This window comes from Alosa sapidissima, chromosome 22 (assembly GCF_018492685.1).
Source record: "Alosa sapidissima isolate fAloSap1 chromosome 22, fAloSap1.pri, whole genome shotgun sequence".
Classification (NCBI taxonomy): Eukaryota; Metazoa; Chordata; class Actinopteri; order Clupeiformes; family Clupeidae; genus Alosa; species Alosa sapidissima.
The window spans coordinates 4568477-4639049 of NC_055978.1; the positions used below are offsets into that span (position 1 = coordinate 4568477).

The 70573-nt window shown below is 43.5% G+C and overlaps 6 protein-coding genes across 17 annotated transcripts in view; 3 read left to right on the forward strand and 3 right to left on the reverse strand.

Moving 5' to 3' along the window:
* Window positions 1-17491: 17491 nt before the first annotated feature.
* LOC121697735 lies at window positions 17492-19304 on the reverse strand. Its single transcript, XM_042079382.1, has 2 exons — window positions 17594-19304; window positions 17492-17524 (listed from the first exon to the last, which is right to left on the reverse strand). The coding sequence occupies exons 1-2, from the start codon at window positions 19302-19304 to the stop codon at window positions 17520-17522; spliced, it is 1716 nt and encodes a 571-aa protein (XP_041935316.1). The 3' UTR covers window positions 17492-17519.
* A 648-nt stretch (window positions 19305-19952) lies between these two features.
* Window positions 19953-25376, reverse strand: LOC121697736. 2 transcript variants are annotated; one of them, XM_042079383.1, is made up of 10 exons: window positions 24734-25376; window positions 22713-22785; window positions 22444-22602; window positions 21923-22137; window positions 21609-21745; window positions 21434-21527; window positions 20975-21307; window positions 20700-20871; window positions 20481-20608; window positions 19953-20354 (listed from the first exon to the last, which is right to left on the reverse strand). In XM_042079383.1, exons 1-10 carry the CDS (start codon window positions 24770-24772, stop codon window positions 20034-20036), a joined length of 1671 nt encoding a protein of 556 aa, XP_041935317.1. In that variant the 5' UTR covers window positions 24773-25376; the 3' UTR covers window positions 19953-20033. The 2 variants fall into 2 exon arrangements, with proteins under 2 accessions (XP_041935317.1, XP_041935318.1); XM_042079384.1 differs by lacking the exon at window positions 24734-25376 and adding an exon at window positions 23765-24097 and having other exon boundaries at window positions 22713-22800.
* A 1827-nt stretch (window positions 25377-27203) lies between these two features.
* LOC121697325 (interferon alpha-inducible protein 27-like protein 2A) lies at window positions 27204-28857 on the forward strand. The gene is made up of 4 exons (XM_042078803.1): window positions 27204-27386; window positions 27681-27713; window positions 27854-28015; window positions 28645-28857. Exons 1-4 carry the CDS (start codon window positions 27368-27370, stop codon window positions 28743-28745), a joined length of 315 nt encoding a protein of 104 aa, XP_041934737.1. The 5' UTR covers window positions 27204-27367; the 3' UTR covers window positions 28746-28857.
* A 4623-nt stretch (window positions 28858-33480) lies between these two features.
* Window positions 33481-36137, forward strand: ndufb2 (NADH:ubiquinone oxidoreductase subunit B2). The gene is made up of 4 exons (XM_042078477.1): window positions 33481-33669; window positions 34118-34262; window positions 34597-34702; window positions 35927-36137. Exons 1-3 carry the CDS (start codon window positions 33584-33586, stop codon window positions 34669-34671), a joined length of 306 nt encoding a protein of 101 aa, XP_041934411.1. The 5' UTR covers window positions 33481-33583; the 3' UTR covers window positions 34672-34702; window positions 35927-36137.
* Window positions 36138-37721: 1584 nt separating this feature from the next.
* On the reverse strand, window positions 37722-56350 carry kdm7aa (lysine (K)-specific demethylase 7Aa). 5 transcript variants are annotated; one of them, XM_042078474.1, is made up of 19 exons: window positions 56200-56350; window positions 48932-49017; window positions 48230-48347; window positions 47772-47932; window positions 45665-45806; window positions 45362-45548; window positions 44918-45080; window positions 44000-44087; window positions 43738-43844; window positions 43398-43489; window positions 43123-43209; window positions 42415-42660; window positions 41699-41823; window positions 41128-41255; window positions 40852-40937; window positions 40605-40747; window positions 39675-40048; window positions 39169-39411; window positions 37722-39124 (listed from the first exon to the last, which is right to left on the reverse strand). In XM_042078474.1, the coding sequence occupies exons 1-18, from the start codon at window positions 56295-56297 to the stop codon at window positions 39323-39325; spliced, it is 2520 nt and encodes an 839-aa protein (XP_041934408.1). In that variant the 5' UTR covers window positions 56298-56350; the 3' UTR covers window positions 37722-39124; window positions 39169-39322. The 5 variants fall into 5 exon arrangements, with proteins under 5 accessions (XP_041934408.1, XP_041934406.1, XP_041934410.1 ...); XM_042078472.1 differs by having other exon boundaries at window positions 41122-41255; XM_042078476.1 differs by lacking the exon at window positions 56200-56350 and adding an exon at window positions 56030-56052 and having other exon boundaries at window positions 41122-41255.
* A 12237-nt stretch (window positions 56351-68587) lies between these two features.
* The window catches only part of ptprz1b (protein tyrosine phosphatase receptor type Z1b), a 38762-nt gene continuing 36776 nt past the window's right edge, over window positions 68588-70573 (forward strand). For 4 of the 7 annotated variants that reach the window (XM_042078989.1, XM_042078991.1, XM_042078990.1 and 1 more), the window contains exon 1: window positions 68588-68872. In XM_042078989.1, coding sequence (XP_041934923.1) covers window positions 68803-68872 — 70 coding nt within the window. In that variant the 5' untranslated portion in view covers window positions 68588-68802. The remainder of the gene's footprint in view (window positions 68873-70573) is intronic. The other 3 variants (XM_042078993.1, XM_042078994.1, XM_042078995.1) reach the window with 1 other exon arrangement.

Consider the following 70573-nt stretch of genomic DNA (forward strand, 5'->3'; position numbering starts at 1 on the left):
CACATCACCCAAATAAACCTGCCTCCTCACGGCCATTCACCTCCAACACCACCACCACCCCCCCCCCCCCCCCCCCCTCCCCCACACACACACACACACACATAGACCCAAAAGGCTCCCAAAAACCTGCAGTGATCGGGGGCTTGATATATGGGTGGTGTGGAAAGAGGGCGAGAGGGAGCGGATGAGGTATGTGTTATTACCGACGCCGGCCCCAGTGCCATGCTGAGAGAGCCCCGCAGCAGAGGGGTAATTACGGGCCGGGGCCAGGTTACGTTTCCCTGACTGGGCCAGCGACGGCGGCCGGGCCCGGCAGCGGCTTGTGTTGCTCTTGGAATGCGGTCCTTTTTTTTATTCCTGTCACTTTATGGGCAGTGTTTAGGCGTGCGGCGATTCGCACTTGAGCGGCAAAGTGGTTTGCTGGGAAACGGGTCGAGACAAGGTGTGTGTATGTGTGTGAGTGTGTGTGTGTAGGTGTGTGAGTGTGAGTGTGTGTGTGTGTGTGTGTGTGTGTGTGTGTGTGTGTGTGTGTGTGTGAGTGTGTGTGTGTGAGCACACACTCACATGCTTGCCTAAGCACAGTGTTTGACTGTGTGTGTGTGTGCATTCATGCTTGTGTGTGTGCGTGCAGAGGAATACAATGTATGTAGTTTGGGAGCAGTGTGTATGTAAACTGAAAACAGTAGATGTGTCATAGTAAATGCATCTGACTATAATATATTATATGGCCATTTTTTTATATTGTGTGTGTGAGTGGCAGTGTGGAGGCCTTTGGTGAAAACTATGTGTGTGTGTATGTATGTTTGTGTGTGTGTGTGTGTGTGTGTGTGTGTTTGTGTGTGTCGTGCTCTGTGTGTGCCAGTGGAGACAGGGGGAAATAATTACCTCCTCTTTGACACGTCGAGTGATTTACGCCTCCCCAATTAAAGTGTCAGGAGCTGGCGCTTGCGCGGGAGCGGCGTTTCATTGGGCCGTAAAGCCACCCGACCGCTCTTCGTCACGGCGCAAGCGAGACAAAAAAACATGGGCGGAACGGCTCACTCATTTTCTCTCTCTCTCGCGCTCTCTGTCGCAAGCAGAGCAACAGTAGTAAATTACCCCCCATCTCTCTGATGGAGTGAAGAGCACCTGAGAGAGTGAAACACAGGGGGTGACATGATGGGGGCATTTCTACAACGGCAGGGCAGAAAAAGGGGAGGGGGGGGGGGGTGAGTGAGTGATAGAAAGAGTCAGGAGAAAGAGGATGTAAGAGAGACAGAGAGAGAAAGAGAGAGAGGGAGATAAAAAGTGAGGAAAAAAGATACAAGAGAGACAGAGAGAGAGAGGGAGTGAGGGAGAGAGAAAGAGAGAGGGAGAATGAGTGAGTGAGAGAGAGAGAGAGAGAGAGAGAGGGAGAATGAGTGAGTGAGAGAAAGAGTGAGGAGAAAGAGGGTGTAACAGAAACAGAGAGAGAGAGGGAGGGAGAGAGAAAGAGAGAGAGGGAGAATAAGAGAGAGAGAGAGAAGTGGCCATAAAGTAGTTTAAAAGTGCTAACAGAAAGACAACCACTTTGCGATGTGCCTGTGAAAGTGTGTGGCGCTGTCTGAAGACTGGGGCTGTTAACAGCTCGAGGGGAGTGTGAGGAAGGTAGCGGCTCTGGGGAGCGTGTCGGCCCGTGCTGACTTGGGCCATCACCGCGTGGGTTTTGGCGGAGCTGGCACTCATTCGACTGTGAGAGTGAGAAATCAAAATAGACTTAAAGAATCCCAGCCTTTGTGTGTGGTCTCTTCCCCCTCCTCTTCCACAGAGAACTGATTCTCCTAAGGGGCCGAGAGTATCACACTTTATTGAATTTCACAGCGCTCGTCATCTCTGGAAATAATGTGTCTTTGATGTGTTTGTATTCCCAACAAATGTGAATGCTGATGGTGTGTGTGTGTGTGTGTGTGTGTGAGAGAGAGAGAGAGAGAGAGAGCATGTGTGTATGTGTATGTGTGTTTCTACAGTATGTGTGTTTTACAGTGTGTTCTTCTGGGTCTTGGTGTGAGTGTGGGTGTGTGTGTATGAGAGAGCGTGTGTGTGCGCATGTGTGTGTGTGTGTGTGTAAAGACCAGCCGGGCATCTCGCTCACCCTCCATGGCCCCTTGCAGATGTTTCATGTTTGTCACGCTGACATTAAGTGGCTTGTGGGAAATCTGGAGGTCGAAGGTCGCCACTGCTGCCATCGCAGATGCCCCCTCCACACCCACCACCCACCTCCCCCCCTCGAGTGCACTGTGCCATGGCCGTCTCCGGCGCAGCGCGCCAATAACTGTCACTGCTGTGTGTGATCCTATCCCTGGGGAAAGTCCAGGTAGAGGCCGACCCGTCTAGTAAAATCCTTTCACTTCTGCCCCTCCGCCACTCTGAAACACCCCCTCAGTAAAAAAGAAAAAGTAAAAAAGACTTGACTCCAGGGCCCTCAGCTGTCAAGGCTTATTCATCAACACTCTTTGCCAGCTTTGTCAAGCTAATGGTAGACATGCATGGATGCTTATTAGACTCAAACCTACAGTGATTAGCAAACGTGTGAGATGAGAGGATGGAAAAAAAAATGAGTGTACGAGAAAGAGTGTGGGAGGAGTGAAGGAGTGTGAAGGGGTGTCGGAGCTTGTTTGAAATTGGCACATAACTGGGTGATTGACTCGCGTGTCCGCCCCTCGTTGCGGAGAACAAGAATGAGGGGGCGTGCGCCAGTCGGGGCAGCTGGTGCCGTTTGGGCGCTATCGGCTCCATCTGCGAGCGCGGCAGCACATGCTTGCGGCCGACTCTGCCACTTGGGCATGAAAGGCAACGAAAACAAAAGAAAGGGGGAGGGAGGAGGGAGGAGAGAGGGGTGGGTGAGAAGGGCTCTGGTTAACAAGATGAACGCCAAGATTGGAGAGGGGGTTGGTGGGGGGTGTGGATGGATCTGATAAACATAACGAGGGGGGGAAAAAAAAGCCTTCTTCTCCCTTGGCTCCTGTGACCGGCAGCCTCTCCAGTTTGAAGGGAGAAGAGGCCGAGTTGGACGTGGAATTCCACCGCAATCACTAGCGCCGCTGAAACAGCTCGAGAGAGATTTACCTCAAACACTCGTCTCCAACAATCACTCCTGTCAGACGTGCACAATCACTCCTCTCAGACGTGCACAATCACTCCTGTCAGACGTGCACAATCACCTTGGATTATTTTCCTTTCTCTCTCTTCCTCCCTTCCTCCTTCTCTCTCTCTCCCTCTCTCTCCTTCCCTCCCTCCCCCCCTCTCTCTCTCCCTCTCTTCCTTGTCTTCCCTCACATGAGTCTCCTCGGCCGTGTCTACAGGGCCTCACCTCGGCCAGGCCTCCCAGGGCAGTATAGGGTGCGATGACTCGGCATTGGCGAGGGGGAACACAGGCTGACTTAGAGCAGGCCAAGGGCATTTCCATATCTAAAGGTCATCATGAGGCGCGTGGTGGTACCACCCCACCGTATGCGTCCGTGGGCTAAAAATTCTCCTTCGGCCCCTAGGGAACGAGAGATCGAGGCAGAAAGAAAGAAAGAAAGAGAGAGATAGAGAGAGAGAGAAAGAGAGAGAGAGAGAGAGACAACAGAGGTGTCAGCATAAATGAGAGACAGTGTGGCGAAGGCAAAATGAGAAGAGTACTAAATGAGCGGCTAGCGCTCTTTAGCTCCTCGCTGGGACATAGCAGGACAGTGCCCTCTTTTGTCCGACTCAATTAGCCCGTGAGTCACACAGCGGCCGGTCTCCAATGAACGCCTGCCTTTGTGTTCCGCCGCTCAGTTTGCCTTCCAATTGGTTGAAGTCAGCTCCCGGATGGGGAGGGTGGGGGTGGGGTGGGGTCACGGATGACTTCAAGCCATTTATCAAAGGTAAACAAAAATAGCCTCTGACACTGTGACCTTATCGGGGCTTGCTGTGCTTTTGCCCTCCGCCACCACTTGTACATCACATACCCCTCAGGTCGCTAATAAAGCCTAAACGACACAGACATCATCAGTTGGCTAAGAATAGCATAGTTTCTTCATAGCTATGCCTACGCTCTGCGACGCTTCCACAGCCATTATTGTCTCATGGGAAGCTGCATCTAAAATTGGGTCAAAATGCATACCCCCCCACCCCACACACACCCACACACACCCACCCACACACATACACACACACACACACACACACACACACACACACACACACACACACACACACACACACACATCCATACAGAGATACACACACACACACACACACACACACACACACACACACAGATATACCTGTAGACACAAACACACACATATACTCACATTACCCCACTTTTCCCATAAAGCTTCAACATGCGCGCCTTTGTGTCTAGCACAATTAATAGCTCTGTAGTCATTACTCTGTGTCACTGCCAACTGTGTGCTACCACAACCACAGTACGTGAGATTAAACATCAGTACATCCCTACTAAGGCAATATCCTTTCAATTACTCCTCCCTGACATCTGGCACGAACTTCAGTCACACAAATACATTAAGTGGGGGTTACAAGATATCAGGCCATTTCCTGTCTCTGAAGGGGATGTTCCTATGTATGTCTGGTCAGGGTCTGTGATACAGGATACAGTAATCACACAGATTTATGATTAAATCTGAATACCCAGTCTTTCTCCAAAATAAGTGTTCACTTCATTGGGAACAGTTGCTTGGACACTGTTGCTAAAAGTCATTGCATAATCTTAGCAAGTTCATGGGAGTTACGAAAAATATGTCAATAAATGAAAAATTCCTCCAGCCAGCACACCACAGAAACCTCATGTTCTGGATGATTCTACCACATGGGGAATACAGTGGGACTTTCAAATGATACTGACAATGTTCTATCTATTCCCTCGCTCCTGGACTCAAGTAGCTCTTTTCAGAAGCAACAAACATCTGTGCGTCATTCCTCAGCGGATGGAACCAACACTTAAATGAGTTATTCAAATGAGGAGTGGAGCTGGAGACATGAAAATGAGTTAAGACCGAGAGAGAGGAGAGAGTGAGTGAAAGAGGGGTGTGTGTGTGTGTGTGTGTGTATGTATGTGTGTGTGCATGTGCGTGTCTTGAGAAAGAGGGAGATTGAAAGAGAGAGAGTGTGTGTGTGTGTGTGTGTGAGAGAGAGAGAGAGAGATATGTGTGTGTGTGTGTGTGTGTGTGTGTGTGTGTGTGTGTGCATGTCTAAGAGATAGAGGGAGATAGAAAGAGAGTGTGTGGTTGTGAGAGAGAAAGAGTGAGAGAGAGAGAGAGAATGAAAGATACACGTGGAGGAGGAGGGAAGGCACTGTCTGACAGATGCTACATGTGGTAATGCTCTTCAGTTATGTCATTACCACACTTCTGTCATAGTTTTGGGAGAGGTTCCACGTCGGACGAACAGTTGTTTGCATCTCTGTTTTTCTGCTCCGTCGCCTCGGCCCATTAATTTCCTCTCTAAAATAAACACTGCAGATTCATTTCACATTTTCATGTTCCACTACTGCCATGTCTGCTGTGCAATTTCACTTCATTTCATCCCTCATTAAGCAAGCATGCGTAGACCTACCGCCCATTAGGCATTATGAGGGGATGATTGAGCCCTGACATCTGTCAGTGCTGAGCAGGGAATAGAGGGAGAGGCTGAATCTGTGAGAGGTGGAATTTGTTGGGCCCGTGCCAAAGTGCAGACGCCACTTGCTACGAGGCAGCTAAATACTATGCTAATGTGACTATACATTCTGTTTTCAAGGGATAGACAAAATGCCTAATATCAATAATTTATCTGACTGCAAGTACTGGTAGTACTTCAGACTGATACTTGAGACATTTTTTGCTGAAAGATTGTTTTTGCTCTTTTGTTATAAGAACAAAAACACACTTGTAACAGAGAGAGAGAGAGAGAGAGAGAGAGAGAGACAGAGACAGAGAGAGAGAAGTGGAGAGCTCCCATCTCTGCTGTCCACACAGCTTGCACAGAAACACACCTGAAAGCAATTTTTCGGCTTCAGGCATATCGTTTCCCAGGATCTCTTGGCTCAAAACATGGCTCCCGTCTCTGAATCACGCAAAGCAGACGGCCCTCGTTTACAGACCTACAAGTGAAGGATCTCTCGGAAAAAAGAGACTTAACAGTCTATTGTGTAGCTCAAAGGCAGACAGGTGGTGCGCTCCCTCAGCCGTGGATGGATGGATGGACGTCTCAAACGCAGACCGCTCCCGGCGAGGAATGTGCGTCCGTGTGGCAACCCACCCAGGCGCAGAGCTGCGGATCTGGGTCGAAAGGACAGAAGAAGGGAGGCTCCTCTGGAGCTCACGTCAGCGGTTGTTGCTTTAACCCCGATGAAAACTCAGCATCAGCAATGTGCCAGTGATCTTGCTAGCGGGTCAAATATTTGATGGAAATCTGCCGTTGACATCTTAGTGCTGAGTGAACACCTTCAAAATGAATACCACCACCTTGAGGGATCCTTTTTTCCCTCCTCTTTTCTGTCAACTGACTGCTGCTGTTTGAGAGATGAAGACACAAACGCTCCTTGTAACAACACAGAGGGCTTAGCCCAACATTCCAAGTTAATCAATCAGTCAAAAATGGTTCTCCATTATTCCAAACTGTTAAACATCAGGTGAACATTATGGCAACGTTGTCCTTCAGGGAGGAAATCTGGTCTGACTTGATCTGCTTTGTCTGGACTCCTTTAATTAGCCTGTCAGCGAGGATCATCACTGGTGTCTTCAGCTGTTCATCCAGACCCTGGTGGAGAACTTTAATCAGTTTGTGTCAAATGAGAGAGTCTCTGTGGCCTTTCTTCTTTAGTCAGGTGGCAGTGGGTAGGGGTTGCTTGATAGCTGTTCAACTCAAGGGCAGCTAGCTCCAATAGATAGTCAGAGGTCATTCTTCTTAGGACAGGACCGAGTCAATGTCGACTGGTCTGAATGCCGTTCCTGGTGAACCATGCCTTGGGGTCGAAGGTCAAACTGTCTATGTCAATCTGACTGTCAATCACTAAAGTGACCCCAGTGACCAGACAGGAAAATAGACAGAATGTGAGATTCTCCATTTCCGCAGTTTCTCTGTGTGATTCCCACCAATATTCATGAGCTGACTAACGAGAGCCCTGCGCTGATGGAAGATTGACTTCTCTGGTAAAAAGGTTTAGACGCAACAACAGGGCCATTGTCTGAATAAAAACCAGCAAAAGCCCTCTACACTAACTCTGAGAATCCAGAATCCACTTTCCACTCACAAATTAAACACACCCTGAGGACCCTTCTCAGCCACCAAGGTTTCTTTATCCCGACAGAAGCTTGGACGCGCTACAAACGGAGCGGACCCTTCGTATGAAATGTTTGAAAACCGCCGAATTAGTGGGGAAGATTTAGCTTGGCAACAAGTTCAGTGAAATTGGAAGTATTATCTTACCAAGAGACTCAAGCAGTCCACAGCTTTATAGCCCTATAGCTCTACATTTCAATGTTGATTTTTCTGCAGATTCATTAGATAATGAGCTAGTTAACCTCATAGGATATGCAGCCTTGAAAATGGGGTTCCAGGCTCGTCAAGGCTGCTGAGGCAACTGCCATCAATTACCATACATCAACAGAACGTTCTGGATGCAGGAGTTGCGGCCTTAGTTCTGCATATGCTACCTGGCTCTGAACAGATGTGCTAAAATCGTCTGCCCCCCCCCATTCACACGCACCCACACACATACACACACACGCACCACACACACACACACACACACACACACACACACACACACACACACACACACACACACACACACACATCTATTTGCAGCAGACTCACACAGTGCATGACGAATGCCTCCATTTCTCCACGGGTCAGGGGTCAGCCGGTATCGCTTACCTGGCGTGGCATTGAATGCAGACGCATGATGTCAGGCTCCCCTGGCCACCGGGCGCTGCAAGGCCGAAGCGTAGCCTGTGAACGGAGCACGGCCCAACTCTCCCACTGCCCCAGCGGAACCCCTGAGCAGCAAAGGAGAGCCAATTTGGTTCAACTTCCCCCCAGACGCTCGCCAAACACACTCACCTGTGACCGCGAACCAGACTCGGTGGTGGGGCATGTGTGGGTGTGTGTGTGTGTGTGTGTGTGTGTGTGTCGGGGAGGAGGGTGGGGGTGTTGGGCTCCAGGGAGGACCTCCAGCTCTCCCTGAGGGTGGTGGTGGGTGGAGGGGAGTAGGTCATAGCTGGAGGCAGTACCGCTCCCCTGCTCTGTACTTCACCCCCAACCCCACTCACACACACACACACACACACACGTACGGACACACACAGACAGACACACACACAAACGCACGTGCACACACACACATATGCACACACACACGTACGCACGCACGCACACAAACACACACACACACACACACACACACACACACACACACACACACGCACGCAGATGTGCCCAGCGCTACAGTGTCCTGTCCTTGGGTTTCCACGCTTGCAGCACACACAGGCCTGCCATTCATCTGGAGAGCCTGGGCTTAGAGGCGCTGTTCTGCCACACACTCATCTGCTTGGTATTACCGTCGACTGTCATGGTCTGTAACCCGCAAATGTAATTGGATAATCCTCTGTTGTGCTGCACCAGTTTCGGCCCAGGACCCGGGACTTTTTCTTTTGCCACGCCAGATACTTTCTGTTTCCATGAAGAAATAAAACAAAAAAGCAACTCCTTTTTTAAGTCCTATTTTCCACTTTACTGAAGCATTATGGGCTTAAGTTTTTTCCACAGCGTTATTTTTCAATGATACTTTACAAGCAAATTCCACCACATGAAGCCAGAGTCACAACCAGCAGCGTTGTGCTCTGGCACTAGTGATTTAATATGAGAGAGTCTGCTTAATTAGAACAAATGGGAGTGTATTGTGGCCCCACAAATGGGAGTGTATTGTGGCCCCACAGAGAACGGGCTTCCTTTATCTGGAAATGACCTAAATCAATAATGCAGAGCGTTCCCGCTTCACCTCTGACTCCATCCCGCTGGAGACTGGCCACGCTGAGGAAGACGAGGGTGGGTATTGTTCAGCGTTTTCTCAACATGCTGAAGGAATTACTCCGCCGAGAAACGGCCACTTCATTTCTCTGATTGGACCAGACTGACGGGACTGCCCGGACAGAGAGGCGGAGCCCTTTCTTTTGGCCGCAGTGTTTCACTAGGCTTATGAATCTGCCTTGTGCAAACATCCTGCTGTTTTATATGCGTCCTGGGGTCAAAGGTCAACACAGACAAGGCATGACCAATCATTGTATAAATCAGGATCTGAAAGCGTTCTGTCATTAACACAGTAGAATTCAATTACTTTTAATTCCCTTTAAAGAAGCCGGAATGCAGGTCATTTTTACTCCACTTGATGAATAGCAGGGGTTTTAAACAGTCAATGTACACATAAAGACAAGAGTGCACACAAGAGTGCATTAACAAAAACTAAGGGGAAAACGTGACACTCGATTTCCCCCTGTGGGTTGGAAGGGCTGGCACCCTTTTGAACTATTCCATCAGACCATTATTTATTTCTATCTGCAAGTCAATCTAGGCTCCCTAAGGACTTCAGCAATCTGCAGGATGCTGACACACAGGCTTGAAGACATTTTAATCAATAGCTGCAGTATCGCTGCCTCAATGGCCTCCTGGACGATAATCGGCACCTTTGTATGTTAAACCCACATAGCTCCCAGAGCCTTAAATTTGAAGCAGGCCTTTTTGTGCGTGCCCCTCTTTGCTCCTATCAGTTTTGCGACCACAGACATGTATGAGGTCTCTTTCATTTCAGGGGGAGGAAGGACTAGTGTGTTTTCTGGCCCAACCACAGTTATGTATGAGACGCTATATAAATAGCCATGGAAATAGCTTCAGTGGGTCTTAGTGTAAACATGCATTGATGGGGCGGAAACTGCACCCCACTGAAAAGCCAAAATGGCGGACGCTATTTGCGCCAGCTTCATAATTCCAGACGTTCCGCTCATTCTGGTCAGTGTGGAGGGCTCCCCTCTGCACGAGAAAGAAAGAGATTGGCAGCGTTGGCATCGAAAAGGGAAATGTGTGAGCCGGCGAAGCTGTGAGGCCTGTAAAGAATTTTTGCAAGTCGAATTTACAAGTGTCCGAAGTCTCGTAACGGAGCCGAGCTCACTGCATAAAGCATCCGCTCATCAGATAAAACGTTCTTTATCAGCCGGCATCGCCCCGGCTATCTGGGTGTAGGGGCCGTCCTTTCAAAGTAAAAAGGAACAAAATATGTGGTCCTATCACTTGATGTGAAATTGATGTTGATAGGGGATTTTTGTATGCATTGATTAGCGTGCTCAGGCCTTTGGGTCTGCGCGTTGGAGAAACCTGAGGTCCATTACCTCATTCTTAGATGGAAGGCTATGCATGCGCCATGCTGTTCAAGGCTAGTTTGTGCATCCTGTGAAATGGGATCATTTAAAGCAAACAGCCAAGCAATCAACAGGGCTGGATTACAAACACATGTGAGCAACGCGGGGCTATCGCATCGAGGAGGTGATCGAGGGAGAGCAGGCGGGAGTGGGGAGTGAATGACCCTGGAGGAAAGCGTACCAATACAGAAATGACAACACATGAAACACACACACACACACACTCACACAGCAGACACATACACACACACATACACACACACACAATTCTCTATTTCAAAACTATCTATTTCAGAAGTTCATCCAACTCTATGGTGTTAGCAACCATGCTTATAACATACTGTAGGTGCTATGTGTGATTGTACAGTACGTGTCCATCTACTTTCATGGCCACCTCTTGGCTTGATCCTGTTCTCCTCTCGGCCCTAGTAATCCAATTACACACGAGGCTATGACCTAACACAGGCCAATCAGCTCAATTACTCTTAGCGGGATGACCCCCTGTTGAGAATCCTCCCATATACCCGCCTATGACATCAACTCAAATCAATAGCAGAGCCAAGGGGAGGGGAGCAGCCTAGAGTGGACACCCCCAGGGGCAGCCTTCCCTTCTAGGCCTCCCTGACCAGAGGAGCCCCCGGGGGTGGTCTGGCTCCAGGCACTGTGCGCTCCCTGCCACTGCTGGGTCCAGGGTGGTGATTAACCCTTGGGCTGAGCGTGATGTGGGAGCCGTGGCCAAGCCTGTGTATGTGGATGAGCTCTGCCTAATTAAGCTAAAGGCTGACCAGGGGCCACACTTAGGTAATTCCAATTAGTGCCTGATTGATTTGTCAGCAGTAACCCGTGCACAATCTCCCAACCCCACCCAATCACACATGCACACACACGTACACCCATTTTCTCTTTCTCTCTCTCTTTTACACCTACAAACATACACACTCTTTCACACTCACTTCTTTCTCTTTCACACACATACCTCGCGCGCGCACACACACACACACACACACACACACACACACACACACACACACACACACACACACACACACACACACACACTCATACACACACACACGCACACACACACACACACACACACACACACACACACACACACACACACACACACACACGCTAGGCCATGTCCTCTTTCTGCACACTCTGCTGCCAGTTTTTTTAACAAGTGTGGCCTGAGCCAGCAGCCACCGCTGTGCTGCGTCTGCAGATATGGAAAGCCTCACGCCTTGAGTCATGCAGCAGGCTAACGTATCATTAGTGCATTACCACGTCAAGCCCTAATAGGGAGCACGCTGACTTATGCGTCTCGCTTACAGAGAAATTGCTACATGCAGGCGTGTATTGACAGTCCAGTTTCACATAATCTTGGCTGATTTATATATATAAAAAATGAAAACATGAAATATTGGGACAGAAAAAGAAAATGTGAGATCTTGATCATAATTGTGCACCACAAATTCAATCAGATATATTATCTGATGAGGAGCAAAAGATTTTCCTCAGGATGTAAACCACAAAATCCATAAGAGACAGCTGGGACTGACTGTAGATGGGATCTTGAGATGAGATGTTTACCATTACAAAGTAAAGTTGTTGTTATCATTCTGGCCCCTCTCAAATATCATTGCGCTGGAGCTTCGTTAAGAGAAAAGCCTCTTCTAATGGGATGGATAAAGAACAGACCATCACAAGAGTCTGACTCCACTCCGGGCGTTCCTGGCATTTATTCCAGACGCAAATTTCCTGGACAGAATACAAGTCAGCTCAATCCAGGTGGAAGGATATAAAAAGGACAACTAAGAGAGAGAGAGAGAGAGAGAGAGAGAGATGGCAAAGGTATTAAACAAAAATGAAAAGCACAATATGCTTTCTTTTCCACCAACAACACACCAGTCTCACTCACCCAGACATCCACCGAGTTCTAATCTATGCCCGTAGCCTGCATACCTGGGTTGATTGTGCACCCAACAAATGTCTGGGGATGACGACAGCATGGACATAAAAGCACCGGTGCAGTCCTGCCTGCCAGGGGCCGCGGAGCCAAGGGAAGTGAGGGCGTCTCTGTCATGTCCAGAATCAGCCGTCATCTGGACTGGGTTTACACCAAGGCATATACACTAAACAGTGTGTGTGTGTGTGTTTTGTGGTAGGTCAAAGAGAGTGTGTTTAGGTAAACGCAAGTAGATGGATGGAGGGTGAGTGTGTGTAAGTGATGTACACTAGATGAGGGTCTATTTGGATGTGTGTAGTGTGTGTGTGTGTAGTGTGTGTGTGTGTGTGTGTGTGTGTGTGTGTGTGTGTGTGTGTGTGTGTGTGTGTGTGGTGTGCATGTACAGTATGTGTATACTTCACGTCCTCTGCATCTGTGAACCTTTTCTATCACTCAGCAGAGGCCTGGTCTTGAAGAGAACAAGACAAACGTCAAACTCTTCCCAGCCTTTCAACCACGAAACGTAACATCAAAGGTCAATCACCCGTCATATTCATTCCAGATTTCTTTCATGAACTATGATGTCAGGGAAGGCCATCCTCACATTGTATGGATGAATATTAAACTGTATCAGAAAAATACTTAAAACAGGCTTCCATTAAAAACTACAATGACCAGATGACACAGATGGGTACAGGTGATGAAAGGCGTCTCATAGAGATGAGGTCACAAGGGGGATGGCAATTGGCGCTCATACTGTAACTCGCCGCCAACACTCACAGTTGACACGCTGGCCCAGAAGTGTGTTGAAATGCCTGGAGATGCAGGGGCCTGTTTCAAAGGCACATGCAGTTAATATGGCTCCCCGGGGGAAACACATAGCACTTCACAGTCAGTTTCACTCTAAACACATTATGGGATGGTCTGTAGTGATTTCCATGTGTGTGTATATGCATGTCTAAATTTGTCTGCAGATGCATACAAATACTGATCTCTCTCTCTTTCTTTCTTTCTCTCTCTCTTTCTTGTTGGCTATACAAGTCTTCATCATATACAACCCTGTTTCCAAAATGGGAATGGGACACTGTGTAAAATGTAAATAAAGACATAATGTGATCGTTTCAAATCATTTAAACCATATTTTGAGTATAGTGCAAAGACAACATACCAGCTGTTGAAGGACAGAATTTATTTTTCTTTTGGAAAATATATAATATATTTTTAATGTTGCATGTTTACCATTGTGTTGCATCATCTCCTCTTTTTAACAACATTGGTAACTGTGGAGAGCTGTTGCTGGTGTTAAGAGGATGACATTTTGAGACATTCTTGTTTTATATTTCAGCTGCTCAACAGTCTGTGGTGTACTTTGCTATGTTTTCCGTTTCATGGTGCACCAAATGTGACAAGTTTGGACTACAGGCAGGCTATTTCAGCACCTGGACGCTTCTACTATGGAGCCATGCTGTGCAGAATGCAGTTTGGCATTGTCTTCCTGAAATATCCAAGGCCTTCTCTGAAAAAGACATCTGGATGGTAGCTTGTTGCTCCAAAGCCTGTATATACCATTCGTCATTAATTGTGTATTTCCAGATGTGCAAACTGCCAATGCCATAGGCACTGATGCACCCCATCATGGATGCTGGCTTTTGAACTGTGGGCTAAATCCACCTAGTTGGATGGTCCCTCTCCTCTTTAAAAACACAGGAGTAGAAGCAGGCTTCACTGTCTCTTTTTTGGTTTCTTAGAGTTCTGAACCAAAGTGCAGCCTATTTTCCCCTGTCCACTTTAGCCCAGAATATGCCCAGAGATCATTATTTCAAAGAATGTCACATTTTAAATTGGTCTGACCACAGGACAGTTTCCACTTTGTCTTTGTCCATCTTAAAAGACTTGGGACCCAGAGAGGATGGTGGCATGTCATGATGAAATGCTTTCATCTTTGCATGGTTGCGTTTTAACCAGCATTGTGGATGGAGTGTCACTGTGTTTATAGACAATGGTCATCAGAAGTTTTCCTGAGCCTATGCAATGGTTTTCATTAAAGAAACAGGTCTGTTTTTAATGCAGTGCCATCTGAGGCCCCAGAGATCATGGCCATCCCATGTTATTTTTCAGCCCTGTCCCCTGTACAGAGATTTCTCTTGATTCCCTGAATATAGTAATGATGTTATGTATTAGATGATGATTATCTCCAAACTCCACAATCTCAATTTTACATTGAGGAGCATCATTTAACATTGGTGCATTATTTGCCCAGTTTTTCACAGTGATGACTACCCTTACATCATTACATCAAAGAGATGTGACTGAGGATGTTCTTTATACACAATCATGTTGTCAGTTAATCTAATTAGTTTTGAAATGTTCCTCCTTATTTTTTCTTTAGCTTTTCCAGCGTTTTGTTGCCCGCGTCCCAACTTTTTTAAGACATATTGCTGGCATTACATTTTTGTCATAAATAAATATACAAAAATGTGTCATGTGTCAAAATGTGATGTTGTCTATGTTCTTTTTGCAACTAAATTTAGGTTTACGTGATTAAAGTTACATTTACACACCGTCCCCCTACTTTTTTGAAAACGGGATCATATTCTCTCTTCATCCAATAAGCACTCACTAACTTAGTTGTGTTCAAACCCAGAAGAAAAAAAGGAGGACAAAAGTGTGTGTGTGTATGTGTGTGTGTGTGTCTATGTGAGAGAGAGAGAGAGAAAGAGAGAGAGAGAAATGAGGGGGAGAGAGGCAGAGAAAGAGCAAGAGGGTCAGGTTATGGGAGAGCATGTGCAAAATCTGTTAAAAAATCTAATGATTTGGTAAAACAAACACCATTTCCTAACACATCCCCCAAGAGTTGAACCCTAATGTTTGACATCCGCTGGGTGTTTACACAAGAGTGCAATGCGCGTTTAAGCTAAAGGCGGCTAGTTAAAGGCACGCACACACAGGAAAAATAAAGTCCACTGACTGAACGATACAGTATAGTCATCTAATGATTAATTAGAACATAAACACAGCCAAGACCTTGGTGGAAAACTGCCAGGGTTACGAACAGGGAACGAATTCACTGCTGGTCAAGTGTTCAGCATGCAGCCAGACCACCTGCATCGCGCCACACATCAGCTCCCCAACTACTGTTCCCAAATCAGAATATGGGCAGTGTACAGTTGGTTCCCTTGTCACGAGTCAAAACATAGCAGTGTTTGCACCCCCCCATAGCCCTGTAACACCCAGCTATAAAATGTTTATGTTCACTTGCCGTAATAGTACTTGTGCACTCCAAGTCACAGCTCACAGCTCCTCATGAGAGATGGCTCTCATGCACAAGGCACATTTAAATGCACATTCTGTGATCTAATCCCATCTTTGTCATATTGCTTCTCACAGTCCTCTACTAGTCTGTTTGGTGTGGGTTTGGTGGGTTTAGAATTACTAAAGTTGCAGTGAGCACAATTACATTGTATGAATAAAATGGCAATAGTTTATTTCTTAGCGCACTTACCTTTTCAAATTGGAAACATTACAGTTTTTCTCGATCGCTTTGACCTGTTTTCAGATTCCAGTTTCTTTAAGCAGGTGTAACAGGTCACATTTGTATTATTTTATAATTACAAAAATATGTTTTTTGCCTTGACACACCACATATGTGTTCAGTACAGTGGGAGTCCTTGTGGGCCGCTAGTTTCCTGTTCCCTCAAATTTTCTTATTCATATTTTGCTGTGATCTTTACCTCTTTCCTGTCTCTGTCACTCTGGGGAAGAGGTATGTTATGTATGGGAAAGTAAGAAACGAAATTTCAATTCTTTGTATGACCAGTGCATGTAAAGAAATTGACAATAAAAGCCGACTTGACTTGACTGTACTTGACTTGTTATCTGTCCTTTCAGGCTATGGGCCATATTTTGCACCCTGGCGCATGGCTTAAAACTCGTTTTCCACCCGGCACAAAGTGTATTTTCTTATTTTGCACGCTTATTTTTTAAACAATGCGCCCAGGGGTGTGGCAATTAACAACTTAGGTAGTGGCTTAGCGCATTGTCTAAAAATCGCTATTGTACACCTGGTCAGAAGTCTATGGCGAGTTGTTTATATGTTATTTTAAGAGTGCATTGTCAACAGTCATATTGGCGGGTGCACAACGCACCATCCTTTTATCATCCATGAACGCACACCAGCGCATGTCCATGCAAAACATTACAAATTGCACGATTACAATGGGAAACATAATTAGAAAAAAGATATTACAAAATACTGTACATCTCATGATGAGTACTTATTCTAACCTGACTCTCGCCAGATGAATTTCGTTCCGCCTAGCTCCACTCACATCCATCTTGGATTGGTTCCGTTGAGAGTGATTTCAGCACAAGATTGTATGGTAGAGCCAATCAGGACGCAGGGCGGGAGTTTCATAGATGTGATGTAGCGTAGAAGCGACTGTGAGACTGTTCTCAGCGTCACGGGTTGGCTTCGATGTGAGTGGTTGAAGTAGCACGTCAATAGATGACGGACAAGTGGCTTATCCAATCTTATGCAAGGATTTTTTAATAAGGCCCAGCCTTCTGAAGCACCACTCCAATGGATCGATCCCAGATGGATGAGTGAAGCTAGGCTGAATGAAATTCATCTGGCGAGAGTCAGGTTATAGTTATTCACCATCATTTACAAATTGGTAATAACGGTTAAAAGTGATTAGGGGAGAGGCGAAAGACATGTATGGAGCACAGCTGAAGACGCACTGTCACGAGATATAAGCAACTCCTCTGCAGGATAAATGTTTTTTTATTCAGTCATTTGAGCTATATTAGGGTAAGTGTTGTTTTTTGTCCTACACAGCAAAATCAGTATACCCAAATTAACACTATCAGAGTTGATTTCAACACTTTTGAAGTGTCTATATGGGTCCACACCACAAAGTGTTAATTTAACACTTTTTTGAGAGTTGGCACCTTTACACTGATTCAGTGTTACCTATTGACTCTCTGTAGAGTAAAACATTTAACACTGCTTAACACCAACCAGTGTAACATTTTCTCAACTCTTAAAGTAGTGTTAAATGTTAACTCTTACTCTCTGGTGGATTATTTTCAAAATAAAGTTTGCTAAAATAATGAGGCCAAGTTCAGTTAAAACACCTTTTATTTTTAATTCATGCACCACATTAACATATTTACATATTAAAATATAAAAATATATTTTAAAACATATAACAATATGGAACAATGTATGCTCGGTCACTGTCATTAGAGTATTGTTTATCAAAGGGTCTGAAATAAGTAAGCTGGTCAATGCATATCACTACATAGTCATCATTTTGTTCCTCTATACAGAATGCATGCAAGTGTTCATCAAAGTACAAAGTATCAACTGTACAACCTATTATGAATGCATGCTGTTCATGTATTATAATGCGGCATATTTTCTTGAACACAGGTAGATCATGGGATGTTTCAGTGGCTATAAATAAACCAATCTGGTATTCTGTGCCATAATTTCTAACCCAATTTGTAGTTGAAATATCTGAATATGAATCTAATTTTAGTATTCGACACAGTGTTTCTCCACATTCCATGCCATCAATTGTTTTCATTTTCACAGGACCAATCTCAAACCTCCTAAAACAATAATTTTCATAGTAAAAAGCCAATTGACGCTGGTGTTGTTTTACTAGAGATTTTGTAAGATTTTTGAAATTCTTTACAGACTTTTTAAAAAAATAATGTTTTGCCTCAAATCGCATGCACCACATATGGATTAAAGGGCCAATTTTTTTAATACATCTCGGATAATGGATCATTAAGTGGTGTTTTGGGATCAATTTCTTATCAGGGTACAAAGTTTTAAACAAGTTATGGTGATCACAAATCAAATGTTTTAGGTAACATATCATGCCATCAGTAAGGAATGGGGAGAACACGATGTTAACAATTTGTAATAACAGGAGCACAAGGTTCCAATGACTGTTGCCCATTTCAACCACATCACCAAAGATAAGTGGGGTATTGCGGAGAACACACCATGACTGAATGGCATTTAAACCTAAGTGCTTGCTGTTGTCATCAATTTTCAACCCACTTGGTTTGTTCTTACGTTCTGTAAAACCAAAATTAAAACTATGCATCCTGTCTGAAATACTGTTCAAAGAAATGTAGCCATTTTTTATCAGGTACTGAAAAAACAACTTAAGCTCATATTGTACAACACCCTCTAACAAATCATGCATTATATCAACAGCATAATTATCAGTGTTGTGAAAATACTCTAATGTATTGAGCACACATGACTTTTTAACACCATAAACAGAGGGTAGAGCAGGTTCTTCACTTAGTGCATTACAATGTTCAATGTGAAGCGCTCTGGAGCGCAGAACAAGTCCAGGATCATCCTCATTAAATATCGACTGAATTTCTCCCTTACTTATCAGACAAAACCTACAACAGTGTGTTGCACTGAAAGACTCAACAAACCCTAAAATGCCATTTAAAGCAAGATTATCTCCCGTCACTTGAATTACAGATCCAAACAGTGGTTCTTCAATACATGGAATTCTGATTCCTCTTGTCTCTAAAATTTTTAAATCTTCAATTAGAGGCTTAAATATTTCATCAAAACCATATTTCTTTAAATCTGATGTATAAAAAAGAGCTGCAAGATGCACATTCATTAACACAGAGTTTACTTTTGGTGGGAGGTTTTTTAAAGTAAAATAAACACATCCAAGTTTATGGACACCCTTCTTAGAACCTAATGGGTTTGCTGTTTCAAAGTCATCATAGTAAAGCAAAATCTGTAGAGCATGCCGCTTTTGAGAAAAAAGAGGATGGTTTTGGAAATATAACCCATCATTGATGTCTTTATATGTTCCCTTTTGACTGTGTTTCTCTTGCAAAAAACATTCTCTTATCTCATCATTTTGGAAAATGGACTTAAGTGTGCCTAAAATGGGTACATACATGAACTTGTCTGTCACAGGAACCTGACTGTAGACACCTGTAGTCCTATCTCTACGTGTATCCAATCTCACACCAAGAACAAATTCTTTTGGCTCAACTATTTCCCATTTTTCATCATAATATTTTTGTCTCTTTGTCTCTGTGTTAAATGTTCAAAAAGGATTGTCTAACTGATTTAAAGTATGCTCTATTTTATTATACATTTCTGACTTCTTGGTTTCGGGAGAAAATGTTTGGAGAACTGCTTCTCGTGTTTCACTTTGAACATCACTGACAACTTCCTCCATTGAACAAACTATTGTTTGGATGGTGCTTTCGGAGAGACCACTGGCTTGTAAGTGTGCAACAAGTGAACCGCACATTTTAGTAAGTGGTTTCTGTGTGATAACAGGAAGGACTGGCAACATGGATGCAGAGGTAGTTGGCTGATCACTTGAAAATTCCACCTCAGAATGTATTTGTGATGCCACTTCCTGGTTAGTACAGACCTGTTCATCATAGCAAAGCTTATGCACAGTGTTTAGGTGCTTTCTTAAGCCATTGTACGTACAAAAAGATGAAGCACACCCTCGCTCTCCGCATTTCAAACGTAAGTTCTTAGCTGGATACAAACCATGTTGAAACTTTAAATGCTTACATAGAACTGAACAGTCTTTGTGGTGCATTTTGCAAACAAAACATGTGAACATTTTCAGAGAATTGTACTCTGACCTTTGAGAGCTGGTGGCCTTTTAACGCTCTTGCAGTAGTCGAGCTCTCAGTTCCTTGACTCGCGGGCTTTCCTTTGCTTTTCCGATATCAATATTGTACACCGCTGTCTGGATGAAGGTGTAGAAGCTGGTAAGCACTTCATCGTAAGAGAGGCTGAAGACGTAGTGAGCTTTAAACAGCTCATCGAAAGCAGCTACCGTTGTCTGAGCATTGCTTGGGATGGGTTTCTGGTCCACGACAATGAAGAACCTCTGGATTCTCTTCTTTTTCTCACCGATGCAGAGGAGGAAGGGCTGTCTTCCATCAACTTTCTCCAGGAATGTGGTGAGGCTTGCACCCTCCTGTAGTTTGAATGACACAGCATCAAGATTTATTCTTATAGTCCTATATTAACTTGCAACAAACTTACACATAACTGCTAAGCAAAAAGTGGTTTTGGTCGTACAACAAAAGATGAGGGTACATACTTTAAGAAATCTTACAAGATGGTTGGCTGCCTGTGCTGAGCTGATCTTAGCTGTTTTCTTATGGCCTCTTGATGTAGGGGGCAGGAGATGCAACAGCAGGAGGAGAGCTGACATATGGCTATCCCAGCCTTGGAGAAAATAAATAATTAGTTGAATATTTGGGAAGAAATTACCTCTTGCTTGCTGTACATGTAATCTATCTAAAAAAAAAATATTTACCAAAGTCATTCTCGGCATCAGAGTCAAAAGCTGCAAGAAGATCCTCAACATGCATATTTGAGGGAAGACTCTGGCATTCTGTGATGACTTTCTGCATGAAAAATGAGGGCCACTTTGCCAGAAATTTCCCAGATACTTCATCCCCAAACATCATGGAAAAATCTTGGTCAATCTGTAAACAGACACACAATGTCCGTATACATGTCAAAAGTGTGCGTTTCATTTGGAGGGATTCAGTTTTAAAATACTAATCAACAATCTATACATATACTTACCAATCCAGGAACATCAAGGAAACGAGGGAAGACATCCAAGACTGTAGATGTTGCATCCTGGTCATGAACTAGCTTCTGTCTATACTCAAAGGTGGCTCTCATTCTCTCTTTTACCACGGAATGATCTGTAGAGTATCTGATGACAGAAAGCGCCTCCCGACACTCCTCACCGAAGAGCTGCTGACTGGTTAACAGGGATTCTCGATAGGTTGTTGGGCTGTCCTGCAAATCAGGCCTGGAACGTCTGTGGGAGCCATCAAAGCTGTTGCGTTGGACTGTCTTGAGTCTCCAAGCAAGGTAGCCAGTATTGGCGTCTGGATCATAGTAATGTTCCTGTTCACATAAGCATAGATATGTACACACAAACACATCAAAAGAGCAACCAAAAACTATTCAAATGTTGAAGTACTAATTACAAAAAAAAACAGATTTGGTCTTCGAAGACACATTAATACTTACATATCCATTTTTTGAATATGGATCTTGCAGATATGGAAAAAGGGTCACAATTCCTAGTGCATAGGTGGTCCGCACACTTGTGGGTGGAATTCTCCTTTTAAAAGAAAATATGTGTTACATTTGTATCCAGTCTATGCATGCATGTTATCCTTGGTCGTTTCAAATCATTTCTTACCCATAGGATTCAGTCATTTCTGCAATCAAAATATTGATCATCTGTCTACGCGTTGCATCCGACAGCGTTTTCTTTTTGTAATATTCTTTGAAGATTTCTTCACCCTTTGGATTGGACCTCAGGGTAGCTTCAATCTTCTGCAATTTTTTTTTTTACATATCAGCTTAAGCAAATTAATTACTTCCTCCTGTTAACTTAACTTTAGATATACTTCTAACAATCACCTGCTATGAGATGCATGGTGGCAGTTCAAGTGCTAGTAATAATTATCCATTCTAATTTACATTTAAAAATGTGACTTTCATTGTTTTCACCTGTCTTGCTTCATCACGGTTCAGGTCACCAAGGCCCCTCTTCCTGTTCTTAGTGGATGAGAGAATGACAGTAGAAGCTGTTGAAGCAGAAGAAGCTGGTGATGCTGATCGGTCTGACGTTGACACAGGGGATGCTGGCAATGACACTGGTGACACTGATGGGCCTGGTAATACTGAGGACTGTGTCTCGTCTGCCACAAGACATACTTCGAGATCTAAAAATGTTCCACAGGAAATAAAATAAATATTTCCATACAAGGATTAGGGAGAAGTGTTAAAAAATATCCTTGACAATATAACAGTGAAATCATATTTTAAAATACTTAAAAGAATTTTAGAGTTGGCAAGAAATAAACAGCTTCAATTACACACATTTTGGAAAATGTATAAACAGGTGTAAGACCTTTATATAAATCTATTTCTAAACTTAACTCTCATAAGTAATCATAAACTGCTAGGATATATCAACACATAACTTACACCAAGATCACGTCTTCCAAATATTGATTTATTAAACGTACCTGATACTGGATACTGACAATATCCAATCTTGAAGTTCTGGATCCCTGACTTTATCAGCTCATCAAATATGTCTGCGTCGACCTCAGTACCTGATGTATCAGTCAAGCTGAGGAGACCTTCATTCAGAGATTCAGCCTGCAGGCTAAATTTGTCTGTTACTAGGATAATACAAAGAGAAATTACATTGAGCTACCATGTCAAATATATCATTTGGATTTGACCTTTGTAAGTCATTATTGTTTTGAGTTTAAAAAAGGTGGATACAAACCTGCTTGAAGAAAATCAAAGTTTTCATCATTTTGTGGAACTTTTATGTATTTTTGGACTCCTCTATATTCTACCCTGGCCAGCATTTTCTGTAGAAATTTTAGAAAATTCATGTTCAAATTCAAGCTTTCAACATATTTTCTCTGGCAAATGTAATGCAGTTTAAATTAGTGGTCAATGAAAGCCAATGTCATGCAACTTTTACAACATTTTATCACAAGAAACGACAGGGATGACAAAAATCCCATTCATCTGGTGTGCCCTGTGTAACCACAGACAGTGTAACTAGTGTCTCCATAGACTAGTGTCGCGACCACCAGCGCGAGTATAAATAGTTACGGCGCTCCCGTGACGTCACATTGTCGCGCGACAGGTCGGGAACGTCGAGTATAAATCTATGGTATAAATCAGCCCTTATCCAATTACTGAAGCTATACTGAGCATATACTGAGCCAAATGCAGTATAACGGCTACCAGGCAGTCAGGGCACACGAGATGATCTGGGATTGTAGGCCTACATTTATTTCCACAATGAACCCGATCAAACACAAATGTTTCTCTGATAAAATACAAAGGTCTTTTGAATTACACCAACAAAACAAGAGCCGCACCGCGTTACATGAGCTACATATTACACAATCACTACACAATCGTACACTATCAGCGCTTGCTAGCAAGCGAGGCATGCCAGACAGAATGTTCACGCACATGGAACTATAGCTAATTAGTGTTCGTTAATGCTAGTTAACGTTAACGCTGGCTAATGCCAAGCTAAGCCATCAAAATACTGACGTGTTAGAATTAACTTACTTAGCTTAAGCTCTTCAAGGTGAAAATTCCCGCAAAGTTGCAAACTTTTCATTACCATGAAAGGCAAAGTTTTAGTTAACTAAAATGTTTACAAGATGGCGCTACTGCAATTACCACAAGTTGCGGTGGCGTGTAACAGTGTGGTGGTATAGTTAGTTTAGTTTACCATCGAATGAAAAAAAGAGCAAGAGAAAATATTGATATCAAACTATTACTTTAACATACGATATATTAATTACTTACCGAACAACACACATCTGTTGAAGACCGAGTGTGGACAGCAGGAGAACTCTTCTATCGGTGCCGGTGGTCCATGGGTGGGTGCATGTGAGGAAATGAAGGCGGGGGTGATGTGCACGTTGAGTGTCACGGCCAGGTTCAGAGTTACAGAGTTGTCAAATCAGGTATGACACTTTAAGTGTCAATTTAAAAGCACTTCGTCATGACACTTTGTTTTTACACTAACTATATGTCAACAGAGAGTTGAATATGTGGGATTCGACTCTATTCAGAGTATAATTCACTCTATCCTCCTTAAAAAATCACTGACACCAAAATAATAACTCTTTTCAATTTGCTGTGTATGTTTTCGATGGTAACCCATTGTCAGTCAATAGTGAAAGTACTGCATTTAACTGTCTTGTCGTTGACTGACACTTAGTTTCACTTTGCCAATGAGTTCAAATAATAGAGGAGTGCAAATGTGTGAAGGCTATGCTAGGTTTTAGTAAAGCAGGGTTTAGTGGAATGACTATTCTATATGGTCTCGCAAGCAGCCTCCTTCAAATGCGCCGTTGAATGTCAAAATGCATTCTTTGACGTCGCGCTTTGTGCCGTTAAAGGGAATGACAGATGTCATTCTCATTGGTTTAAATGATGTTACGCCCCAAACACACCCATGACTGATTAATAAACCTAGGGACACCTTGTTGCCATGCGCTCGATGTTCGATAACGAAAGCTCTCCCAATGTGGACTGGACATCCTACTAAATTTATATAAGCTTTTGAGGAGTGATGATGCGCATTAGACTGTCATGATAGGGCCCACGGTCTCGCAAGCAGCCTCCTTCAAATGCGCCGTTGAATGTCAAAATACTGATGCATTCTTTGACATCGCGCTTTGCACCGTTAAAGGGAATGACAGATGTCATTCTCATTGGTTTAAATGATGTTACGCCCCAAACACACCTCTATATTCCTCTATATTCTACCCTGGCCAGCATTTTCTGTAGAAATTTTAGAAAATTCATGTTCAAATTCAAGCTTTCAACATATTTTCTCTGGCAAATGTAATGCAGTTTAAATTAGTGGTCAATGAAAGCCAATGTCATGCAACTTTTACAACATTTTATCACAAGAAACGACAGGGATGACAAAAATCCCATTCATCTGGTGTGCCCTGTGTAACCACAGACAGTGTAACTAGTGTCTCCATAGACTAGTGTCGCGACCACCAGCGCGAGTATAAATAGTTACGGCGCTCCCGTGACGTCACATTGTCGCGCGACAGGTCGGGAACGTCGAGTATAAATCTATGGTATAAATCAGCCCTTATCCAATTACTGAAGCTATACTGAGCATATACTGAGCCAAATGCAGTATAACGGCTACCAGGCAGTCAGGGCACACGAGATGATCTGGGATTGTAGGCCTACATTTATTTCCACAATGAACCCGATCAAACACAAATGTTTCTCTGATAAAATACAAAGGTCTTTTGAATTACACCAACAAAACAAGAGCCGCACCGCGTTACATGAGCTACATATTACACAATCACTACACAATCGTACACTATCAGCGCTTGCTAGCAAGCGAGGCATGCCAGACAGAATGTTCACGCACATGGAACTATAGCTAATTAGTGTTCGTTAATGCTAGTTAACGTTAACGCTGGCTAATGCCAAGCTAAGCCATCAAAATACTGACGTGTTAGAATTAACTTACTTAGCTTAAGCTCTTCAAGGTGAAAATTCCCGCAAAGTTGCAAACTTTTCATTACCATGAAAGGCAAAGTTTTAGTTAACTAAAATGTTTACAAGATGGCGCTACTGCAATTACCACAAGTTGCGGTGGCGTGTAACAGTGTGGTGGTATAGTTAGTTTAGTTTACCATCGAATGAAAAAAAGAGCAAGAGAAAATATTGATATCAAACTATTACTTTAACATACGATATATTAATTACTTACCGAACAACACACATCTGTTGAAGACCGAGTGTGGACAGCAGGAGAACTCTTCTATCGGTGCCGGTGGTCCATGGGTGGGTGCATGTGAGGAAATGAAGGCGGGGGTGATGTGCACGTTGAGTGTCACGGCCAGGTTCAGAGTTACAGAGTTGTCAAATCAGGTATGACACTTTAAGTGTCAATTTAAAAGCACTTCGTCATGACACTTTGTTTTTACACTAACTATATGTCAACAGAGAGTTGAATATGTGGGATTCGACTCTATTCAGAGTATAATTCACTCTATCCTCCTTAAAAAATCACTGACACCAAAATAATAACTCTTTTCAATTTGCTGTGTATGTTTTCGATGGTAACCCATTGTCAGTCAATAGTGAAAGTACTGCATTTAACTGTCTTGTCGTTGACTGACACTTAGTTTCACTTTGCCAATGAGTTCAAATAATAGAGGAGTGCAAATGTGTGAAGGCTATGCTAGGTTTTAGTAAAGCAGGGTTTAGTGGAATGACTATTCTATATGGTCTCGCAAGCAGCCTCCTTCAAATGCGCCGTTGAATGTCAAAATGCATTCTTTGACGTCGCGCTTTGTGCCGTTAAAGGGAATGACAGATGTCATTCTCATTGGTTTAAATGATGTTACGCCCCAAACACACCCATGACTGATTAATAAACCTAGGGACACCTTGTTGCCATGCGCTCGATGTTCGATAACGAAAGCTCTCCCAATGTGGACTGGACATCCTACTAAATTTATATAAGCTTTTGAGGAGTGATGATGCGCATTAGACTGTCATGATAGGGCCCACGGTCTCGCAAGCAGCCTCCTTCAAATGCGCCGTTGAATGTCAAAATACTGATGCATTCTTTGACATCGCGCTTTGCACCGTTAAAGGGAATGACAGATGTCATTCTCATTGGTTTAAATGATGTTACGCCCCAAACACACCCATTACTGATTAAGAAATCTAGGAACACCTTGTTGCGCCATGCACTCGATGTTTGATAACGAAAACCCTCCCAATGTGGACTGGACATCCTACTAAATTTGAATAAGCTTTTGAGGAGTGACGATGCGCATTAAACTGTCATGATAGAACCCTATATTTTGTGTCTTCCACTACTTTTATAACTATCACTTTACCTATATTTACTTTCTGTACACTTTGTTTGATTTATTATGGAGTTATCTTGTTTATATCTTTATATTGTGTACTTTTGCGTCACATGGTGTAAAATGAGCCTGTGGCTGCAGCCTACTGTGTAATGCTATGCTGTTTAAAAAAAAAAAAAACATAGTCCAGTCCATACAACTTCATTTCAATTTCGAAAGAAATACTGGACTATGTTTAAAAAAAAAAAAACGGCCGAAGTCGAACAAGCCTAATACTACACCCCATGCCTACAGTCCATCCTGTTACATAAGGCTTAATATCTTGATCCACACTCCAGTCCAGATGGTGGCGTTTATGCACCAAAAAGCTGGTTGACAGCCATAAAAGAAGAAGAAGAAGAAAACCACCTATTAAATCAAGACTCTATTTCCCCCTGACAAGCTCAGATAACTGCACTTTGCCTCAGAGTTGGAAAGGAAATCAAAAGGGAGTCTGTTCCTGGCGAAGAAGCAGTGTATTGCTAGCCAGCTGGTCGAATCTAAAATGATCGGTGGTGACACTGGTGAGTAACTTGTTTTCCTGTCACACTTAGCATCAGCATCAACAACAGCATACTGTATTCTATTGTATTCTTCTCCTTTGTTTTCACTCCGATACTAAACCTCTTCAGCATCCGTCAGCATTTTAACATGCTCATTCACTAGAGGTGCAGTAGAGGGGCTGCCTGTAAATAGAGTAGATGGGATGCACTGTCTGTGTAACACACAACAGGAAAAGCCTTCCAGAAAGGGTGTGGCTTATAGGCAATTCAGAGATGAGACTTGTAAAGCTCTCTAAAATGTTTGCTTTGTTTCAGTGGGTGTTGTGATCAAGGCCTCTATCGGAGCAGGTAAGTAAAATCCCTTATTTCTGACTGATTCCACATATTTGCCCTCTGAATTGTCTTCTATTTTTGTATCAGAGATGAAGAGTGAACAAAGTCTGTGTCGTTAGTGTTTAGTGTGTTTTTAAATTTCTGCTGTCTTATAGTTGGAGCCCTGGTCATGGCACCGGCGGCTCTGTCTGCCATTGGCTTCGGCTCAGCGGGCATCGCGGCTGGCTCTACTGCCGCTGGCATGATGTCTGGTGCTGCAGTGGCCAACGGAGGTGGGGTGGCAGCTGGGAGTTTGGTGGCTGTTCTCCAGTCAGCTGGTAAGGTGGACGGTGGTGGTGGAACTGGTAGTGTAGTGGTTAAGGAGCTGGGCTAGCGTGCAGTAGCATGAAAATTTGTGGGTTCAATTCCCGGCTTCCACCGCTGTGCACTTGAGCAAGGCACTTAACCCCAAGCTGCTCCCTTGTAATATAGTTGACATTTGCAAGTCACTTTGGACAACAGTGTCTGCTAAATTAATATGTAATGTAAAATGTAATGGTAAACCAAACTCATTCACAAAGTGAAGGTCACCTGGTGTTATTCTGACTAATTAGTCAGAATAGTCCATTAGTCAGTCTACACGGACCCGGTTAAGTATTGCACCAAGTGACTCGGCATGTTACAATAAAGAAGGACGTGTAGACACTAATTGCCACTAATTACATTCAGAATAGCGACAGGTTCAAAAACACCTGGCTCCACAGAAAACAAACAAGCTCACAGAGAGCTTTTCGTGCAGCTAGTCCATCTGGCTGTCGAGTGTGGGGGACTTGCCTCACCATTTTGCATCATCTACTTTATGTTAAATAAATGTTTAATTGAATACTTTATGTTATGGTTTAATGACATGTTAAACCAAAACCTGTGCTTGGCTTGGTGTGTATGTGGTTTGTGTTGTGTGGTCTAGGGGCAGCAGGCTTGTCTTTGGGAGCGAAGGCTGCAGTGGCAGTAGTTGGAGGTGCAGTGGGAAGTGCCTGGACAGTACTGAGTTCATGGAGGGGACCGTGATGAAGACTTGAGCGCCCAAACTGCAGTCCAACATCTAAGGAACACATGTGCTATTGGAAACTGTGTATTGTATGACTGCATTAAATAAAATAAACATCTTTGTTTGATCAAAGACTTGTCATGTCTGTGCAACATCAAAGCCTAAATAACAACAAGGGGTTTTTAGAAAATAGCCTAACCATGGGCTGGTTCAGTGTCTGAAAATAGATGTCTGGTTTCTCCCCTAATCTGTTTTACTTTAGTCCTATTTTAAATGTTTTTAACTCACATATGCTCTTTCTTTCTCTCTATGCCCTGTCTTCACATTCTACTGTTAAATCACGAGTTCATGACATCAGCCATCTCACAAGGGCCAGCAGAGCCTCACCAGAAGTCCTCTCTGAGGGACGGATGCAACACACACACACCCCACACTCGTTACCTAAATTACAAACTCTCACAGTTTATTGATGGTAAACTCTGGCTCACCAGGAACTAATTGCAATTAGAAGACCCTCTGGTTTAAATACCTGTTTGTTTTTCTCTCTCTCTCCTTTTCCTAACTGTGTCCCAAATGCCTCAGGCATCGTACAGTAAATGAAAACAAAACGCAGAGCACAAAATGGAAAATGCCATTTGTCACAGCCAAGCATATACAGTGGCAGTGACGACTTCAGATAACGCTCCTTTGCAGCACTCCCTGTCCAGACATCGGAGACCGCTGGATCACATCCAGGTCACTGAGAACTCACTGGACCCTGAAGAGGGATTTGCTTTACACACACGAGACACATGTTTAATGTATAGGTGCAAACGGCCTCCAAAGGCCTGGGGCTCAAGATTTTACTGTTGCTGCAGCATTTAGAGTTCTGTGTTAATACCGAGGGCATAAACACAGTTCACTATGCGCAGTTTCCTACAGAGCACTGATCTTGCACTATCTGATAAACCCAGGTCTGATAGGCGATGAGTGTTTGGCCCAGACAAGACCAGTGTGTTAAGCCTTTCTAGGAGCATGTGTGATGAGTGATTTCTGCAAGCTGTCAGCAGCATTGATGAATCGCTGTATATTTTTGGGCAGATGTAACCTGATAGGTGCTATGCACGTATGACCAGGTCCTTTAAATCCGGGCTCAATTATTGCATTAAAGAACCTTAGGATCATTTTGGCATCATCATCTGCAATAAGATAATGCCCTTCAAAAACAAGACAGTTTTCTTGCAGGCATAACAAATGGAGCTCTGTCTTGTTTCCCAACGTGCACATTCTTTGGAAGGGTTGCCGCATTCCTGTTGCTGATGTCTGTGAGTGATAACTCCTGCTATGTGTGTGATGTCATTTCAAGAGTGGGTACCAAGCCTTGAGTTTAAAAACATATTCCTGTGGACACTGTGTGTGTGGTAGACTTCATGGCTTCTAAGTAAATGTAATGGAAACATAAATCTAAGCATACCCCGTCACACAAAATGACTGACTGACTGACTGACTGACTGACATTAGCATGTGTGAGTACATCATTGTCTTGGTTTCCCATCATATATAAGCATAGCATTCCATAATGCCCAAAGACTTAAACATGCGTACACACATGCACATGCTGCTGCTTCTATACAGCGCATAGCATAAGGCTTTGTGTTCCATTTCAATGTATTGAGGCATAGTCACTAAGCCTACATGTGGACGCAGTAATTAATCAAAAGCAGCACTTGCATTAAATCACTGGCTGGCTCGAAGGGGGTCCCGCGGGGGAGCCACTCTCAGAGCGAGAGGATTACTGCACAGCAAAATCAAATTATACGCACAACAGGTTGGGCTGAAGCGGAGCAAGACTAAAGATAAGCATTACAGCAATCCTGGTCAGCACCATGTCCACATTACAACACTAGATAAGGAGGGCATGAGATAGAGAGCTGGGAACAGAGAGAGAGACAGAAGAGAGAGAATGAGTGAGAACGGGCCAGAGAGAGAGATAGTGAGTGAGAAAGGGACAGAGAGAATGAGTGAGAACAGGACAGAGAGACAGACAGAGAAAGAGAACGAGTGAGAAAGGGACAAAGAGAGACAGAGAATGAGTGAGAAAGGGACTGGGAGAGAGAGAGAGAGAAAGAGAACAAGTGGGAAAGGGTCAGAGAGAAAGAATGAGTAAGAAAGGGACAGAGAGAGTGAAATAGAGAGAGAATGAGTGAGAAAGGCACGCAGAGAGAGAAAAAGACAGAGGGGGAGAGAGAGAGAGAGAGAGGATAACTGTGCACCACACCCTGTTTATCCCTCGCGTCAGATGTGTTAGTCAGGGCAAATCCACACTGTGGGAACCCAGTGGGGTGGCCTCCACAGGTCTCCCGAGCATTCAACGGCAGCAAGTGGCCACTACGGCTATACGAGAAGGTCAACCCAGTGTCACAGGGAAACTTACAGTGCATAAGTGTGTGGTTTTTATGTACTCCGGCGATGTTGGAATAACATGCTCATAACACGGGTTTGATCTTACTGACAGGATATTACCGGACCGGTGTCTTCTGAGCAGCGTCCAAATGGCTCAAAGACTGGGAAAGGGTTTTTGCTGTCAAAACACTAAGTTCATGACACAGCAATGTACCCAAAAACTTTTTGTTTTCTGATCCAGGAGGGTTAAGAAGCATCATTATATTGGATGTTTGTTGATTTTGTTTCTTTTGGTTATCGGAGCAGAACTCCTACTTGCAGATAGGAGTGGTTGTTTTGGGAAGGTTGCTTGTCCTTCGCTCAGTGTGTAATTGGCTGCTTGATACCGTGCTCCGTCCTGCTCTTCCCCCACATTCCCTGGCACTGGCAGTCCGAGGCGCGGGCGAGGCCAGGCTCCACAGGCATTATGCACGCCACATCTGTCAAACGGACACGCATGGGGAGAGTCCAAAACAACTGGGTGGTTTTGGTCTCTTAAATAACTCCCAGTCACACTTTTACATAGCGTTGTGCTGGTGCTTTGTTTTCCTTCCGATATGTGTCACAGGCTGATCCCAGGTCAGTGGCATGCGGTGGTCGGCTCGGCGGTCCTACTGTGCAGCACCGTGGCTCGGAGCCAGTGCTGGACTGGGGAACGGCAGTTTGGCACAATTGCCGTACTGGGGCAACTGAGATTGATCTCAAGAAAGGTACCAGCGGCGGCAAGGGCAGGGGTATGACCTCACGGCATGGTGTGACTTTCGTCCATTAATCACGGAGAGCCATCACATCTGGAACCACCGCCGTCTCCCACCCAACTCATTTGGTCCCATACCTCCATGCCTGCGACAGTGATTAATAAAAATATTTGCCTTTAAAACCGCTTTAATATGTCAGGGACTTGGAGTCGCCCTCTTTTCCCTGCGTGTTTCCCCCGGTACGCACATATTCTTTCAATGTATTTTCAAAGGGGAAAAATTTGGCCCATATGGCCCTCCATCATTGCTGCCAGGGGAATGTTTTTAATGGCAGGACTGCCGTGTGTGTATACGTGTTTGTGTGTGTGTGTATTCGACACTGTGCATGAGTGTGTGTGTGTGTGTGTGTGTGTGTGTGTGTCTTGCTTCAGATACCGGACCTGGATTGCCTCCTGGTGATGTAGACAGGGAGAGAACATGCCAAAGTTGTGTCAGGAAACACAATATCATGATGGTGCGGCTTTGACAAAAGTCTCTTTACCTTGTGTTATTTATTTATTTATTATTTTTTTAAAGTAAAGTGCCCTTCGTGTCTCGACACCAGCCATATGAATAGGGGATACAGTCCATTTGTTGAAGTGACAGAAATGATGGGCTGTGTCACATATGGGGCTAGTTGTTGCTTTCACCCAAGTGACAAAGGTGGATGGTACAGTGTTTGGACTCTTGCCAGGCATTTAATAGGATCTCACAACAGTGAAAAGCTCAGATGATATCAATAATGCCTCACTTCTATTGGAAAGGAGAGAGGAATTAGAAACATGGCAATGGAACAACTTGCCAGCTTGAGGACTATGCTGGACTCAAAAACAAGGAGGACCCATGCTGAGATGGCGATGACAGGGTGAGAAAAATATTTGTTCCTACTTTCTTTCTTTATGCCACAAGATCATACTGTTATTGCATTAGTTGCATACGTTTTCTGAGGTCCACTTTGAAAACTGTGCAGCACTGCCTCCTAGTGTCTGACTGAGGAACCAATACCATATTACATTTCTATGGCTTAGGAGTTTATAAAAACAAAACTATGCAATAATTTGGCTATTTTGGATGTATGCCATTATCTGGCAACTCGTTGTGGTATCATCTTCAAATTCATCTTGGTGGTAATACAATTGTAATAATAATAGGACAGCCAAACAAGTGCCATCCAGGATTTAGGCTACCTTGTAGTTCTATGTTCTGGGTGTGAATACATGGCAAAAATGAAATCAAACCTTTCACAGCATTACGTTGCTGAGTAGGCTGTACTGAAAATACAGTCAGAAAGTCAGAATGTTTGTCAGAAAGTTTCTAGCATTGTCAGTATAGGGAGTGGTGTTTTGTAAGGTTGTGTATGCCGTAGTTAACTTGCTGGTTTCAGACCTAAAGTTCATAGTACTGCGGCTTTAAACTAACTTTTTTTTTTCATTTTTTACTTTTAGTAGCCTGTCTTTGCGCGTGTGTGCCTACTTGCACTATTGTACTTCGAAACAGCAGGTGTAGATACAGCGGTCATGTAGTCCTCCTGCCCCGTAGAAATTATGACGAAGAAGAAATCCACCAATGAGCTTGCAGATTGTTGCTTGGTCTGCTAGCTTGTCGATGTTGTGTTGAGAAGGTGACATTTTGTAGTCGGTCGCCTTTGCGCTGCTACACTCTGGCTAAACTACTGTGACAGAAAGAAGAATAAAGTCACCATGGCTTCTCTCGGGAGGGCTTTTGGTGTCCTCCGAGGTGGCATGCAGCTCGCTCGACGAGGGCCACAGAGACTAGTCGTCAGGAGGTAACTGTTAGCCATGCCTAGTGAGGATAACATTAGTTTGCTTATCATAAGCTGAAACTAGCATGTATCTTGCATGTATATAATGTTAAATATAAAGTGACTATGTTAACTATGTCACTTAAGCGTCAGTGCTCCTAACAGTGCTAACTTGTAGAATTACGTGTTTGGATTTCTACTCGTATTAGTTTCTGGTCATCACTAACCTTGCTAGCTAGCCAGCTATAGCCAGATGAGTATATGCTACAACACAGCTAGCCAGCCCTCCGCTGTCGGTTTTAGAATTTGCTCGATAGCAACCTTATTTTTCTCTCTCATTTGATATTATAAACCATAGTAATCTGAGAGCAGATGTTTCTGATATGCAAATTGTAGCTAGCCTAACATATAGTTATACTAAGTACATTATTAGCGTGTGACGCTCTTTCACCTGTGAAATATGTGATTGTAGGGCAGGAGGTGGCCCACACATTGAGCCCCAGTACAGGACACCCCCTCAACTGACAAAGAACCAAGTTTTCCAGTCGGAACTCCTATCCAGCGCTATGTGGTTCTGGATTCTGTGGCACTGCTGGCACGACCCAGACGCTGTGTTGGTGAGTGTTTGTCTGTCCTGAGAAGTACAACAAAGTTTCACACAAGGAAAAGTTCTTGCAGGAGGTCCTTCCTGCCATGTTACCATAATGTAAAGATAAAGCATACTTACTTTCCCTGTAGCATTTGTAAATCCGATATCTGCAAGCTCATACATACATGTACAACTGTCAGGAGGTATTGCTTAGGCAGTATTGCGATTATGTCTTCACATTTCATTAACCAAAAATGCATATTTTTGTTTCTGATAAACTAAGAGACAGGAGCATTACATCTAGAACAAATAATGTAAGGCTAGTTTATAGACTTGATTGTTCTTTTTTTCTCTCTGTGAAGGGTCACTTCCCATGGCCAGATTCTTCTGAATGGACGGATGAGGAGTTGGGAATCCCCGCTGACGATGATGAGTAACGGTCCTCATATTTATGAAGCTGACTTTCAGGTGAGTCTTGTTCCTGTCATGAAGTTATTTTTAAGGCGGTTTTTAAGTAGTGCAGGGAATGGAAGGAATATGGAATGAAACGGTTGGACGCTGAATTACATCAAGATTAAATGCTACCTCATTTATGGTGACCGTTTCCCTGTCTGTATAGTGTCTGGCTAGTATTATGGCTACTGTCACCTCGTAATGTGTTTGGGACACAAGATGGGGTATGCATCACCCTATCAATGAATTGAAAAAAATCAATATGATACACATTGTGTTTGGGACACACTGGGTTCCCACTCTTAAGTCAAATGTGAAATTCCCTGATCACAGACGACAAAAAAACAGTTTGTTAGTTAAGTAAGTATATATATAAGTATATATACTCTTTTGATCCCTGCATTTATCCCAATACATGAATTAGTGAGAAACACACAGCGGTGAAGCACACACTAATCCCGACACAGTGAGCTGCCTGCTACAGTGGCGCTCGGGGAGCAGTGAGGGGTTAGGTGCCTTGCTCAAAGGCACTTCAGCCGTTCCTACTGGTCGGGGTTCGAACCGGCAACCCTCCGGTCACAAGTCTGAAGTGCTAACCAGTAGGCCAAGGCTGCCCCTATAGTTTGAAACAGTTTGTCTTTGTCATGTAAATTAACTGAGACATGTAAATTAACTGGAAAATATTATTTTTGATAAATGCTAACTACATTTTGAATATGCTACAAACAAATTCCCTGATATTCCTTAACTTGGACCAAAATATGATCAAATCCCCTGACTTTCCATGTAATAGACTTTTCACTCTACCAGTGAATTGAATTCCAATCGTGGTGGTTGGTTTGCAGAATTAACTTGAATACAACAGTTTTTTACAAATTAGCACAGCGTGGTTATGATGCTAACCAGATTTAAGCACAATTTAGTACAACCTGGAAAATCATTGTGTGGTGGTCAATCTTGATATTGTGGTGGGCCGCCACAAATAAGTCAATGTATGGGAAACACTACATTCTACAATCCTCTGGCTACCATGTGATGGAGTAACTACCAGCAATAAGGTAAAAAAAAAAAAACTAACCAGTATTGAATTGAGAAACTCTCCTTCTATCATGCCACACGACTTGCCAACAACTCAGTTCAGAACTTGTTGCATACTGTACATCACAGTGGTTGAAATATTTAAATGTATGAATTGAGTAGTGGATTCATGTGTCTTGTTTTTGTCTTGTTTATTTGCAGATCCCTCCATTCCACTCTGTGATCTGCTGCTCAAGAATGACCTGATCGTTGATCCTGAAGTCAGTGTTGTAAATAGACTGTAATGAAAGACTGGTTTCTTATCGTAACACGGTTCCTTCTTGCAAAACCTGTACACATGGATGTGATGAAAGAAACAGCTGATGTGCATAACATTGTTGACTTAATAAACAGATTTATTTGCCACTTGAAATCTTGTTCAAAGCTAGTATAAAGAACAAACAGTTCATACACAAAGGAAATTGTATTTTTTTTTTCAATATTTACAGGCCATTTTTCAAAGTGAACTGACATTGCATTTGTTTGTTTTTTAAATAACGAAGCACATACAAAATATTGAAATCAGTTCCATTCTATAAATTCAAACACAGTGACCCATTTCATACCACAGTTGTGATGTGATGTAGAGATGAAGCCAAATAAATACTGTACATATCACTGAAGGCATGAGCAAAACCCTGCCAGCAGGCTAGCACCTCTAGATTGTGGAAATGTGACATGGGCTCTGACAAGGACATCTAGCTAAGTGGTTTGTAATGTTATTTCTGTGTAAGAGAACAAAGAAAGGGTATGTCAAGGTCAATGATGAGGACTTACAACACGTTCAATAGTGTGTTTATGGGAGGTATTATCACCATTGCATTCACAAGTTAAGCTGTGCTCCAGCTAATCCAGTTAGTTAACTTGTCTGGTCAGGGTTTTTTTTAAAGCTTAAAAAATAGTTTGCTTAAAATCAAAAACTCTAGGATGTCAAAATAATATATAATAGTATTGGATAGATGTTGAATCACCATTGCTGTTATGTATTGTAGTTGGAAGTAGTAGATTAGCTCTCTTACATCAAATGGATCTTGACTCTTTTCTTTCTACAAACAGGGACACAGACCAACAGTCAGTAGCAAAAAGTACGTTCACATCCTAAAAATTTCATTTTGTATCAGAAAGGGACATCATGTCCGTCAGGTAGAGGCGCTTTCATTTTTTGTTAATTCTCCTTGAATATTGTTTCCACCCACCAACAAAATAAAAAAGGCTTCTCATGCGTAAAACACTCCTAACTCAGAACACATCTGGTGTAATGCAATCACAAATGATACTTACATTGAGGTACTTCTTATTTTTGCTCAAACATTTGGTCAAAGTACAACCATGGGTCTCCTAGGTTAACCTGCTATATTTAAAATTACAATATTGAGTTCATGTGAGCCATCAAAGTATTTTTAAATCACTTAAAGTAATAAAATGGTCATTAGGTAGTACTACAAGAGCTTGGCCAAGGCTCAGGATCATAATCATAAAGATATGGTACGTAAATAGCGTCGTCATGATAGCTGAAACCATAGTAACACAGACGGACATTGCTGGTGATGAAATCAGATGTCAGCTCTGTGATTCGTTCCCTGAGACAAACTGCAGACCCCACTTAGCAGTTAGGCACCATACCATCTCATAAATTTGGAATTTTCTTAAATTCAGAAATTAGCAAAATAGAAAGATAGGGTGGAGCAAACATCACGGACAGTGCATGAATTTAGAAATAGTGACAGACTCTTTTTTTAAAAAAACAAATGAAAATCAATTAAAGTAGTTATTTACCACTCCGTAACACATCCATGGTATAAAAATTAGAAAATACAAATGGAATTTTTAGCACGCAAATCAGGCAACTGTGTCCTAATTAAGTTTGGTTGCAGTTTTGCCCAATCAATCAATACCCAATGCCTCATCAAGCCAGGCATTTAAAATGTCAAGGAAACTTACTTAGTGTGGTGCGAGGTTGAGCTAAAGTAAACTGTTTAATAATATCAACATTTACAAAAAAATACTTTGTACAGTGTGGAGGTGAGGATATAGGATGCATTCAGGACTTAATAATAAATACACAGTTGAAAAGCCATCAAAAGAAACTGATCAAGTCAGATACCAAAAAGAAGCAAATAAATTAAGTAGGATACTCTGTCATTCATCCATCCCTGTACATCATCTAATGCCTTTAAAACCAAGCAAACTCCTACCCTACGAATACTAAAGATGGCAATCTCATCAGGTCTTCCTCTGACCAACAGGAGGCAGCAAAGCACTTATCTATGGTTCTGTGTTGGCGTGACTTGAGCTGCATTTTTGCTGCACAAAACGTTTAACATATGGCTTTGATACTTTTTGTTTAAAAAACAAAAACAAAACAAAAAAATAACAATTTCACGGATGCAAAACATTAGAGCATTCCGACAGACTGTGGCTGTGATGATAAAAAAAATACATGTGTACAAATGACTTGTACAGCCATTGCGAGAGGTGATTAGTGGCGATCAGAGGAAGACTAATGCATGAGAATGCCCTCTAGGACCTAAGTTCACTCCACTCAACATCAGGTCATCATTATTGCTGGTGTGACTGAGATAGGGGCAGGGGAAAAGGACACACGCAGGACACACAAACTTCAGCACCATTAAGGAATTTCCAGTTTATCACCATAGCACCTTTCCCTTCTCAAGGTCTAGAAGGACCCCATGTAAAGAAAGACAAACAGACAGCTATCTAGGTTAAAGACAGATGTAAAGGTAGAAGATAGAAGTGGATAGATAGATAGATAGATGAACAGATAGAAAGAGAAAGCGAGAGACCAACCCTACAACTAGGTGATCCCCCACCCCAGTGTTAAACCTCAACAGGCCACACAGCCTGTCCTCCGTGCGGAGTTTGTCCTTGATTGTCCTTGGCCTCAAAAAGCACGAGGCACGTTCACCTCGGCGCTACAGGGTGTCATGGAGGTAGGGAAACAGTGGAAGCTCCAATACCATGGAGACGAGAGAAAAAAAACGATGCAAAAAATGCAATACAGGCTGGTTGTAACTGGTGTGACGATTCGACTTATGTGATGCCAATGTGGAAGGAGGCTCCTTTATTCTTGACAACATCTCGGCAAAAATTGTTGGAGAGCTCATGAATTTAAAAAAAAAAAAAAAAAAAAAAATCACAACAATTGTAAATTTCCCACAGTCCCTGCAGTGTCGAGAACATATCCTCTTCTTTATCTTTTCTTTTCTCCTTTTTTATCTTTTCTTTTTTTTAAATTTGCTCCACCTTCTGGATGTCAAACAGGTGCAGCAGTGTGCTTGCTTCCATCAAACATACCCTGTCTCATTAGCATGCACAGTGAGTGTGTGTGTGTGTGTGTGTGTGTGTGTGTGTGTGTGTGTGTGTGTGTGTGTGTGTGTGTGTGTATGTGGCGTGTTGAGGGTGCACATGCTCCAGATGTAGCTTTCGTGGCCTTTGTATGTGTTAAGTTCTACGTGTCTAATCCAAAGAGGAGCAGATCGCTACAAGCCCAAAAAAGACAGCAGCGCTCTTCTCCGTCGACATTTCTGAATCTTCCTACTACACAAAAAGACGATTGTGTCTGTTGAGCTTTAAGATCTTCCCCAGTCTCTGCTTGGCTGTAGCCATTCCTTTCTTCGGACGTTTGCCTGAAAATTGGCCAAACAGCCAAAATTAACATTTGAACCAGCAAGCAATGACGGCGATTGCCTAAATTAGAATTTCCAAAGTGTAAGCTTCACAATTTCATCATTGGTCTCCATAACTTTGCCTTTTATGTTTGGCAGCAGCATGCTTTACTTGCTGAGCTAGGAGGGGACTGGTAGACCAACATGCAAGTCTTGCCAAAAAGGTGACACACTGGTATAAAACAACAGCAAAAAAGAGGAGCTGACGCAAACCAGTCTAGTACCTTTAGTAGCCTGATTGCTGATGGGAGGGGGGTTGGAAGCATGTCTCTTGGAAGGGTGCAGGGGAGGGGACATGGAGCTCTCCCGGTACTGGAAGTCCCCCCTCGGGCTGTCTTCTTGGCGTAAAGGGCTGGGCGGGATCTCGTGATGGTCCCAGGCCTCGCTGCTACTGTTGCCCTGGCTGTCCATGAAGACCTTGCTCTCCGGGCCGGACGGCGGCTGCCTGTCTCGGTGTTCTGGGGAGAGGTGAACCGTCCGGGACCACCATGGCTCCTGCGAGTTGCCATCCTCGTCCGGCCGCTGTGGGCAGAGCAACCCAGCCATGGACAGCATGCCCTGAATGGCTTCTTCTGTGCTTGGTGAGGTAGGACGTTCTCTGCAAATGCAGAAACACATAGATGCCTTTAATTATCTCCAAGCCTACCCAATTCTGTAATTATTTGAACCATATATTGAACATAGCCTTTGGACATCACAAATGTAGAGGGCAAACTACAAAAAGGTGTACTTGGCTTGGACAGACCAGAAACATTGCCTAGCAATGGTCCTAGTTCTGACATCGAAAAAGCACTACTACACTATTAAGGTCCGGTCACACCAAGAATGATAACTGCAAAAAAGTATTGATCTATCTAACATGAATGACAACATTCACACATTAACTATAACGATATACACATGAAGAATGATATTGTTGCGGATCACTTTTAGTGCAATTTTGAGAATGATGAAAAGCTGACAGCCAATCAGAATCCATCAAATTTTAGACATCACATTCATCACCATAAGGAGAGACTTGCTATTATCGTTGGTCCTGGCGGACAGTTTTATTGTCATAGTTATCGTTATGTTATAGTTATTGTTCCAGGTGTGAATGGCCCTGTATTTGTAACCTCAGGTCATATCACTATATCAGGAACTTGCTGCTTTACCTTTTGAGTGGCCTGTGTTTATGATTGTGTTTTGTGTTAGCCTGGTGCCCCATCACACTCCCTGAGTCCTCCATCGAGCCTTTCACGTCGTCCTTTTCATCCTCAGAACTCCCTGAATCATCCTCCGAAGAGGAATCCCTCCGCTTTAAGTGACAAAGTAGGAAACAATGTCAACATCGTTATTATTTTAAATCAACTAAATCTTACTCATCACAAGGGAGGAATGAAATGAGAAGTCAGTCAGTACCTCTGTGCTTCCACTGTCCTCCGATTCGGTATCCGAAACACCAGACGTTTCTCCCCTGAGTTCTGGCTGAGTATTTGTGTGAGAATCTGTAGGCAAAGACAGCGCTGATTAGGATAGTGCTCATGCTGTTCAAGGATTCATGACTTGGCTAAGTAAACCACAAGAATTTGATGTTCCAAACAAGAAAACGTTCCAAACATGAACTACTAGTCACAATATCAGAGACTTACTTAAGTTTAGAGACTTCTAACAGCCTTTGTGATTACTGACCTTTACCTCTGGAGCAATGTTGCTCTTCATCCGAATCGATCCTTTCTGTCTTGACCTGCTTAAGTTGGTATGCCAACATATTTCCGTTCTCAGTCTTTACCGAAGTCTTCATTAAACCACGAGGCCGCTGGTCTCTGTTGAATAACAGACACAGTGTATTTTTCTGTCAATCAAAGTACCAAGTACCAACTGCCCTGTTTGGCAACGACTGCTCTAGAAAAGCAGTAGTAGAGGCAGTAGCAAGATGTGTGTGACCATGAGCATGACTATCTAGCATAGTTTCTAAAATGTATTGACCTCATAAGATTGCACTTTGACACTGTCAAATTTAAGCTTTTAAATTCAGGGTAATTGCTGCATTTTGATTCAGCTTTTAGATTTCAGGGCAGGTCATCTGACAAAAATAGGTCTCTAGGGAGATTGATGCCAAATATTATCTATAAATCCCTTTGGACCTATAGATGACATGACTTTTAGCCGTGTCCATGAGGCATGTTGTCTCCATGTTATGTTGCTGATGCCTCATCGATGTTGAATTATTGCTACCTTTCAGTAGTACATGCCAGAGGTTTCTCACCTGACAATTCTGCCATTGCACATCACCAGGTGCAGATTATTGTCCAGGCCCTTCTCGATCGTAACCGCAGAAGCCATGGAGACCTTGTTGAACTTTCCATGCACTCTTGTGCTAAAGTCTGGATCCTACAATGGAGTGAAGAGATTTCAGTGGGATCAAATGAAACAAACATTTCTCATTGATTGCCAGTAAAACCATGCAGCCAGCTGGCAACCATCATCTTACGGTCCCTGCACTCTGATCTTTACTCAAGGCATGCGCTTCATCCAACTAACTTCCAAACTGAATCCAAGGCATGTGGATCACAAACAGTACCCTTTTAATTTTGTGATGCACATTTTGAGAAATTAGCTACCCCAAAGATGCCCAAACTCCCACACACACGTACAGTGATGGGGGACAAAAGTAACACGTTCCACAATCTGACATCCATTTGGGAGTATAACATATTGGGGTCATGCCATGTTCATGCCCCCCAGAGTGTGACAGTTCTAGCTGTTGGCTGCAGCCACTCGAGCTAGGTAGAACCGATTGTTTTTGTTTTCTTCCCCTCCGTACCTACAGTACTCTGTGAACTGGAGAAACCGAGATCTATGTGAAAGGATGTTTCAAATATTACTTCCATCCCTTATCCTTCCCATACCTCCACCCCATCCCCCCCCCCCCCCCCCCCCACAGCTCTAGTCTGCCCTCCCACAATGCCTTGCTGCGCTCACCTCCTCCAGTGGGCCGACCTCCAGCCTCTTCAGGACCTCGCGCGTGTGCCGCTCCAGGACATCCAGGTTGGAGGACAGCTTCGGGGTGTGCTGCTGCTGATGCTGCTGCTGCTGCTGCTGCTCCCGCAACCTCCGAGCCGCCCGCCTGGCGTGGCACCCACGCTCGAGCGTGGAGCGAGTCAGGGGACAACCCCCATTTCCCTGAGTTTTCATTGGCTTGTGTCCACCACCACTGCCTTGGTCCTCCTAAAAAGGTAACAAGGTTCATGAGACATTTTGATTAAATGCACATCCAAAGTCTTAAGTTGGGTGCTGGACAAAAAGGTAAAAAATGTAAGAATGAAAAAAGTCCGCTACACCAGCCCCCAATGAATGCTTAATTTATTGCGACGTTTCGGGCACTAGCTGATGATGTCTGATGAAGGGCTAGTGCCCGAAACGTCGCAATAAATTAAGCATTCATTGGGAGCTGGTGTAGCGGACTTTTTTTCATTCTTACATTTTGATTAAATGCCAGTGCTGGCAAATGGTGGGAAAACCTACTAGTTCCAAAAAAAAAGTCCATTGTGGTGGCTTGGTTGGTTTTAGTCCATTTCAAATTACAGGCACATTACTTAGTCCTCACAACACACACACTCGCATTCAATGACTCCAGGTGTGCCTACGCTCAAATTCCTCCACCGGCCTTATCTCCAAAGGTTGACTTACCTCCAGGTAGCGGATTTCCTTGGTGAGCTCCTTGACCAGATGGTGTGGTCTGATATGGTCGGGAACCTCACTGGTGGGCTCGGTCACCTGGGGAGAGAGCATACGCATTGAACAGTGAGAAGCCTGTATTGGGTTTGCATTTGCGCTCCATCTCCTGCACTGGAATACAATACACTACTATCCACATACCACACCTGGACTGTGATGTGATGTGATATTGACCGGACGTTACAGTTGCTGACGTATTGTATTTAGAAGAGCTGTGTTGGTCATACCTCTCTTTTAAGCCATGTTTTCAGTGCACTGATTAAAGCTTTCACCCCTTCCACAAGGTAGGCTTGGGGTGGACAGTTATCCTCTCGCAATTCTGAGGAGGAATATTTGAACGTTAAAAAAAAAAATCACACAATGCTTAAGCAGAAATTTATTTTGAGTGTGATTGTTAGTGTTTAAAGTTGTTGGCCTGGCAGATATGTTTGAACTATGCAGCAAATCCAATCTTGATGGATTGTATATCAATGAATCTGATCATGATGATCATGTAGTCTTATGATGACCGCTAAGACAGTCATTTAAAAATATGTATAAAGAAGGGTGTGTTTAGGTCTTTCTTACCTCTCAATGTCTCCAGGAGATTCTTGGCCACATACCAACAGATTGCCTCAAAGTAGGGAAACTTAAAGAGGTCAGGGGTCTTCAGACGTCGCTCCATTTCATAGCACCTGCAAGATGCGTAAAAATCACGTTGAGGTTATTAACTAACCTGGTGCTAGGTCATAGCATCGTTCAGTAGGCAACTGAATTTTAGTTTGTTTTATAGTTATGTGACCTTCCAGGCATTCGTTCATTCTCAGGTTAAGGTCTGCAGAAAGCCTACCTGAGCTGCATGCCTATGTTTAAGTTGTGAAGAAAGTTTCCTCCGAAAGCCATAGAATCCTGAGAGGTGAGAACGGCATGGATCCATCCTGCAGGGGGCAGCAATGAGCAACAGTTAGCACAACAACAACAACCCTCACCGGCGGCATTGCAGACAGAGCACACGTTCTCCCCACAATGACGCAACCCATCTGATCAATAGCTCGCTCCCCGTCCTGTTCGACGCACAACAGATTAGAGGCGTTTGGCGTTAACGGAGGGGCTGTGGATAAGGGAGCTTAGATGAAGCGTTACGAGCAAGAGTGAGAGAAGCCAGATGCTCTAATGACACCAGTTGCCAGAGGCCAGGAGAGGGATCTATGCCCGAGTGGTTTGTCGCTCTTCACTTTCACTCCAAACACAAACCTGTGCCTCCCTCTCCCTCTCTGTGATAAGGTCGGCTCCTGCAACACGATATCCCTCACCACAGTACCTTATCTACTGTTTACAGCACTCCTGGTTTTTCTTTGACTAAAAAGCTCCTGGGCCGAGCTGGAGTGATTTTCACTGGATAGAGCCACGTCTATGACACAGTCAATTGGGCCTGTTGTGTTTACACTGGTGCCTGGCAGAGACTCCGTGCTTCTCATTCCCCTGGCAACGAGCAGGGTCATCACCCCCTCCAAGCAGTGAGCCAAATTTTCCTGGCAAGCTCCCTGGGAAAATGTTGATATTATTTTTGACTCGTGGTCTGCTTTGATGATTTTGAATCTTTCTTTCACTCTCTCCAAGAAACTATTTTCCATTGCATGGGTCAAGCAAGGACACCAACCACAAATACTGAGAGGCCCCCATTATCGAGGAACTGGTGCCGGGACTAGAGGTGGTGCCTGGGCCTTACGAATCCAAGCGACCAGACCGGAGGAGGTAAATCTCTCACCTGTGGGAATGAGAATAGTGGTTCCTTGCCGCACCACGCACTTGTAGCACTTCTCCACCTTCTCCCCGAAAAATACTTCGCTCTGATTGACAGAGGAGCTCCATGCCTCGTAAAGTGCAAGGTTTGCCTTGGTCGGCTCGATCAAGTAGAATATCTTCTCTCCCTGTGGAAACAACAGGGACAAAATACACCAGTTAGTCAGAGGACTTGAGGCTGACGAGTAATATTACCTACATTGTACAGAGTTGTTACTGCCTTGCAGCCTGGGGAACAGATTCATATCTTTACATGGATGCCGAATCTAAACACACAGTGGCATGCGTGCATCAACAGACTGTTTTATATTACCATCTCAACATAAATATGTCTGAGGGCTTGTATAAGATTGCAGTTAAAGAAGGAGCTAGCAGTCATATATCTAAAAAGGGCCTCTCAAGCTCCTACCCAAAGGACGTGGTACCACACTGACGTGCCCCCAAAGTCTATGTGAAAGTCAGTGTAGCTGTCTTTCACCCCCATTAGGCAATACTTCTGCACAAAGGGCTTGGGGAAGAAGGAATCATCCGGCCAGTAGTTCTCCACCCAGGACATCTTCTGAGCGACATCCGGTACCACCACCAAGTCAGACATCCTGAGAGGATGGAGAAGCAATCAGTATCCCACATCCACATTGTACTCTCTTCCAGCTCTGGATAGTACATTAGTTAATTTGGTAGTTCATTGTTGTTAGGCAGTAAGACGACTTACTTGGTGTCTGAGAATTCCAAGCTGATGACGTTCAACACTTTTGGTCGCTGAGGCTGGTAGTAATACTTGACGAACTCTTTGAGTTTCATTTTGCTGTCTGCTTGTCTGGCAACGTCAATGACATCAATGACTTTGTCACCCCCTGCAAAATCAAAAGCTGATTTTACTTACTATGCTTCAGCTGTTGTAAGCGAGGTTAACATTTCTTAATAAATCCCATGAGACATTTCCACTGTACATGTAAAAGACTTGGCAGGCCAATATGCCAATTATTTGAAAGTTTCTGGATCAGTTGAAACAGCTGTTCATTTTGTGTTCCATACAAGTTTATGATTACTGCGTCAAGAGATCCCTGACCCCCTGGGAGTAATTTTGATTCTCTCAGAGCATCTATTTTTGCGATTCTCGTCTGAAAGCATCAAGTATTCTAATACAATATGGCTTTACAGCATCTTCAACCACAGAAGCTGTAGGTCATTTTAACCCAGGTGTCACTAGTCCGTTTTAACTAAACATTATGAACTCACAATATAAGCTACACCAAATCTTTGTAGCTTATATTAAAAGTCTTGAAATCTTTACAGTGCAATTGGGACTATTTCCCTAACTAGACTGTAAATGGGATTGCTTAATTGCCAGGCTTGGAGCTAGCCGTTATTTCCACACCGCTGTGCTACTTCCCTCAGGGAATTTCTCACTCTGTGGGGGTTGCTTGACTGAGCCGCCGGGGTGGTGGAGAGGCAGAGGTGGAGAGGTGGGAGAGTGTGGGCCCTGGAGGCTGGAGAGATAAGGCCTGACTGACCGACACGCACAGCTGTAGGGCAGCAAATCAAACCTGCCGCCCCCCAAAGGGCCGAGTAAGCAAGTAAGCAGGCGAGCGAGCACTGGAAACAGGGCTACCAATAAGCAGGGAGAGGACAGCTGGCATTTGTGTGATCACCCTGCCCCCCACTGCTTCTTCTGCCGCCAACCACACACACGCCTACACACACACACACACACACACACACACACGAGCCCAGCTGGCCAGCGTCTGATGACAGGGAACAGCTGGAGCAGAGCCAGTGGAAAGCGTTTCAGAGCGCTGCAGTCCCTGGATGTCTAACTAATCAAGCATCTCCGACGAGGGAATGGGAGGAGGGAGAGAAAGCCATCGTGGAATACCTCTACACCAGTGAGACGGACGATCCTCTCCCTCCCCTACAGATGGGCTTGGGAGGCCACCACCTCAATCCCAGTCTTATCTATCTAAGAACACGACCAGAGGGGTCGAATTACACTTTTTTTTCCCTTTTTGCCGTCTTGGCAAGCACAGGTGACAGGATACTAAACCAACAATGGGGGATGGAAGGGCCTCTGGAGTTCACACGGACCGGACGCCTCTGCTGACACGGAGTGGGGGGGGACAGACAGACACAGAGAGAGGGGGGGGGAGAGAGAGGGAGGAAGAAAGGGTCGAGCCCTCCACCCATTGTATCCAAAACTGTAAGAATGTAATGCGATCTGGCCACGGGGGCCTACACCCCAGTCACAACACCTGCTCCTTTTTAAAACAAGAGGCGCTTATTGCTCAATGGAGCAGAAGGGGTGGCGTGTAATTGGAGCTTAAGAGATAAAACACAGCCGCTGCGGTGGCGTTGAACTCGAGATGCTCGCCGCTTGCAAAAGGCCTGAAACAAGAGCCAGAATGTACCAGGCCCTCGACAGGACGAGGAAATACCTTGAACCTTCAGACCTTGAAAGCCAGACAACTATAATCTTAGATTACAATCAATCAACTTTTGCTTAATCTTGGGTGACCAATACGTAAACCTTCCACTTAAGCATCAATTGTAGCCTGCTGGTATTGGTCTTTGTCTTTCTGGTTTCATTTTGCACTTTGTGATCCAGAAATTCAAGCTATATTGCTAATGAGATATCTTGTATTTGCTGTAACTCTTGCGCGCGACACATTATGTGCTTAACATTCAGCATCGAAGGATCTATAGAAAACATTAATTAATTCATCCATGAAGTATTGGGGGAAATTAAAATACAGATCAAGCAAACAAAGACAAATACGCCCACACACACACACAGCTTCAACATATGGATGGCGGTTCCTCACCCACACACTCCTCCACGTCTTTCACGGAGAAGGAAGGAGGGGGCAGCTTGAGACCCAGTCCCTCAAACTCGGGCAACATGATGGGGTGGTTGAACCCGTGCTTCTCCAAATACTTTGGGGTCACGTGGTGCCCTTGCATTTTCAAGACAATCTCATCCGCACTGAAACACACAAACACAAAAAGAGCAGTCAGTGATAAGTCCTCAGTAAGGCCACAGGCTTTAGTTGATAGTTCATTTTACTCCACATTTACAAGGACTCTGATGAATTCTTAAAAAAGTTAAAGTTAAATCTTGCAAACAGAATGCAAGCACCGTTTCAACACGGCTTCTCCCGTTATTGAGAAACAAATCAATTTCACTGCGGTAACATTTGGTTCCTCCAGCAGATGTGGGGAACTGCTGCGAAATCACTTGAGTAAACAAACAAGTAAACAAACACAGGTTTCAGGCCCCTACCTGGGAAAGCTCCTCTCCTGCAGCTCCCGCACAAACACTGACGTCCCCGCCTGCACCGGCTTGGTGCCGTCACCTGGCTCGGTGTAGTCATGGCGATGCCAGTTATTGCGCTTTTTCACTGCAACAGGTTAGGTTATAAACAAAGTTAGGGCATAATGTGTCACTACTTAAAATTACATTTTGTTTTAGTTGTTTCTCTTGAAGCATACATTTTACAACCACTAGCACCTCCTTCAAGCACGCATACGACATTGAGAAGCAAAACTGACTTACTGCCAACCACCCGACCACCCCCCCCCCCCCCCTCTCCCCACGCGCATGCACACATACACACACATACACAAACAAAAACACGCACGCACACACACACACAAACACATACACGCACACACACACACACACGCAAGCACGCATGCAAAACACCCAAAAGCGCACACACACACAAACAAACACGCATGCATGCACACACGCATACACACACACACAGTAGGCACTACTCTTCCTTGCTTGCTATAACCACAGACTCTGTGCACAGACTCAATGATAGGATTACTCTACCATTCAATTAGCCTGTTGCTTTCTGACCCCAGCAATTTGGGGGAGGTCAGAGCTGTACTGCGTCAGGACAGAAAATGATCAGTTCCCCAGAGGGCAATTTATCCCCCCCACTGTCTGTCTGTGGTCAGACCAAGAGCCACTTACTCAAAGAGGGTCCGTGCTGGACATCGCAGTTGGGACAGTGATAGACGTCAATATCGGCTGCATGGTGCTCCTCCACTTGGACACAGCTGAAAGAGTGAAAGATGCAGCTCATCAGAGATCAGTCTACTTACTGTAGATGCCAAAATACTAACAGTCACAGGCAGAAGTGTCTTGTGTTGGACCCCCTTCAACATAGGTACTCTTTCATCTTGTATTTTGTTGAGCCTGATCATGTGATTAGTGTTTCCACGTGTGCGTCTTGTTATTGGACTCACTGCTTGTCATACTGCCAGGATTTTAAAGGGCCTTGAGCTCTAGCTGTTAGGCTACCCGAAATATATGAAGGAATGTCTGGCAAAAAACTGCAATAGAAGAGATCCAGTATTGGCTAGATTTCTCCCTGATGCATCAAAGCAGACTGTTATAGCCTACTGGTAGTCTTCTGACAACCTGCCCAGGTCATCTATCTGATGTACCTCTCCCTGAAGAACATTGTGAGGTGAAGGCATTGAAGGTGCAAGTGAAGTGAGATCTTTGAGTGAAATCATAACTGAGCAAAACCATCAAGAACAGATGACACTTTTATCACCCTTTAGGAGAAATAGCCTAGGCCTACTCTGAAAACTGTTGATGTTGAAACTGAAGCTGAACACTTAAGCCCATATTGTTGAGCAAAACTCAAGACATCCATCAAGAAGCCTCTTGCAGACATACAGCCACTTTACAGCAGTGGGTTTTTTTTCTTCTTTTTCTTCTACACAAAGCATCACTGAAACCTCAACCACTCAAAAAAAGCAGCCCAAAACCACAAGGGCTCTATCAACAGAGGCATTCTTCAGCTGACGACCAGAGCCCTGTTACTAACATAATGAGAGGAATTAGTATGTTTCTTTTGCATTTCTATACCCAGTGTACACTGAAAATCACCTCTGTTGACTTTTATTGACCGTCTGGTATGTAGAAAATGTTCCCATGAACAGAGTCAAACAATCCATCCTGTGGAACATGCTAGGCTATAGGCATAATGTTTTGGCACATGGTTTGGCCTGCTATGTGAAGCTATGTGCAGTTTCACAAGATTGGGTGCTTCAAAACAATATCTCGGTGGCATACCTATTACAAAACAAACCTGTTGTAAAACCTGTACAACAGTGGTATATTATTAGCCAACTCATTATCTAGCCTGGGTTATCTTGATCTACTTTTATTTGGCCTGTTAACCCTTAAAGGTGTGGGTTTTTGAACATTCTAACGTAAGATTCCGTTCCGCAACAATTCAAAGTTCTCAAATTCTATGTTGAATTCAATGACCCCAGATATTCTTTAGAATGTTCATTTTCCAACATTCCAGTCACACCGGTGTGACAATACACCTTTTAAGGCAATTTTTCGCCCTCATGAGACAGTCTAGAGACCGGTAACCTATTGTGGGTGGGGAGAGTCCATTCACAGATCTTTTTATCTGTATTTGTTTACCACTGCAGTGAACAGATAAACATACACATAACCCTCCCACACATGCAAAAACAAGTCAACACAACTTCAGTGCTGTGCATCTGACCTAATACCAGTCAATCACAGGTGTTCACTTGGTTGGATGACCTCAGGTCCTGGCAGAGCTGTCTGGTGATGTTGACTCGAAAAAGTTTCCTGTCAAATATAACATACCCTCACATAATGTATGGCAAATAGTGAAACCAAGCTCACTGTTCACTCTGTGTGCATTTGTGGTGAAAAGCACTCTTTGACTAGAATGTTGAACCACACAGAGGCTGACCACCAGCAGGTGAGTCAAGCAGACATGTTTGCAGTAAAGTTGAGCAGAACTACCACATAGCAAGCAGGGGTCATACCGGTAGAACCGGAGTAACACTGGATTAACCTGCCATAAACAAAAATTTGGGAAATGAACAGGGTTACTCATTGATGTTCTATCAAAGCAAGGTACTTGAGAAATAAATCTGATAGGCCTCAACTCAACATTTGTCAGAAGACCACTGACTTTTTTGCTGTCACTACACTTAAAACAGGAGCAATAAAAAAAAATCCACCTGTGCTTTAAACCATACATCATTTGGAGTAGCTTCCATCCTTAAACGTCAGTGTCAGAGGCAGAGCTACTGCTTAAAAAAGCCTGGACATCAAAGCTTTTCACCCCTTCCTCTGCAGAGACAGAAGAGGCTGTGTAAACTGTTGACACAGTGTTTTTTAAGGACATAGGGGGGGGGGGGGGGGGTCCCAGTCCTGTCCCCCCTCCCTCAGTTGCTGGGGGGGAGGGAGGGCCAGAGGATTCCTCTAACTGTTATCTGCTTTGATCTGCCTCTTATTGCAGGAAACTGAACCAAAACAAAGCAGCCCCATTAGCACACCCAGGAGCCGTTAGCCTCTTTTTGCCCCTGGTGGGTGGCGTGGGACACAGGATCTCCACCTATGGACTCTCCCAATTAGCTTTTATCTTCCTCAACAGTAACGAACACACCTGCATGCTGTAGGTTAAAGCATGTGGTGTGCCAATGTTTACAAAGCACTCAGTATGAAATGGTCAGCAAAAAAAATCAAAATCCATCTATACAGAAAACATGGTAGACTATATCGGACACATACAACATAACTTCCTCACTATACAAAGAACAACATTTCAATATGACTGTTCTTCTTGTGGAGCTAGCCTATATATCAGTGAAACACTGGGGACTGCCCTGGCTACCATTTCTACAAGCCATATTATTACATATAGTTATACATGTTCTATTAATCCTCTTATTTCCTAGCAAAACGTCCACTTCTGAAGTCTGGATCCTTGAGCTGGTTAATCTTGAGGACAGAGAACGTCTGTGGGAGGCTGAATGACTGGGCAGTGGAGGCTGCATAATGCCACGGCCTGCGGGAGGAAGATACAAGGCCCAGCCGTCCCACACAATGGCCACCTCACAGTGTCAGTGCCCCTGCATCGCTCACTCACTTCCTGCCCAGGCGGTGGAAACAATAGCACAAACACTCTCCGCTCTCATCTCTCGCTGTTGCCACAAGGGCCTAGCTACTCAGGAAGACACTCACAGCCACAGAGAGAAAACAGAGAGAGAGAGAGAGAGAGCGAGAGAAAGAAAAAAAAAAAGAAAGCACATTCGAGAGAGAGGGAGGGAGTGAGAGAGAAAGAGAAACTTCAGTCACAAGGGCAATTATGTCATGCCGGGGGCGACGTGCCGAGTGCGCTGAGGTAAGGGAGGCAGTTGGCCGGTCTCTCCACCCCCCCCGTCTCCACCCCCACACCACCGCGCCCTTTCAGCCCTTGTGTAACAGCTCGGGAAAACAGGGCACTGTGCCACAGGAGCAGCTCTCGGAGTCAGCGAATGTGTCACCTGTGTAACTGATTAACTACCTAACAGGCCCACAAATCCGAGGAGAAGGAAGGAGAGAAAGATGGGGGGGGAAGACAGAGAGCTAGTGTTCCGGCTGAGAGCAGCATTGCCTCTCGTCGGAGTCATGCTGTCCTCCCTGTGCGTCACACTGAACTGACAGAGCGGCGAAGCATTCACTTTTTTTTTCTTTTTTTCTCAACGATTACAACCCACGCCAGAGTGCACAGCACAGCACCGACTTTTGCGTCAAGACTTACAAAACTCTGTCTGTCTGTCTTCGTAGCGGCGCAACACCTTGGCCCTGGTTCCTTCTGGCCGCGGGGTGACACATTAGTCAGCCCCGCTGCGACGGCCTCATTGTTTCAAAAGATGCTCAGAGGAACACAATAGCAATGGGCGGGCAGAGCCATTTGGGCGAGGGGTTAAATAACCCCCCACACAGGGATCCGATACGCCTTCATTACGGAGCTGGCACTTTTCAAATAAATTAAGGGGTGGTGACTGGGGTGTGGGGGGGGTGTGTGTGTGTGTGTGTGTGGCCCCTGGCTGCGAAAAGAGCTGCGATGTTTGGTCGTTGGTTCAGGCTGTGAGCACCTGGTTTGCCAACTCTAGTTTTAAGGGGGGGGGGGGGGGGCTCCAAACCCTGTCACCACATTAATTACCGGGTCCTGCCTAAACTGGGAGTGCAAACAGAGTTCAAAACTCTTAGCTAGCCGTCAGAAAGGGGTTAAACAAGACAGACATTTGAGTCCAAGGGAAGGAAGTAAACCAGACTTGTCCTCAAGCTCCACTGAGATTGTATAGGCCACATTACACACAGGAAGTTCAGCCTAAAGCACCAGAGGCTATTTATCCATAGACAAACACTAGTGGCACCATAACAGATGTAGGCTTGACCCTAAGGCCTCAAAGTTCAATATCATTTTTATATTCCATCACATAGCCTAGTAGTTCTTACTGGGGGGACACTGAGCACATAAGTAGTGCAGTTTGATATCTATGAAATTTAAGAAAAACATTAAAAAAAAAAAATCTGATTCTGATACTAAATATAACACTAACCTGGATCAATATATTGCTTTTTTCAGCACACTGCTAAAAAGAATACCTAATATATTCCAATGCACTGGTCCTGAAAGACAGGTCAAGTACCAAATCAATATTATGACTTAACTTTTCAACCCTAATCAGACAATAAATAACATGATTTAACACCCCCGCCCAGCATTGATTAAAGTGCCATGCACAACCTGATGTTTTTGGTCTCACAAATACAACAAAAAAAACTCTTCACATGAAAAAAATAAAACTTCCGAAATTGCACAAGAGCACAGTGGCAGAAAATAGGAAGGGTAAGTGGAATGCGTAACCCAATTGGGCCAACCCTATTAAGCTGAAGAGGAAGACACATTCATCTGTCTTGTGTGTTTTCCTGCCCGCGGGACGGTGACGGATGGAGCATTGAACTTGGCTCAGCAGCAATGCCATCAATCTTCCCCCCTGTCCAACGCATCTCGACTCATTCAGCTTCCCCCACCCCTCCTCAAACTCAGGCCCGGCAGTGCCAGACATAGGACGTTCTAGCAGCCATAGCAGTAGGCGACTCTCTCGAGTCAAGAGGGAAGAAATTAGCCAATGCCATACCATGACTTCAGAAATGACCTTAAGTGGGCTATTTGGGTCATACAGTGAGTCAATCACAACTGCTCGACTGCAATTTTAGCCCAGAGCAGCAATTTTCACAGATTGCAACATCATATCTGGAAAAACTAAATCAATTTCAACAGAGAGCAAAAAAAAAAAACTAAACAAAAAAACTAACAAAGACGTTCTACCATTTGAGGACCCCATTATGCGATTGCCAACTGCTAACCTCCCCTTATCCGCCACCGATCTGATCCCATCCTTGCATGTTTGCATAGGCCTAGTGCAAGTGTTAGATCGTGGCAGGGAACAGACTGTGTATAACCATTATGAAGAGGCTGATAATCCCATTGAAGCCTCCCCCGTACCGGCCCATGGTTTCCTGCTGATTATCATACAGCGCCATGGTAGGGTAGGCGGCATAATCCCATTTGGTGGCACTAGTCTTGCACACACAAGGGGCCTCGATAAAAACGAGAGGGATGAGCGCTCTAGCTAGGCAGCGAAACAACATCCAATCATGCCTGGGGTTGCTGTCGTCCAATCCCGCAGTCACTAGGCAAGATTGGGGTGAAAAAAAATACAACCACTCTGACTGCGTTGTTTGAAGACCATCTAGAGTCGGCGGCCTCTGTTATGCTTTTGATTTTCACCAGAGGAAAAGCACATGGTCTACAATGGTGAATAAAATCTCCTCTTCTTCGCTGAGCTGTGTGTTTGTAGGCCATCAATTATCAAAGTGTACCCTACGACCTGGTTACAGAGCTTGGAAATGGTAGGGCGAAAAGCACATTTGGTTCAAAGCCTAGCTGGTCATGTCCATCTACTTATTAGTATTATAAATGGGAATAGCTTTGTATTTGTTCCTCTTCATGACATGCCCAGGTTTTGACAGCAATGTGTGGTTACACAAGGCCTTACAGCACAGTGCAAGAGAGACTATCTGTATTCGGGCATGGTGTAACATTGTATTCACTGTGATTTGGACTGTCAAATAGAGAAGTGACTTGACCAGATTCTCACAACCAACACCTCTACACAAAATAGGGAGTCTTCAAAGCTTGCTAACAGATTACTATGTCCTGCATTAACGTGAAAACATATTCTAATGCTAGCTATATAAACATGGCATGAATGATTGATCGGTGGTACTACAGTCACTGCAGTAGCCTACACAGGCGACGCGCTGTAGGAAAATGTCTCTTTAAATTGCAATTCCTCTCTTGTCCACTAGATGGGTTTGCAATGTGTCTACTTTTGTTCAAGGCAGGCATTTAAATCCCCCGACTTAAACCAACAAGAAACATGGAATATTTTACATCATCAGTGTCTTCCCGTGATCACTTGTACACATAATTGATTTGAGAACAAGTCTTCAAAGCGACCGACACATTCTGTGCATAACCTTGCTGTCCTAATCGGTTTTGACAAACTTATCCGACTTAAATTAGCAAGATAGCTAACTTGCTAACATTGTATGGACTGATTTCGGTGTGCTGGGGTTGCCTGAACCCCTTAAAATCGCAGTACCCTACCCAAACAATATGATATTTGAACATTTCGTGGTAGTTCGTACCGACATTATAACTATATAAGCAATCATATCGATAGAAGAGTCGTTTTCAGTTACCTGAGACAGGAAACCCGCATTTGAGGACGAGTTTCCAGTGGGTTCACGAACGAGAGAGCTAGCTAGCTTGCTGTCAACCTTTACAGCCTACTGGCTAACGTTAAGTTTCTATGTAAATACAGACAGATAATGTTTGCGTCTTGATGTCATCGACGGTAGTGATCATTGCAAAACAGTACACGAATCGACAACCTACAGGAACAAAAACGTCAATCTCCTCGGTGACGTCTCATTCCCCCAACAAGCTGATATGAACAAAAACTTGACACAGTCCAGCAACTATCGACTTGCCACTCGGTAACGTTAGCTACGTTAACTTGCCAAGCGTTGATGTTACGTGCGACGATTAAATTCCATAAAGTAAAGACTCGTGAAACCACAGGACGAGGACATTACAACAGTACACCACTTAACCCATCAAAATGAAAACATATGACGTTAGAAATCCATTCCTGGTTGTGTTACCATAATAGTTCCTAGAGGGGTAACTGTGACAATAAAGACGCGTGAAGAGACCCCCAGGATTGCTGTTCGACCGCATGACATACCCAGATTTTTCCGAAACTGCGCAACTCCAACGAAACGTAGACACACCAACCTCTTCCTCTACCTAAAGGAAACAATTATATACATACCTGCCGTGAAACCAGTCCTTACAGATATCACATTCGATCATAAACCGGCTCACATCATAGGGCTGCCGGCAGACACAGTATAGCGGAGCAGCCGCCATCTTCCTACTGTCCCCAAACAACACAGGAATCAAGTGGGGCGGGGATTGTGTAACTTACACGGAAATAGCCGAAGGAAAACCCGATTACACGCGGAAAAAAAGCTGACCATGCTTGGGCATGCCGGGGATTTGACGTCAATATCAAAGTATTTATTCCGTCAGAGGAGATCATCAAGGCCACCGTTTGTAGCCCTATTGTTTTTGGGGTTTTTTGGTTGCCAGAAAGAATCACTCTGTCTGGACTTCCTTTGAGTAGGCTTAGGCCTACGTTCACATTGGCTAAAAATGTTATAGGGGTAGCCTAGGCTATGGGGTTGGATGTGCACAGGCAGCAAATTTGAATCTGGTTCATTCTCATGTTGAGTTTCAAGGTTGTTTTTCAAAATGCCAGGGGTCATATGGGCTCATAGTTTAGTGATGATCATCTCTGACCTACAAATATGACATGATGCCTACTGACACAAATTGGCCATATTGCCCCAAGCTAGTCTCCTCAGGAGCTGTGCAGTTTGTTTTCAGTGAGTAAAGAATTGGCTTGGCAAGGCGCATCTATTTTGCACCTGGGGTAAGGCTACCCTTTAAACTCCATGCTTTGCTGAAATCTCAATTTTACATTGCTTGCTAGCACACCGGCTTTCAAGTGCATGTGAACAGTTGAATGTCTAGCCTACCTCATGTAGTAGACAATATCCACACGTTAAATGTGACATAAATGACAAAGACATAAAGCATCAAATGCTAAATTGAAAATGCTTATCGTAGAGGCAACTGCATTGAGTGCAACGTGTGCTACGTGCTTCCAGGGTGCTGCGTGCATGGATGCAGCGAATAGCAATGAGGCGCGCGCCGTGCACCCCAGCTTCTATACCCACGAGCATTGTCGCCCATCCCCCATTCACCCATCTGTCCTACCGTGAATAAGTAGTCGTAATAGCCTGCACGCGGCATGGCACTCTTATCTTTTATTTACGATCAGTTTCTGAAGAGAAGCACTTCAGACACACAAGCGTTTATTTAGACAGAGTTGCATTATTAAATGCAATGGGTAAAGCTTAACTTTCATACGAAAATGAAATGTTCTTTAGGGTAGGGTAGGGTACATACATTCTTAGACTACCCTACAATAATCCATTCCTGGCATAATTATATCCACATTCTTGAGAAGTCTTTATAAAGTTGAGTCCAACTGTGTGGTTTCAGGAGGCTTTTGTTAATTAGGTCCGGTGTCTTTGGCCTGGCAATTCCTCTGGTTTCATGACAGCTCCCCGTCGTGGCCTGTAGGGTCTTAATGAGAAGCTGTCATCACCTTCACATGTAAGCAGCGCTCAGCCAGAGGTCCGCATGCACCATTCTCCTCTGGCCATGACAACCTGCAAATATCAGACTGACAATTTAAGTGGCCTTAGATGATGCGACGACCTCAAAAAGAGACAGAATATGATGAAGAGAATTCTAAGCCTACTGAAAGCATACTTGAAGAATCATTGTGATCTGGTGTGCATTGAAATCAAGAGGTGCAAAACACGACACATTTTCAATTATGCAAGTTGAGCTCAGGAGCCAATCTCCATGTTATATCAAAACAACATCTGTGTGAATTTGGTAAAACAATAGGTAATGGAAGTCATGTGAAAACTGACAGGATAAAATAGAATTTAATTCTCGCATACCAAAGGTGTGTGCTGACATGCACTCACTATTCATTTCCTCTCTCTCTTACTATTTTGATAGCCCCACAGGCCATTATATTTTACTTTTGTTAAAAATTAATGGGTCCACGTATTAATTATTAAACAAACATAGTTACTCATTCAAAATGCTGATGTGTCACATGCATAGATATTTCTAGAGGTGCTAGACTCCTGGTTGTAAAATTAAAGGATGATATTCACGTTCAAAAGATACATTTTTACATAATTTATAATGTCCTTCTAAGAAACACAATTTCTCACCAACACCTCATACCATTTTGTAGTTTCTGTTTAGCCTATACTAGAAATTGTATGGAAAATCATTCAAAGAGAATGCGGAGTCTGGAGGAATAGGCCCTATCATAGCTTCACTTGTAGGCTTTGTATGGTGTCTTTGAATGGTTACATGATGATACATTGTAGACTATCATCCCTCTTTGAGATCTCTCAGTGTAGCACAGCGTTTCTAGTTCCCCCCAAAGAACATGGTGAAACCTTGAGCCTTTTTCCTGACAAAGAGGGGGTTCCCTTTGTATTGGTGCGCCATCTGGTGGTAAATGATTGTGATGCAACATTTAAACAATAGACACGATCACCGTTTGGTAGGCGCAAGTTCACACACGGGCTGCCAACAGCAATTAAAGATAAGAAAATTGGTGGTGCGTTTTCCAGCTACAAATCACTGTGAATTCCACATATCCGTTAGAACTTGCTAGGTTGCACCTGGATTTATAGCCATTGCGTGATTTGGTGTGGGCGCAGTCTCTGCATGCTCACCAGAGTCACGTGCAGATTCCGTTGCACAATATAAGTGCAATACATGTGCTTACAGTAATACAGCTCACATGCGTATTTAAAACCACTACCAATCAATGTTGTAAGGTAGCGTCTAATTCCAGTATTCATTTCGACTCTGCTGCAGTACAAACTTCCTAAAAAATGTGACCATGCTTTTAGTAGGGGGGCCTATGTGTCTAATTTGGGGGCTTGTGATTTGATTTGCATGTTAATTTTTGGAGAGTATTATAATCTTTGTTCTAGGGGTTCTTAAGAGTAAAAAAAAAACATGTCTCCATTTTTTTGAAGGTTTTGAAGGACCCAAATCAAAGGTCAAATTCAGAAAAGGTCAAATTTAGTGTTTTGTCCATAAACCTCACATTGCTGGTATTATAGCATGGGGTTTGGTGCCAAAAAGCAAAGATATTCTACAAGGTAGTGTGCCGAAGTGGACCACTTAAACAATACAACATTATAAAACATTTTTAGGCTCATGATTGATCTCTCTAATAAGAAATTGTGCCTAAAATGCTCAAAATTTTCCGCTTAAAAAAATAATACTTCAATATCAATACTATCAGTTCATGCCTATTGTGCTTGAGTGTAGGCCTAGCCTGCTCTGCCAGTTCTTATCTTCACCCATTCAGAGCACAAAGTGCAAAGATCTATGTTAAATCAAGTTTAATAGACTTTTACATAGCTAGTACCAGCTGAAGTCTGTAAGGCCTTCCGTAGCCTATGTAAGTGTGAAGAAAAGAAGGTAAAAGGGTCAGATAGACAAATAGACAGGTGTGTGTGTGTGTGTGTGTTCTGTTCTTCATGCACATTTTCATAGTTCATGGTGGCACAGTCTAGTTAGGTTATATTCTGAGGTGTGTCTTTCTGTTAGTCAGGTGATGCCTATAAAAGAAACAGATTTGGGGCTATGTATCCAGTGGCAGATATGTGTGGACTGGTGAATGACCCATCATTAGAGAGACATATGCCAATTTTCTTGTTTTTGTCCATGAGAGAGTATGGAGATGGTGATCACAGATCAGCCAACGATTACAACGTTACAGTGCAGTTATTTTACAACAGAACAAAGCAGTTTGGCACAGAAACTGCTACAAATCCACCTGTAACAGTGAGCATCGGCAGCATGCTAAGAATCGCTAGAAATCATGTGAAGCAGGCAGATCATCTTCTGCAGGTAGACAATCTTCTGAACCTGCAGCCACACCTTTAACTGCATCAAGTCCATCTAGAGGTTGTACAGTACACTTGTTCAGCAGCAGCTGCTTCCAGCATAGATAAGTGCTTCTTCTGTCAGAAGCAAACAAAAGAGTGTCTTCATGAGCTGTCCTCTTTTAATGCAGGCAACCAACCAAGAGATATAAGTAATATTTTGAAGTCAATGACTTTTAACAGGTAGCCAGTGTAACAATGCTAGGGTGGGGGAAATATGTTCATATTTTTTTTGTGTGTGAGCAGCTGCATTTTGTATAAGCTGTAAGCTCTTTAGACAGGTATTATTACAGCCAGCGTAATGCAATAGTCTATCCTTAAGGTAACAAAAGCATGGATTAATTTCTCGGCATCTGGTAAGGATAAGGACTTCCTTATCTTTGAAATGTGCCTTAAATGGTAAAATGAAGTTTTGGTGATCTGTTTTATATGATTATTTAGTGCTAGGTCCTGGTCAATTATAACTCCTATAGGTTTTTAACACTTGTGGATGAGGTCAGTGGAAGATCACTATATGTAACCTGTGATGTGGATAGGATATCCCCCATCTTTTTAGAACCTAAAACCATGACTTCTGTTTTATCTGAGTTCAAAAGCAGAAAATTATTCGTCATCCATGTCTTTATATCTTTTATACATGTGTCAAGTTTGGCTAACGGGGTTAATTCATCAGGTTTTATGGAGAGGTATAGTTGTGTATCATCTGCTAAACAACAGGGGCCCCAGTACTGTGCCTTGAGACACTCCATATTTTACCATAATCTGGGTAGATGGTTTATTATGGACCTGTACACATTATTGACAATTAGGAAGGTATAATCTAAACCAAGCGAGTGCTGAGTCTTTGATATAGCAAATTTTCAAGCCTAAGTAGTATGTCATGGTCTATGGTGTCAAAGGCAGCGCTGAGGTCCAGGAGGACCAGTATTGATACAAGGCTTGGTTTTTTGAGGGAGGGCTTAATAACAGATGTCTTAAACGTCTGCGGTACATGCCCTGATGGCATTGAATTATTTATAATATAGAGCAAAACATTATCCAGGAAGGGGAGAGCAGTCTTAAGAAGGTGAGTAAGGATAGGGTCTAGTAGACTAATTGTAGATTTTGATGAAGAAATTGTGGAGGTGAGATCTAATATGTTATGTATATGTAAATGAATGAAATGTTGTTTGAGGTCTCATCTGTGATTCTGTTATGTTTTCGCTATCTTTCAGCAATGGAGTGTGTATTTGGGGAAACTGATTGGTTATTGATCTTATCTCTAATTGTTTGACATACAATCATAATACTGACATACAATCATACTGTTGAAAATAACTGTTTTGTAAACTTTATTTACCATAGCCAGTGATTTAGGCAACATTTATGGTGTTAATTACAGTGAATACAATTTCAAAAAAATAGGGTTGAAACAGGTAAAAAAAATGGAGACATAATTTTTCTCCATGTTCAATGACCTCTAAAGACAGTCCAACCACTCGCCAAAAATTAACATTTCAAACCCACAGAAACCACATAGGCCCCCTGACTATTTGTTGAAAGTGAAGTGATAAAACAAACAAGCAAACAAACGATCATTCCTAAAGTTTGACAAATATGCAGTCTTAGCTTTCATACATCAAATTCAAGCAGGTGCAGAAACTTTATTGTCAAAATTATATCTCTAGATATTGTAATTTCAAATGCATCATATTACAGGACGAACATGCTGCAAAAAAATCTGGCGACAAAATCAATGTTGAATGCTGTAATAGCTGTAAACAAGCCCACACATTAGATGCGCACATTCTAGAGGTATCTTTGCACAGTGAGTGCACGATTTAGTCAAACACACAATTTAGTAAAATGACACACACACACACACAATTTAAATTGAGCACATATTCTATAGCCTGGTTAACACCAGACCATTTTTCAAATCTCTGTTGAGATTGAGAGAAATGGAACTTAAATTGGTGCATTAAACTCTTATCATATTGTTTCAGAAGGGCAGCTGAATGACATCTTTCTTGTAAACAAAGGTTTTAACCCTGTCGCCATAAGCACAGCCATGTGTTGAATGCTCTATCTCCTATTAAGCTATCTGTCTCTCCACACCGAATAAGCGATTGTGATTGGATCCTGGATTTTTGGTGATTTGGAAACATGTCAATGGGCTCCTTTCCAGACATCTGCAGAGCAAATTCAGATTTGCTAACAGGTTCATCTGGGTTTACCCAGCCTATTCTCTTGATGTACAAAAAACTCTTGCAGTAACACCTCCGTTCCTAACATGATTATGTTAATTTAGATCTGGCCCAATCATCACTCAATTACCACGTAATGTATTGCACATAAGCCTATGTAGCCTATGTATGTATGTATGTATGTATGTATGTATGGTATGTATTACCGGTAATTAGGTTTTCAACTCCTTTGGTGTTCAGTGTTACCTTATATCCTTGGTCACTAGAGGGCGCTAGGGCACCATCCTCTCTGGTCCTAAGAGCAGAACATCTACTGCAACATAAATGATTATGTATCCATACCCAAAAGGCATCTGGGAAGAGCACATGCTTAGGAAGTCACATGCTGATAATTAAATAAAGCATTAGTAATAATTGTTCATTTACGTTTTTACACTTTTTTGGAAGCGAGGGGGTCCGTGTGGCTTCAGGCTGCTGTCTTCTCCATAAACACATTAGAATGACAGGAGGAAATAACATTGGCGTCTGGACCAGCAGCAGCATCACCAGCAGGACCGAAGGCAGCATCAGGACCAGGAGCGTTGGGACCAGGAGTGTTGGGACGCAGGAGTGTTAGAACCAAAGGCAGCATGATGACCAGGAGAACTGGGACCAGGAGTGTTGGGACAAGGAGCATCGGGATTAGGGGTGTCGGGGCCAGGAGTGTTAGAACCAAAGCATTAGAACTAAGATCAGGAGCTTCAGGGCCAGGAGTGTCAGCATCAGGAACATCGGGACCAGGAGCATCAGGATCAGCAGCATCAGGACCAAAGGCAGCATCCGGACCAGGAGCGTCAGGACCAGGAGCGTTGTTATGTATACAAACTGAACAACAGTCAGCATGTTCGCCCCATGATGATAGATACACCTCTTCAGGCAGCTGAATTTCAATATCTATACCTCAATGTACAGTAGGTGGCAAATTTTCGCTACCTTAGAATAATAAAGTTATTTACATATTTTTATTCTTTGAAAGTTTCTTAAGTTCAGATGAGGTGTTTCTTAAAGTTGTGTACATATTTGGACTTTATATCAAAAAGAACTTGTTCCATTTACCATGTAACTCTATGGAATTCTAAAACGTTGAAGCTCAATATCTCAGAACTACTCAAAACGCAGATAGAACCTTATTATTCTAAGTAATGTCACTAAAACTAAAACAGCAATTAATTCAAAATTTTAGGTCAGTCTCATGTGTATTGTCACTGATTTGATATTTTTTAAGACTTAAACTACTTTTGACACAACATTGCAACAATAATAACAAGCACTCTATTGTGTAGGATAGTACAGTATAAAGTAGTACAGTGTATAGTAATTTTAAGGTGCAGATATTACAGGCATATTCATCATATCATATTATTAGATCATACAGTGGGGGAAATAAGTATTCAACATTTCAACAACGCATCAACATTTTTTTCAGTAAGTATACTTTCAGTGAGGCTATTCGCAAGGAATTTTCACCAGACATTATTAATTCAGGTAATCCACACATACAAAACAATCCAAACAAAGTCCATAAGTAGAGTTATGTATAATAAAGTGAAATGACACAAGGAAAAAACTATCAAGTAAGTTACAATATTTTAAACTTCTCTGTCACTGAATAAGTCAGAAACCTAGTAAGAGTTACAGGAACTGAGCAGATTTTTACCCACTAACTGTACCCTGTGTGATGACTAGATGCTGCCCTGAAATGAATCCTATAGGAGTTAACCTGGGATGGTTTGACAGCAGTTACCAAGAGTAGCCCTGGTATTCATTTTTACTGATTAATTGAGAAATCTTTCATGCAGAATTACACTCTGCAAAACTGTTCCCCCTGCCAGTTCCTATACATCTAAGCCAGTGACATGCCCCCCCCCCCCTTCCTCTCCTAAAAAAGAAAATCAAACAAAAAATAAAACCCTAACTAATGAACAACAGCAATGACAACAACAACAACAACAAAACCTGTAGAGCCCCTGGTAGGGCTGGCTTGTTGTTATGTGGTATGACAGTTGACGTCACCACAACCCCACAACCATGATTTGAGAAAGCAGCAAGCACTGGCAGTGAAATATTGCCTTCCGAGAGCATGACATAAACATAATCAAAAACACCCCCCATATTTCTGAAACTCTATCAAAATGAGCGGAATCTTTTGTATTTGATAGCAAATCTAATGCTGTTCTGTGGACTGTAGAGGTGGACTTGTGTGCGTTAGCACCACAGCGCCAGACACAAATTGCTCCCAAGGAGGTGACTTATCAGAGGTTGAGTGTTACCAGGACTGGCAGCCAATTTGATCGACTGTTCCAAGTGCCAAGAGGGAAGCCATTGTTTCAATATATTCAATTCATTACCTCGGGAAAATCATTTTATACTTGTGAATATTGCTACTTGGAACATTACCTTCAAAAGAGATTTATTGTGTGTTAGTACAATAGATTTTGTGAAACATTTCAGAAATATTTCAACAGAACTGTTATTGCAGTGCTAATATTATCTGTACAGAAATATGTTTTGCCCATGAAAACACTTGCAACAACTACACGTTTTTAAAAAGATTTTCTCTCACTGGCAAGATATATATATATATAATATTGACACAGAATATTTTTTGGGGTAAAAAATCAAACCCCAGATTGTGCCTTTATGTTTCTGACAGGGTTTCCTCGTCAGTTGTCAAGGGCCCGAGCAAAGACATAGTTTAGCTGTATGTAGTTTTCCATGGCTTCACTTGGCCTTTACCCCTACAATTTGCCTGTTGCTAGGGAACTCCTCCGAAGCCCCAGATGAGATGAGTAGTCAGCTCATCCTGGTGGCATGGCTGTGCTTTGTGCTTCTCTTCAATTACACGCTGCACACAAGTTGTGCTCATCTACTAATTGGTACAGAGGCTGCCGAGGACGTTCTGTAATCTTGCTAAATTTGTTGTTGTTTTGTGTGACCATCTCTATGATAAGTAGTGTTACTACACTGGCCGTGGGTAGAATGAAAAATAAATATTTAGACTAATTTATGTTCGCTTTTAAAGTGCAAGGCTGGTATGGAAGGAATGTGAGCGCGCTCACACTGTCACTGCTTATGTCCCTGTGGGTTGTCTATTGAGGGTTATTGAGTGACAGCTCATGAAAGGCTGAGGCCCATGTGTGTTCCCCCTGCCTTTGGATGAAAAGAATCACAAGCCTGACTTATTTTATTTGTGTGTGTGTGTGTGTGTGTGTGTGTCTGTCTGTCTGTCTGTCTGTGTCTGTATGAGTGTTTGTATGTATGTGTGTGTGTGTGTGTGTGTGTGTGTAGCTGGGGGAGGCTGTGTGTCTGCATGTGTGTGTGATGATCACACACTGTGTGTGTGTGTGTGTGTGTGTGTGTGTGAAAGAGAGAGAGATGAGCCTTGATCTTTCTTCTCTTTGTAATTCTCTGGAGGAAAAGGCAGACATAACAGACCCAATGTTGCGGTGACATGAAGATCCTGATGTAAACAAATCTAAAGTGGAAATATTCAGGGGTGAATTACAATTTTTAACTCAAGGTCAGATGAGCAGAGGAGATGTTTGTGCTTACGTGGCATTATATCCTGGAATAGGATAAGGGCGTTTTTAATGAAAGTACAATCACAAACTTATTTCGGCATCAGTTTCTATGTATTTGAGATTGTCTCCTGAATAACGTGATTTTCATGCATTTTTTTAATAGTTTTATATACATGTCAGTGATTTTTCTTGTGCATTGACATTTTTGTGAATCTTTCTGTATGAGAGCAAAGTGTGTGTTGTATGTTTTTCATTTTGTTAATGAGTGTGCACAGACATTTATTTATAGTGGTGTGTGTGTGTTTAAAAGGCAGAGAGCGGTTTGATGTTTGTGTGTGTGTTGTATGTACATGTGTCTTTGTGTGTGTGTGTGGGTGTGTGAGAGAGAGAGAGGGAGAGAGCCAGAGAGAGTGTGTGTGGACGCTGTGAGTGTGTCATAAGCCTCGCTTGATCGCTCATCTTGTCGCTGATGCTCTGGGGGAGGCCGAGACAGCAGTCTGAGCCGGCGCCAGCATAGAGGTCCCGATGAAAGCCCTCTTGCAGTCCTCTACACAGGCGCCACTCTCTGGGCAGCGGGATCCCTGATGTTGCGTGGCAGGGACTCGCCCTCCACCACCACTGAGACATGTGAATGGACGGCAGCAGTCCACTCAGCGGTATGGAGAGATCTCCATTCTCCAACGACCGCATCATTTCTCATACGCTTTAAAAGGATGCACAGTTTGCTTCCTAAGAAGGTTATACGATGCTAAAGTAAATGTTATTGTTCGGCGAATCAAGAGACTATGTCTGTGGTGGCCATAGATGGCTCTTTAGGCTGAGTAGAATCTGTGCTTGGAGAAGCACTTGTTAAATTGGATGTAACGTCAGTGTCAATGTTACACACAAGGGAATTCGAACACATGTCCGCATAGGTTCTTGCATAATTCTGTCCACCACAACCCTCGAGAGGATTTTATTATGTATGGCCTCAGAGCACCCTGGGGCTAGCGTTTTTTTGTGTACTAGCCTGCTAACACACTCTGCTGTGATTCACTGTGACAGACATTGATTTCTCGGAGCTGCGGTTAAGTGTGCGGGATATTGAACTTCAGCTGCACAGCTGTTTGTCAATACCACGGACAATAGTGGACCGCTATTGTCAGTCCGCCAGCAAGGAAAGTGATGGGGAGGGCCTTGGTCTTTTCTCTGGGGCGGAAGGTTCAAGAGAAGAAACTGCAGTCTAGAAAGAGCAACACCCCTGAATGGACACAATGGGTGAATAACACCAAGCCAACCCTTGGATAAAAGCTTCCACAGTGTTAGAAATAGACTGTCTTTAGAAAGTGCACCTTTTAAATGCTTCAGTGGGACTAATTGACTGCTATGGGAAAAGCTTGGTTTACTGACATGTTTCCCGACTGTTGTTTACTTGTTGCCTTTCATTCTTCTTCCATGGTTTAGATATTTATCAGCCGCAACTCTACACCAAGGTGTGGTGAGTGTACCCTACCCTTGGAGTGATGCTAGGATCCATTATTGTCACGTTGTTTACTGTCCAATGCCCTCTTTCTCCTCCATGTCGTAAGTGATCCTGTCAGAGTGAGTCGAAATCTCTCACCAAAAACCCAGGCACTCCCTCAACCAGTAACCAAATATGCCCCTTGTGGTTCCTGGTTTTTCTATTCCGGTTTGGAAAACTTGCAAGAAGCATCTTCAGTCTCCCGTCTCCACACCTGTATCCCCTGTTGGTTCATGGGAAGGAGGCCTTCTCATGGCAAGTCCCCTTTCAGTGAGTCACGGACCCCACACTCAGTGCGTTTTCCCATCAGCCAGTCCTGTGTGTTATAAATCACAAGTGTTTTTGCAGCCTGCCAAATTGTATGCCATTGTTCCACTCAAATGCTGCTGGCTTTGATAACAACCTACCTGTTTGGAATCAGCCTGGAGCTCGGGGCTTTCACCCCTGTGTCAGGTGTTTTTCTAGGCCTATCACAGGAATGATGGACGTCATACATTGTGTCTGCAAACTCACACAGCTGAGCATTGCACTTGATTCCTGTTTTGAAAATGTGTATATTGACCGACAATTGTAATATATCACCGAGTTGATAAAAAAAAACATCCCTTTAATCAACTAAAGTTTAAAGACTTGCGCTAGGTTTATTTAAGCACACAGTCAATGCATCTCTAGTGATACTGTTGATCAACAGGTTGTTTTGTCTACTGCTCTTGGCATAATTACTCGCGTCTCCAACAACAAGGCTCTTTTCTATGCCTTTATTTGTCAGAGAGAGGAAAAGTGCTCTGTTTCCAGTTCCTTTGGGGAGGGAAAATGTGGTCGAAGAAGTGGAATGGGGATCCTGCATAAATTAAAGATAATCTCTGTTAAGATATGTTAATGTATGCACTAAAAGGATAACAAGAAGAGAGCTTGAAAGCAATATGTTACCTTGTGTTTTTCTTCATTTAGTGAGGCCACTTTGGTCAGGGCTGTAAACTGTGTACACTGTAGCCTACAACTCTTTAGGGGTCAGGAAATTATTCTGAATTCATCAATTGGGTTTCACATTTCTCTAGGGTTGCCAAAGCTAGCCTACTTGGTGAAGTTGTAAACTATGTATGAAAATTATGTTATAAACATGTTCCTCTGTGTAGTCTTCATTCTAGTCTCGACGTGTCATTGTCTCAATCGTTGTCATTGTATAATTTCTGCCAAACGGACAGTATTTCTGAACGCACAACATAAACTAGGCTACCCGTTGACCTATCTCCACTCTCCTATCGTGGGATTGTCCATGTGGATGTGTCTCCGTTGGCAACCGAGTGCGCGTTAGCGTAAAAAAGTGAACTGTGGGCGGCGCGCGCACGCAATCTTTCTCCCTGCTTTTTCTTGCCAGGAGAGCAGCGACCGTATGTATGGGAGCGCACTGGAGTAGGGAGACGGCTTGGAGCCCATCGAGACCCGGTGATAGTCGGCATGAAGCAAGTGTAGCATCCTCGCTTGAATCGAGGCTTCCCTTATATTTTTTTAGAGATTAGCGGTTAAATTCTGCTGACCACATTTTAGTGGTTTACACTGGAGATGAAAATGGAGGTGTCCACAAGACAATTTTATGTTCTGATTGCACATCTTTGGATCGTCTGTCAAATAGGTAAGCGTGCAGAGGATTGAATGTAGACTATGGTAACAGAAATTCATGTTTGCATTTTTCTAAGTGTAAAGTTGATGTGCTATTTATGTTTACTCCGGATTTTTTTGGCTGAGGCACATCAGGACTTCAAGGGGCACGTCTGTCCTGTTATGTCGATGTTGGTGTTAATGCCTATGTGCAGTGATTAGATGTACTAGATTGCGTGCCACAACATCCCTGTTATTATGGTAAATCATGGAAATACTGTCCAGTTGCAGTACAAACAAGTGTGTGTTTAATGTTTATGTAAATCAAATACAACCTATTACAGTCAGCGAACCTTGAAGATTCTCCTCTTCTCTTCACTAACAAGTATTTTGAGATATTTTGGAGAAACTTTCCATCAATCCACATGTCTCTACATACTCAGCTGCAGTGTTCTGAATGAACTAGGTAACATTTTCTCTATATTCTTTATATTATTTTCCACTTGTTTCAACATGCTTTTCTGTGATCTTTTATGGAGGGCTTTGCATTAACTAGAGGGAAGGCACGTCTGAGCAATCTAAAGTAAAGCACAAAGCTTATGTTTGAAAGGGCATCACAGTCATCTTGCACATTGTAGAGCATGTTCTTCTTAAAAATCTCACTCCTTCTTTTGTAGTTAAAATAAACATAGTTCAATGCATTCTGAGATCCACAGGAGGAATATAGATTATAGTCTTAGCCATGAGCTGAGGGTCCACTGTCAAGCCATCCATACCATCATCCACCATCTGTTCTGTCATTGAACCTGCCACTGATATGGCTTACTGTGCATTTGTCATGTATAACATATTGCTTTAAGTCTCTATGTAATCGCGTCATTCATGCCAGTTTTTCCAGCTTGTCATCGTCGTCTCTGCTGTTCAGTCCAACCCAACCACAATGTCTTCCATTGTCCGAACCACGTGCTCTCACATTTGTCAAATTACCACTGGCATTAGATGTCCAGTTCTCCTGGATGTTTTTTTTTTGTTCTCTGCTTCCTTCCGTGAGCCCGACTCTGAGCTGTAGCTGTGCAGCTGCCAGGGCCGGATTTTGGGTTGTGTTGTGGAGCTGGCAAACGGGTCCGCTGGTGCTGGATGGTGGAGTCGCAAGGGGCAAAAGTGGAAACCCCACTGGGCAAGGGCAACCAAAACCAAACATTCGATAAATGCCAAGGGCAGCTCTGCGTGTCAGCCCCCCAACTGTCTGCATGCCATGATGGGTATCATGATGACTGCAGGGCATGGCTCCTGCTCCTGCTCCATGCTGCAACCGCACTGGACGGGGCCTGGTGACCCTGCGTCATGTATCTAAATAAACGGATTGTGATTTGGCGGATTGGGGAGGGCAACAGTTGTGGTATTGAATGTCTGGCATGGGCTGATTGCCTTCCTATCACACTCTGTGCACGTGCAGTAACACCCCTGCATTGACACTGTGCAGGCAGCACGGGCAATCAATCCAAAGTCCTGCTGACTGCAACATAGTATAACGTTAAAATCAATGATGCGCGGCCGACACGTGATTCAGGATGAGCCGCTCTCTAAAATGTCCCCATTCAACCCCTCAGTGTCTGTATGGGTTCAGTCCACTGCTTGTGTGAACCGTAAAGGTCTGGCAACAAGTGGGTGCCAAGCCTGAGTAAAAATGTGGAAACGATGTGGAGTGCCACTGCTGATGTTTACTTGGTGTGAT

Bases quoted from the DNA above. Each gene is read 5' to 3' on its own strand.
- LOC121697735 (XM_042079382.1), bottom strand. From the start codon at position 19,304: ATGTATGTACCCATTTTAGGCACACTTAAGTCCATTTTCCAAAATGAT.
- kdm7aa (XM_042078472.1), bottom strand. From the start codon at position 56,297: ATGGCGGCTGCTCCGCTATACTGTGTCTGCCGGCAGCCCTATGATGTG. The intron at 44,088-44,917 runs GTGAGAGATTTA...TGCCCCCTGCAG, and splicing joins CACTATTCTCATTCCCACAG to GATGGATCCATGCCGTTCTC. The intron at 41,824-42,414 runs GTGAGCGCAGCA...ACTCCATTGTAG, and splicing joins AGGTCGGCCCACTGGAGGAG to GATCCAGACTTTAGCACAAG.
- ndufb2 (XM_042078477.1), top strand. From the start codon at position 33,584: ATGGCTTCTCTCGGGAGGGCTTTTGGTGTCCTCCGAGGTGGCATGCAG. The intron at 33,670-34,117 runs GTAACTGTTAGC...ATGTGATTGTAG, and splicing joins CAGAGACTAGTCGTCAGGAG to GGCAGGAGGTGGCCCACACA. The intron at 34,263-34,596 runs GTGAGTGTTTGT...CTCTCTGTGAAG, and splicing joins ACGACCCAGACGCTGTGTTG to GGTCACTTCCCATGGCCAGA.
- LOC121697325 (XM_042078803.1), top strand. The intron at 27,714-27,853 runs GTAAGTAAAATC...GCTGTCTTATAG, and splicing joins CAAGGCCTCTATCGGAGCAG to TTGGAGCCCTGGTCATGGCA. The intron at 28,016-28,644 runs GTAAGGTGGACG...TGTGTGGTCTAG, and splicing joins GGCTGTTCTCCAGTCAGCTG to GGGCAGCAGGCTTGTCTTTG.
- LOC121697736 (XM_042079383.1), bottom strand. From the start codon at position 24,772: ATGAATTTTCTAAAATTTCTACAGAAAATGCTGGCCAGG. The intron at 21,746-21,922 runs GTGAAAACAATG...AAAAAATTGCAG, and splicing joins ACCGTGATGAAGCAAGACAG to AAGATTGAAGCTACCCTGAG. The intron at 20,609-20,699 runs GTAAATATTTTT...ATTTTCTCCAAG, and splicing joins TGATGCCGAGAATGACTTTG to GCTGGGATAGCCATATGTCA.